At 38.4% G+C, this 72089-nt stretch overlaps 4 protein-coding genes across 4 annotated transcripts; 3 read left to right on the forward strand and 1 right to left on the reverse strand.

Annotated features, from left to right (window-relative positions):
• The first annotated feature begins 1668 nt into the window (after window positions 1-1668).
• On the forward strand, window positions 1669-4440 carry LOC130712785 (uncharacterized). Its single transcript, XM_057562598.1, has 5 exons — window positions 1669-1920; window positions 2005-3596; window positions 3675-3989; window positions 4064-4163; window positions 4258-4440. The coding sequence occupies exons 1-5, from the start codon at window positions 1669-1671 to the stop codon at window positions 4438-4440; spliced, it is 2442 nt and encodes an 813-aa protein (XP_057418581.1).
• Window positions 4441-22185: 17745 nt separating this feature from the next.
• LOC130712786 (uncharacterized) lies at window positions 22186-23058 on the forward strand. The gene has a single exon (XM_057562599.1). It carries the CDS (start codon window positions 22186-22188, stop codon window positions 23056-23058), a length of 873 nt encoding a protein of 290 aa, XP_057418582.1.
• Window positions 23059-23181: 123 nt separating this feature from the next.
• LOC130712787 (uncharacterized) lies at window positions 23182-36328 on the forward strand. The gene is made up of 6 exons (XM_057562600.1): window positions 23182-24108; window positions 34677-34776; window positions 34935-35569; window positions 35736-35825; window positions 35940-36095; window positions 36185-36328. The coding sequence occupies exons 1-6, from the start codon at window positions 23182-23184 to the stop codon at window positions 36326-36328; spliced, it is 2052 nt and encodes a 683-aa protein (XP_057418583.1).
• A 6968-nt stretch (window positions 36329-43296) lies between these two features.
• Window positions 43297-44258, reverse strand: LOC130712788 (rop guanine nucleotide exchange factor 12-like). The gene is made up of 4 exons (XM_057562601.1): window positions 44144-44258; window positions 43857-44011; window positions 43694-43768; window positions 43297-43602 (listed from the first exon to the last, which is right to left on the reverse strand). Exons 1-4 carry the CDS (start codon window positions 44256-44258, stop codon window positions 43297-43299), a joined length of 651 nt encoding a protein of 216 aa, XP_057418584.1.
• Window positions 44259-72089: the final 27831 nt, after the last annotated feature.

Below are 72089 nucleotides of genomic sequence, written 5' to 3' on the forward strand. Positions count from 1 at the left end.
AATGATCATGAGACTATAATCAGTTATCTAGCTGTAGTGAATTTTATCTTGCAAAGGCTCCTTCACATTTCTGCTTGTTGGTTTTTGTTTAGGGAGTAGGGAAATAGAATGGAAATTCACTGTATATTTGAATTAAGGTAGTTGGGGACTTGATCCCTCTTCGGTGACATTAACATTGGAGAGAGATCTCAATAATCCAAATTGTATAAAAAAAAATATTGTCCAAGATTTCTCTCATACTCCTCACTTCAGTTTCCTTCTGTAACTTTTAATATACCATTTGTATGCACTGTCAAGAATTTAAGAAAGATAGTTAACTTGCAATACTAATTGAATTGAATGATGTGTTCACCATTCACTTATATATTTTTTCTTTAAGCTTGTTGAAATGTCTCAAGTTCGTGTTAAACGAAAGAGAGTGGATTGGAGTGACAAGAACCTTGCTTAACAAACTGTTGAACCTGTTCTATGTTATATATCTGTTGAAGTAAGATGCTAGACTCTGAATTTGACTTGTTAACTTTGATTTCTATGCATATCTAAGAATCAAAAAGCTTAAGTTAATTTTTTGTTCTTTAATAAAAAATCAAATGAAGTTTTCTTCAAAACTAACTATTCTTTTTGTGATTTTATTCTTCATGCTGAGTTAATCTAGTTATTTGTATCCAGAAAGAAGCTATATATGGACTGACAGAGGTTTCAAGGGAGGAAGTAAAGAGTGCACGCCTAGTTGCTAATCTTGGTTGTTATCCAACTTCCATTCAACTTCCTCTTGTCCCACTGATAAAGGTTAGGAATGTTTCTTTGCTTTATAAAATGCACACTCTGGATAATAGAGTGAGTGACTTTTCTAACTCTTTTTATTTTGGTAGCTTCTTAAGATGAATAAAGTAATATACATTTATGTTGTGTTCCAATGGTTCTTTGTCTGTGACTTGTATATACTAGTCCTTGCTTTGTATGAAACAACTTGGGCTTTTGCTTCTTATGCTTTGACATATTTTGAATCTATATCCCCTCTAATGTGGTGTTTGATTCACAGTGACTCATGCATGAATATAGTTATGTTGATGATCATTTGACATTGGCAAGTTATTTTTTATTTGAAAATGCTGCATCTGACTTATTTTTCATTTTTACCTCGTGAAGTATGACATTAAAATGACTAGATATTTTGATTTCATTTAAGGGTAGTTGTTTGCACTTTTTTCAATTAATTCATCTTATTAGCTTATTTATTGTTCCTCTATTCTAGTGTAATGGTTTTGCTTGATGTGACAGAATATGGACATTTTTCAAATCCGTGGTTGGATGTATAATAGACTTATGCCTGACCAATGTGGCGTTACAAATGAATTTATGAATGGAGTACAAGAATTTATTGCTTTTGCATGCCAAAAAGAAGACTCAAGTAGTGGAAAAATTAGATGTCTTTGCCTTAGATGCAGAAAACTCAAGTATTTAGATCCTGAAGAAGTCGAAATTCACCTTTATAGGAAAGGATTTGTACGTGATTATTGGTATTGGACATTTCATGGAGAAAGTGATCCAACTTTATGTGTAGCATTTAATACTTTTCAAAGTACTAGTGGCATTGCACAAGAGGGTCCAAGTACTAGTGGCACTAGACAGGAGGGTCATAATGAACAGTTTGATAGATTTGAGAGTATGGTTTATGATGCTGTTGATCCGGAGTTTCGAATGCATCCTGATCAACAAACCGATGAAGCTCCAAATAAAGATGCTCAAGATTTTTATGATTTACTAAACGCAGCCCAAAAGCCACTGTGGTCGGGATGTAAACACACAGAACTATCCTTTGCAGTTAGAATGACGACAATTAAATCAGAGGGAAACATTTCTCAACGATCTTTCAATGAGACTGTGTCGCTCATCAAGGAGTTACCTCCTGAAGATAATGTTATTCCTGAAGATTTTTATCAGACAAAGAAAATTGTGTGAAAACTTGGTCTTACTGCAAAAAAAATAGATTGTTGTGAACAGGGTTGTATGTTGTTCTACACTGGTGATGATATGCAATTAAAGGCATGCAAGTTTTGTGGTAGACCTCGTTATCATCTGAAAAAGGTTGGTAGGGATAAATACAAGGAAGTTCCTATGAAGCGAATGCATTATTTACCCCTTATTCCTAGACTTAAGAGATTATATGCCTCAATGAGTTCTGCACCACACATGAGGTGGGATCATGAAAATAGGCGACAACCAGGAGTGTTATGTCATCCATCAGATGGAGAAGCATGGAAAGAATTTGATCGAAAAAATATTGATTTTGCAAAAGAACCTAGAAATGTGTGGTTGGGGTTATGTTCTGATGGTTTCTTGCCATTTGGTAATGCAGCAAAACCTTATTCTTGTTGGCCGGTAATTGTTACTCCTTATAATCTTCCTCCTGAACTATGCATGACAACTCCCTACATGTTTTTGACATTGATTATTCCTGGGCCCAATAATCCAAAAGAAAAAATTGATGTGTATTTGCAGCCACTGATAGATGAGTTGAAATTGTTATGGAATGAAGGTGTGCTGACATATGACATATCAAAGAAGCAAAATTTTATGATGAAAGCAGCATTATTGTGGACTATTAATGATTTTCCTGCATATGGTATGCTATCGGGTTGGAGCACTGCGGGAAAATTAGCATGTCCATATTGCATGAATCAATCAAAGGCTTTCTGGCTGAAACATGGTGTTAAATGTTCTTGGTTTGATTTCCACCGTCAGTTCTTGCCCATGGATCATGCATACAGAAGAAACAAGGATGCATTTTACAAGAATCGAGTCGTGACGTCTATTGCTCCACGAAGATTAACAGGGGATCAAATGTGGGAAGAAGTTTCTAATGTACCAAAAGTAACTGAGACTCAACCTTGTGTTTGTCCTGGATATGGTGTATCTCATAATTGGATAAAACAAAGCATCTTTTGGGAGTTACCATATTGGAAGTCCAACTTAATAAGGCATAATCTGGACATGATGCATATTGAGAAAAATGTATTTGAAAATGTCTTTAATACGGTGATGGACATCAAGGGCAAGACCAAAGATAATGTTAAAGCAAAAATGGATTTGAAAGAGTATTGTAGGCAAAGGGAACTAGAATTAGTAGAGAACCCTGGTGGAAAACCTTTAAAGCCTAAAGCAAAATTCGTTTTGTCCAATGAGCAGCAAATGGCAGTTTGTAAATGGGTTAGTGAGCTGAAAATGCCCGACGGATATGCCTCAAATTTGAGTAGATGTGTAAACATAAGGAAAGGGAATTTCATTGGAATGAAAAGTCATGATTGTCACATCTTTATGGAGCGTTTGTTGCCAATTGCTTTTAGTGCACTACCACTTCAAGTGTGGAAGCCTATAGCTGAGTTGAGTAAATACTTTAAGGATTTGTGCTCAAGTACATTGAAATTGAGTGACTTGTTGTTGATGGAACAAAATATCATCATTACAACATGTAAGTTGGAACGAATCTTTCCACCTGGTTTCTTTAATTCAATGGAGCATTTGCATATTCATCTAGCTTATGAAGCAATAACAAGAGGTCCCATTCAATATCGATGGATGTATCCTTTCGAGAGGTAATTATTTACATATTATAATGCACAAGTATTAATTGGTCGTATTAATTATGAGTTAATGATATTTTATCATTTTAGGTACTTGGGGAGGTTGAAACGAATGGTTAAAAACAAATCACGGGTAGAAGGGTCTATTTGTGAAGCATATCTATGTCAAGAAACTTCTCATTTTTGTTCATACTACTTTGAGTCTCATGTCCAATCAGCGAGAAATAGAGTTGGTCGAAATGACGCTGGAAGTCATGATGATGTAGATCCACAAAATTTATCAATCTTCAGTCATCCTGGTCGAACAGCTGGAACTTCAAGGAGTCGATATTTAACTGATATGGAATCAGCTGTTGCCCATTTGCATATCCTACTTAATTGTGACGAAGTTAAACCATTCATTGAGTACGTTCGTTTATTGTAGTTTGAGTATTCTTTTAATTCAATAATATATTTACTAATATAGTTATTAATGTCAGACGCTTTGAGCAACATTTGGAGGCATCCTTTCCTAATATCTCTCGAGCTGATATTGATGGTAGGATTGCATCTGAGTTTCCAACTTGGTTTCGATCTTATGTGAGTGTTTTTAGTTTTTAACATTAATATTACATGAGTTAAAGTTATACTTGTGAAATATAAACTCTAATAGGTTTATACTTGATAATGATAGGTTCATGATAGAAATAACATGGTAGACGATCAATTATTGCATCACTTAGCATGGGGTCCAAACAGAAAGGTGGAGACTTGGCCTATTTACTTTGTCAATGGCTTTAAGTTTCATACAAAAGAGTGGAGTGTCAACAAGAAAACCATCAATTCTAGAGTTTGTGTTGAAGGAGATGATGAATAGCATGAACATTATTATTATGGTACTCTTAAAGAGATTAAGCAACTACAATACCCAGGTGAACCAATCAAAAATATAGTTTTATTTAACTGTGAATGGTTTGATGCTGTCATCAATCGTGGTATGAAGGTTAACAAAGAATATGACATTGTGGAGGTGCACCGTTCTAGAAGGTATTCAAAATATGACCCTTTCATATTTTCAACAAATGCAATTCAAGTGTACTACATGCCTTACCCAGAAAAAATAAAAGAATAGGTTGATTGGTGGGTTGTTGTTAAAACCAAACCAAGGGGTACAGTTGATGATCGATATGCATTAGAGGTTGCATATCAAGATACAATAGCTCACGTTGATCCAATCTCAAATGAGGAGCTAGATGGTCACTTGAGAGATGATGATGGTGTATATGAGGAAGTGGAAATCAATGATACTAATGATGGAGAAAACAACGAGGTAGCAGAGAATGAAGATTGTAAGATCAAGATTTGGTCATGTGGTACAACTCTATGTTTTGATGATAACGAGTATTTATTTGTGGATGAACAATTACGATACTCAAAAGTTTGTCTTGAGTGTTTTGACAAACAGGTTCTGATTCTGATACCAAAAGATATATTCATCAGAAGATCTGAAGATCAGAAGTTCTGAAGATCAGAAGATCTGAGGATCAGAAGATCTGAGGATCAGAATTTCTGAAGATCAGAAGATCTGAGGATCAGAAGTTCTGAGGATCAGAAGATCTGAAGACTAGAAGCTCTGAAGGTCCAGAAGCTCTGAAGGACCAGAGGCTCTGAAGGTCCAGAGGCTCTGAAGGTCCAGAAGCTCTGAAGGTCCAGAAGCAGAAGTTACGAAGGTCAGAGGATCCAAGCTTCCCTCTGACTCTGATCACCAAGCTTCACAAGTTCCAACATGAAGCATCGTCAGATCAGAAGTCAATGGTTAAAGTCAAATGTCTCTATCAAGTAGTACAAGAGCAGTATACTATTCTGACAAGCCTACCTACCAAGGTTCAGCCACAGCAGGTTCTGGAAGTTCCAGAAATGCCCTCCAACGGTCACATTCTCTCAACATAAATATCCTTTGCACCTTGGACTATTTAAGGCTGAAGAAGAGAAGAAAGCTTGAGGAATGATAAACCAAGAGCTGCAATACAAGAAAAGATTCAAGCCTCCACTTTCTTCATCTGTTCTTATTTAGTTTACACTTAGCTCATTCACAAGCAAACCTTTGTAAACACCAACCTCAAACGGTTGTTTGAATTTCCTTAAGGGACCGGGTAGGTCAGTATCCTTAAGAAGACTAGGATCTGTGTATCTTAGTGGTGATTCCTTTAGGAGATCAAGGTTGATCGGATCCTAGAGAAGACTAAGAGAGTGAATCTTAGTGTGAGCTAAGTCAGTGTATTGTTAGTCACTTGTAGGTTTCAAGTGCAGTTGTAACAATTATCTGATTAGTGGATTGCCTTCATTCTAAGAAGGAAGAAAACACCTTAACGGGTGGACTGGATTAGCTTGAGGGATTTATCAAGTGAACCAGGATAAAATACTTGTGTGCTTCTCTCTTCTCTCAATCTTTATCCGCTGCACCATCTATCTCAGATAAACCGAAAAGATTTACTTTAAATCTTAAGGGGAAAGTTTTTATATTCAAAACTCTATTCAACCCCCCCTTCTAGTCGTTTTTCACACCTTCAATTGGTATCAGAGCGCAAGTTCTGATTACCACACTTAACAGTGTTCAGTAGATCCGGGCCAATGTGAAAAACTCATGGATTCCACCCCTACTACAAGCAAATATCAATACAGTGCAAGACCACCTTGTAAGATCAAGTTTTGATCTAGTAGTACAACTCTATGTTTTGATGATTACAAGTTAACCTTTTGAGTATGAACAATTATGGTACTCTAACGTGTTTTTCTGAGTGTGCTATTTACAGGCTCTGACCTTAATATTAACTCACACAAATCAGAAGCACTGTGCTTAAAGAGTGATCCTAGCAACGCTTTCGAAATCTCTATGTTCAGTCTGAACAGTAGAAAAGCTTCAGAAGATCTGAAGTAAATCAAGCTCTGATAAGGACTCAGCTCACTCGAAGTTCTGATGATCCAGACGCTCTGACAACCCAGACACTCTGAAGGCTCAGAAGTTCTGATGGTGTAGAAGACTCTGAAGATCCAGAAGCTGAAGAGTGAAGACTCTGAAGTCCAGAAGCAACTGGCTCTGAAGACCATGTACTGATCCTCTGAAGTGAAGATCAGAAGGTACAACGGTCATAGGATCCATGCTTCCCTCTGACTCTGATCAACAAGCTTCACAAGTTCCAACACGAAGCGTTCCTCTGATCAGAAGTCAAACGAGGTTAAAGTTCAAGTCACTATCCAAAGTACAAAAGCAAATGTACTATCTTGACGACCTAACCTAACAGTCTCAGCCACAGCAGAAGCTGGAAATCCCAGAACTGCCCTCCAACGGTAGCATTTCCATGCAACGTTCAAACCCTAATCCTTGGAGTATAAATAGAGGCTGAAGATTGAAAGATGCGGTAAGAAGAACTTACACACGCGCAAGCAATATTCAAACCTTCTAAGCATTCTTTCTTCATTGAATTTATTGTGTTTACTATAAGCTTTTTAGAAGCAATCTCTTTGTAAACAAGAACCTCATAAACAATTGTTTAGTTTGCCTTTAGGAGATCAAGGTTGATCGGATCCTAGAGAAGACTAAGAGAGTGAATCTTAGTGTGAGCTAAGTCAGTGTATTGTTTGTCACTTGTAGGTTTCAAGTGCAGTTGTAACATTTACCTGATTAGTGGATTGCCTTCATTCTAAGAAGGAAGAAATCACCTTAACGGGTGGACTGGATTAGCTTGAGTGATTCATCAAGTGAACCAGGATAAAATCCTTGTGTGCTTTTCTATCTCTTATCTTAAGCACCTTTTAAGTCTCGAAAAGATTTGTTAAAATCTTAAGGTGGAAGTTTTATTTTAAAAACGTTATTCAAACCCCCCTTTCTACCGTTTTTCATATCTTCAATTGGTATCAGAGCGCAAGTTCTGATTACCACACCTAACAGTGTTCGATGATCCGGGCCGGTGTGAAAAACAATGGCTACCACCAGTGAAACACAGAAAGTAGATACAATGCAAAGTCTCCCATGTTCGACGGTCAAAGGTTCGAATATTGGAAAGATAGTCTTGAAAGTTTCTTTCTGGGTTACGATGCAGATCTCTGGGATATTATTGTGGATGACTATGAGCGACCAGTTGATGCAGAAGGTAAGAAGATTCCTAGGTCAGAGATGACTGCAGAGCCAAAGAAGCTTTACTCACAACATCACAAAGCTAGAGCCATTCTTCTTAGTGTTATTTCCTATGAAGAGTACCAGAAGATTACAGATCGTGAGTTTGCCAAGGGCATCTTTGAATCCTTAAAGATGTCTCATGAAGGAAACAAGAAAGTGAAGGAATCAAAGGCGCTGTCCTTGATTCAAAAGTATGAATCCTTCATCATGGAACCGAACGAGTCCATTGAGGAAATGTTCTCCAGATTTCAGTTGCTGGTAGCTGGAATACGACCTCTCAACAAAAGCTACACTACGAAAGATCATGTCATAAGGGTCATCAGAAGTCTTCCTGAAAGCTGGATGCCTTTAGTGACTTCAATAGAGCTTACGAGAGATGTTGAGCGTATGATTTTAGAAGAACTCATCAGCATACTGAAATGTCATGAGCTGAAGCGCTCAGAGATGCAAGATCTGAGGAAGAAGTCTATAGCCTTGAAATCCAAATCTGAGAAGGCTAAGTCTGAGATGTCAAAAGCTCTCCAAGCTGAAGCAGAAGAATCTGAAGAAGCATCAGAAGATTCTGATTAAGATGAGCTGACTCTGATCTCTAAAAGACTCAATCGCATCTGGAAGCACAGGCAGAGCAAGTACAGAGGCTCTGGAAAGGCCAAAGGAAAGTCTGAATCCTTAGGCCAGAAGAAGTCATCAATCAAGGAAGTCACATGTTTCGAGTGCAAAGAATCAAGGCACTACAAAAGTGACTGTCCAAAGTTGAAAAAGGACAAGAGGCCAAAGAAGCACTTTAAGACCAAGAAGAGTCTGATGGTGACTTTTCACGAATCAGAGTCAGAGGATGTTGACTCTGATGGTGAAGTTCAAGGACTCATAACTATTGTCAAAGACAAAGGAGCAGAGTCAAAAGAAGCAACTGACTCTGACTCAGCATCAGAAGAAGATCCTAATTCAGATGATGAAAATGAGATATCCTTGATAGCTCCACTGAAACACCAATCATGGTATCTGGACAGTGGATGCTCGCGTCACATGACGGGAGAAAGGCGTATGTTCCAAGAGCTAAAACTTAAGCCTGGAGGCGAAGTTGGCTTTGGTGGCAACGAAAAGGGTAAAATTGTTGGTACTGGTACTATTTGTGTAGATAGTAGTCCATGCATTGATAATGTGTTATTAGTAGACGGCTTAACTCATAAGTTATTGTCTATAAGTCAATTAGCTGACAAGGGTTATGATGTTATTTTCAATCAAAAGTCTTGCAGGGCTATAAGTCAGATCGATGGCTCTGTTCTGTTTAACAGCAAGAGGAAGAACAACATTTATAAGATCAGATTGTCTGAGTTGGAAGCTCAGAATGTGAAGTGCCTTCTTTCTGTTAATGAGGAGCAGTGGGTATGGCATAGACGGTTAGCGAATGCTAGCATGAGAAAGATTTCTCAACTGAGTAAGCTAAACCCTGTCAGGGGCTTACCCACTCTGAAGTTCTCTTCAGACGCTCTTTGTGAAGCATGTCAGAAAGGCAAATTCACTAAAGTCCCTTTCAAGGCAAAGAATGTTGTCTCAACCTCAAGGCCGTTGAAACTTCTGCATATCGACCTGTTTGGACCAGTGAAAACTGAGCCTATAGGTGGCAAGAGATATGGGATAGTCATCGTTGACGACTATAGCCGTTGGACATGGGTAAAATTTCTATCCCGCAAGGATGAGTCTCATTCTGTGTTCTCTACCTTCATAGCCCAAGTGCAAAACGAGAAGGCTTGTAGGATTGTGCGTGTCAGAAGTGACCATGGTGGAGTGTTGGTCAATTCGCAAGCGTACGAATACCTCCGGGTTTTAAATTATCGAACCACAGGGATTGTGAGTGAGAATTATTGATTTAAGCCTAAAGTTTGCAAGTTCTTTAAACAGTAAAATTCAGTAATTGGTTTTGGCTGATTGTGATGAAAGTTTTGCAAAAGAGCAATGTTGAAAATGATGTAAATAACAATTGATGGAAAATTGCCTTGGGTGTTTGATCATCTAATCCATTTTAGTCCACCTATCCTATGCATGTGAATCCTTGATTCCACTCTTGTTGTTATAGTCTATGTACTTACTAGTTGATTCCTCAAAAAAGTAATTCTCTCAAATTGAAAGTTAAGCCCAATTCCTTGCGTACTTAATCATTCATAAGAGGTATGAAAGCATGGTTATTCAGGCCAACAAAACCCTACCCTCACTCTATTCCTAGAAGCAAGTATAGAAGGATCTATTCCAATTCATGTCCCTAAATCATAACAAATTTCCATTCTATTATAATCTAGCCTATAGCAAAGGTGCACCAAAGCTAAACATGCAATAAGGAATTGAAATACAAGATTGAATCAAGACTCATGCATAGAGATAGGATTTATAAACTAAAGTTTCATAGAATCTCTTAACCCAAAGCAAAAAGTAAACTAGCCACTCATGGCTAGTGAATTCATGAAGAAAATGTAAATAAAACCTGAGGAAAAGTACAAGTTGGAAGCCTCCCTTGGCCCCAAAGTTCTCCTCAGCTCTCAAACTTGACCAAAAATGAGTGAAATGACAAAATGTATCAAAGAAATCGGCCTAAGCCTTATTTATAGGCTGAAACTAACGAAACTGGGCGCTCAGGCGCCAATTCAGAGCGCCTGAGCGCCAATTGCATGTTGAAAAACATGCTCTCTGACCCTATTGGTGCCTAGGCGCCCACTCCCAGCGCCTAGGCGCTCTAGCTCGCCTGAAAATGACTTTTTGGCTTCTGAAACTCCTCTTTTCAATTCTCTTTCTGTTCTTCATCAATTCCATGCTTCTTGGCCTTCCTTCTCCTTCAGTTTCTGCAGTCCAAACCTAACCAACAAGACAAGGAAGATTCTAGAAGCTCCAAGAGCTCATTAGCACAAGAAGTCCCTCATAAAACACAACAAAACCATGCAAGTCCTAAACTTTACTTAAAATGCAAGAAAACTATCTAAAAAACTACTAAATTACCAAAACGAAATAAAAACTAAAGAAAAGAATAAAAATGCATGAGAATGCATGAAACACTACATGAGACTCAACAAAAAGACTCAAAACAACCAAAAAAATGACCCTAAAAACACTACTAAAATAGGGTCATCATGGAGAGTTTGAGAATGACAAGTTTGAGAGTCTGTTTGATTCCTATGGAATTGCACATGATTTCTCTTGTCACAGAACTCCTCAACAAAATGGTGTTGTTGAGAGGAAGAACAGAACTCTTCAGGAGATGGCCAGAACCATGCTCCAAGAAACTGGCATGGCTAAGCACTTTTGGGCAGAGGCAGTAAACACAACGTGTTACATTCAGAACAGAATCTCTGTGAGACCAATTATGAATAAGACTCCTTATGAATTGTGGAAGAATATAAAACCCAACATTTCTTATATTCATCCTTTTGGTTGTGTTTGTTATGTTCTTAACACTAAGGATATATTGCATAAATTTGATGCTAAGTCTTCTAAATGTCTATTACTTGGTTACTCTAATAGATCTAAAGGTTTCAGATTTTATAATACTGATGCTAAAACAATTGAAGAATCTATTCATGTTAGATTTGATGATAAGCTTGACTCTGATCAGTCAAAGCTAGTTGAGAAGAAGTTTGCAGATTTAAGCATAAATGTTTCTGACCAAGGCAAAGCTCAAGAGGAAGCTGAGCCAGAGGAAGATGATCCAGAAGAAGCTGGTCCCTCTGATTCACAACCTCCGAAGAAAAGCAGAATCATTGCATCACATCCTAAGGAATTGATTCTGGGTAACAAAGATGAACCAGTCAGAACAAGATCAGCCTTCAGACCCTCTGAGGAGACCTTGCTTAGTCTGAAAGGATTAGTGTCATTAATTGTACCTAAGTCCATAGATGAAGCTCTTCAGGACAAGGACTGGATTCTGGCTATGGAAGAAGAACTGAATCAATTTTCCAAGAATGATGTTTGGAGCTTAGTGAAGAAACCTCAAAGCGTTCATGTGATTGGAACCAAAAATGGGTTTTCAGAAACAAGCTGAATGAGAAAGGAGATGTAGTGAGAAACAAGGCAAGGCTAGTTGCTCAAGGCTACAGTCAACAGGAAGGAATAGATTATACTGAAACATTTGCTCCAGTATCTAGACTAGAAGCAATCGGACTGCTGATCTCTCAGTAAATCACAACATAATCCTTCATCAGATGGATGTCAAGAGTGCCTTCCTAAATGGTTATATATCAGAGGAAGTCTACGTTCATCAACCCCCAGGTTTTGAAGATGAGAAGAACCCTGACCAAGTTTTCAAATTGAAGAAATCCCTCTATGGTCTGAAGCAAGCTCCCAGAGCATGGTATGAGAGACTCAGCTCATTCTTTCTGGAGAACGAGTTTGTAAGGGGTAAAGTAGATACAACTCTCTTTTGCAAAACTTACAAAGATGATATTTTAATTGTGCAAATCTATGTTGATGATATTATATTTGGTTCTGCTAATCAATCTCTATGCAAAGAATTTTCTAAGATGATGCAGGCCGTATTTGAAATGAATATGATGGGAGAACTCAAATACTTTATGGGTATACAAGTAGATCAAACACCAAAAGGAACATACATCCATCAGAGCAAGTACACTAAAGAACTTCTGAAGAAGTTCAATATGACAGAATCTACAATTGCTAAGACTCCAATGCATCCTACATGCATTTTGGAAAAGGAAAATGCAAGTGGTAAAGTTTGTCAGAAGCTCTATCGTGGTATGATAGGATCACTTCTATACTTAACTGCATCTAGGCCAGATATTCTGTTTAGTGTTCATTTATGTGCTCGTTTCCAATCAGACCCAAGGGAAACCCACTTAACTGTTGTTAAGAGGATCCTAAGATATCTGAAAGGCACAACTAACCTTGGCTTGATTTATAAGAAAACATCAGAGTATAAGCTTTCAGGTTATTGTGATGCTGATTATGCTGGAGATAGAACAGAGAGAAAAAGCACTTCTGGAAATTGTCAATTTCTGGGAAGCAACTTAGTCTCATGGGCAAGCAAGAGGCAGTCAATCATAGCACTATCCACTGCAAAGGTAGAATACATCTCAGCAGCAATATGCAGCACTCAGATGCTCTGGATGAAACATCAGCTGGAGGATTATCAGATCCTTGAGAGCAATATCCCAATATATTATGATAACACAGCTGCAATCTCATTAAGTAAGAATCCTATCTTACACTCAAGGGAAACACATATTGAGGTAAAGTATCACTTTATTAGAGATTATGTTCAAAAGGGCGTACTTCTTCTGAAGTTTGTTGATACTGACCATCATTGGGCAGATATCTTTACAAAGCCCTTAGCAGAGGATAGATTTAATTTCATTCTGAAAAATCTGAATATGGACTTTTGTCCAGCATGAAGATGGATCAGAACCTCTAACTATGATACTTCTCTTGTAAGATCAAGTTTTGATCTAGTAGTACAACTCTATGTTTTGATGATTACAAGTTAACCTTTTGATATGAACAATTGTGGTACTCTAACATGTTTTTCTGAGTGTGCTATTTACAGGCTCTGACCTCTATTTTATCTCACACAAATCAGAAGCACTATGCTTAAAGAGTGACCCCAAGCGCATTCTCCATGTTCAGACTGAACAGTGGAAAAGCTTCAGAAGATCTGAAGTATATCAAGCTCTGATAAGGACTCAGCTCACTTGAAGCTCTGATGATCCAGAAGATCTGACAACCAAGAGACTCTGAAGGCTCAGAGGCTCTGATGGTGTAGAAGACTCTGACGATCCAGACTCTGAAGAGTGAAGACTCTGAAGTCCAGAAGCAATTGGCTCTGAAGACCATGTACTGATCCTCTGAAGTGAAGATCAGAAGGTACAACGGTCAGAGGATCCAAGCTTCCTTCTGACTCTGATCAATCAGCTTCACAAGTTCCAACACGAAGCGCTCATCTGATCAGAAGTCTACTAGGTTTAAAGGTCAAGTCACTATCCAAAGTACAAAAGAAAAATGTACTATCCTGACGACCTATCTAACATCCTCAGCCACAGCAGAAGCTGGAATTTCCAGAACTGTCCTCCAACGGTAGCATTTCTATGCAACGTTCAACCCTAATCCTTAGAGTATAAATAGAGGCTGAAGATTGAAAGAAGCGGCTAGAAGCATTCACACACGTATAAGAAATATTCAAATCCTTCTAAGCTTTCTTTCATCTTGAATTTCATTGTGTTTACTATAAGCTTTTCAGAAGCATTTTCTTTGTAAACAAGAACTTCATATACAGTTGTATAGTTTGCCTTTAGGAGATCAAGGTTGATCGGATCCTAGAGAAGACTAAGAGAGTGAATCTTAGTGTGAGCTAAGTCAGTGTATTGTTAGTCACTTGTAGGTTTCAAGTGCAGTTGTAACACATACCTGATTAGTGGATTGCCTTCATTCTAAGAAGGAAGAAATCACCTTAACGGGTGGACTGGATTAGCTTGAGTGATTTATCAAGTGAACCAGGATAAAATCCTTGTGTGCTTTTCTATCTCTTATCTTTAGCACTTAAGTTCTCGAAAGATTTGTCAAAATCTTTAAGGTGGAAGCTTTATCTTGAAAACGTTATTCAAACCCCCCCCTTTCTACCGTTTTTCATACCTTCATCTCTATCAGAAGATGTCTAGTTCAGAAGGTAACTCCATCAGAGTTTAAGTACCCATTGGTGCTCACTCTGAAGTAGAGACAGTAAACGTGTGTCAGTAACCCTGATGCATAGTTCCTTGTGCCCGTGTGACAGTCTGTCGTAATGAGTGTTGATGTGCTTCTCTCCTGTGTGTGATTTGTGTATTATCTGCTGATATGATGTCTTTAATTTTCAACCGTTGATTTTACTTTGCTTTTTAAATCAACAACGGTTATTTTCAAAACCCATTATACACACACATTCTCCATCACTTCCGGATTTACTCTCTCTCTCTTCGTTTTCTCAAAACCCTTACCCCCATGATCTCTTTCTCTCTCTATTCACCCTCTTCTTTTCTACCCAAACCTTCAATCGCTTAAAAATGGTGAGAGCAAACAGAGGAGAAACCGCCGAAGGAACCCAATTTCCAGTCATGGTAGTAGGTCATGCTACAGGTCAATCAGGCCCTGAAACACAAAGAACTCAAGCTCAAGCTCAAGGGAAGATGATCCCTATCGCAGAACGGGGTTGTGCCGTTCATTGTGTCTATGCTCCTGAAGAACTCCAGGTTCTTGCTGAATGGAGATTCGACCTGGACAACATTGCTGCAAATGGGTATGATCTTCGTCTTGAAGTTCGTGTTCAAGGCTGGGAAGAATACTTCAACAGGCTTCGAGGTCCAGTCTATGTCAAGCTGGTAAAGGAATTCTGGAAACATGCCGACTGTGATGACACTCAGGTGGTTTCTTACATTGCTGGCAGAAGAATCATCATCACAGAAAAGTCGATTGTTGATCTTCTGGGGGCACACACTGGCACAGGCTACAGATTTCATCTGACGGAATCAAAGGTGAAACCCAAAACGAAAGAAGAAACCAACAAAGCCCTCTACACAACTTATAAACCTGGCAAGAGTGACTACAAGGTAGTGGATCTTCATCCTAAATTGAGGATCTGGCACAAGATTGTGCATCATTGCATAAATCATAGACCAAAGGGAAGCTCTCCAGACTATATCAATTTTTGCCAAAAAGTGATGTTGTTCTTCATTCAAGACCACAAGAAGATCTGCCTTCCCTACTTCCTGTTCTCTTACCTCAAAGAGTGTATCAGGAAATCCAGAACCACTGCCTCTCTGAAGTCTGCCATCAAGTATATTCTGTTTGGAAGATTGCTATCAGACCTCTTCATTGAAAGCAAGTTTATAGAAGATTTGATCACAGCAGGATGCACAGAGGATCTGTCAACCATTGCAACTGATGTGTTTACCTCCACATCTTTGAAGAAGATGGGGTTGATCAAGACAAAGGTTGCTCCTGCTCATGAAGATACTTCTGATGAAGTCAGGCAAAGAAGAGTCCCTCTGGTTGATTACCCTCTATGGTCCCAAGAAAATGATCCAACTGCCATCTTGTGCTACATTGATGATTTGAGGCGACAAGGGTATGAGATAGATGTGGACGAGTTTTTCAGAAACTTGCCACCAGCTCCAGAGTTTGATTCTCCACCCAAGAAGAAGACTCACAGAAAAATCATCTTGGAGGAATCCTCTGAAGAGTCTGATCCTCCTGATGATGTCATTCAGAAGAAGAAGAAGGCTGACAAGCCTAAGAGGAAGCACGAGGAGCCCACAAAACCAGATGTTCCATCTGATGGTGATGATGATGCTCCTCCACCACAGAAGAAGAAGAAGTAGCAAGTCAGTATTGTGGAGAAGCCAACCCGTGTGGAACCAGCTGCTGATGTAATCAGAAGAATTGAGGCTCCTGCCAGAGTTACTCGGTCTTCAGTGCGATCATCAAGTAAGTCTGCTGTCATTGATACTGATGATGATTTAAATTCACTTGATGCACTCCTCATTTCTGCACTCCTTAACCGCACTACCACCTCACTGGCTCCTATTCCAGAGTCTCAACCAGCTGAACAAACCACTTCTCCACCCACCTCACCTAGGTCTTCATTTTTCCAACCTTCCCCACAAGAAGCACCTCTTTGGAACATGCTTCAAACTCCAAAATCCTCTGAACCTACCTCACCCATAACCATACAATACAACCCACAAACCTCTGAACCCATTATCCTAGAACAACCTGAACCCAGAACTTCTGATCACTCTGTCCCTAGAGCATCAGAACGTCCTGTTCGCAGAACCACTGATACAGAATCCACAACACCTTGTCCCTCTGTATCTTTTCCTATTAATGTTGCTGATTCATCACCCTCCAATAACTCTGAGTCTGTTCGCAAATTTGATCAAATTGCGAAGGAAAAAGAGTCTGCCATTCCTGAGTACTACCACACTGTACCTAGCCCAAGGAAATACCCTGGACCTAGACCAGAACGTCTAGTTGACCCAGATCATCATATACCAGTTTTCCCTCTGAATGCAGCAGACCCTTTAGCTCAACCTGTTCAACCAGAACCAGAGAACTCAGAATCTAACCACTCTTCGGTTAGATCACCACACCCTCAGGTTGAAACCTCTGAACCAAACCTTGAGACCCATACTTCAAATGACCAAACCTTAGATGTTGGTTCTCCTCAAGGTGCTTCTGAGGCCAATAGCAGCAACCACCCCACTTCTCCTGAAACCAATCTTTCCATCGTTCCCTACACATACCTCAAGCCAAACTCCCTTCTTGAGTGCATCAGTGTCTTTAATCATGAAGCATCACTGATGATTCGCAATGTCCAAGGTCACACTGACCTAAGTGAGGATCCTGACTCTGTTGCTGAGGAATGGAATCGTCTGAGTGATTGGTTAATTGCTCAAGTTCCTTTTATGATGAGTCATCTCACCGCGGAAAGGGATCAGAGGATTGAGGCTGCAAGGCAGCGTTTCAACAGAAGAGTGATTCTGCATGAACAACAGCTGAGAAGTAAGTTTCTTGAAGCTGTTGAGGAAGCAAGAAGAAAGAAAGAACAAGCAGAAGAAGTTGCTCGTCAAGAGGCTGAAAGAATTGCAAATGCAAAGTTAGAAGCTGAAAAGCTAGAAGCTGAAGCTGAAGCTGAAGCTCTCAGATGTCAAGCACTTGCACCAGTGCCTTTCGCACATGCTGATTCTCAATCCACTCAAGCTCCTCACTCTGCACAGGATGTTCCCTCTACCTCTACACAGCCAAGCTCTTCCAGACTTGACATTTTGGAACAACGTCTCAATTCTCATGAGACTCTCCTGATCGACATGAATCGAGCTCTTCAAGAACTTCTGCGTCGCACTACCAAGCCCTAGTTCTTAGGATTTCTTTCGTTTTTCTTCCATATTTTACTTTACTTTTTATTTCTTATCTTCCTAATTTTAAGATATTTGCATTATGTGTTATACTTGTTTATTGCTTCTGTTTGTATCCATTATAATGTATGTTTGCAAAACTTTTCTTTATTCATATATAAATCATTACATCATACATTTCCCTATCTAGAATGGAGGATCCTTCCTCATTCTTCTGCATTCCTGGCGCTGCTCCACTCTTTCCCTCTCCAGACGATCCAGTGCATACTCTATGTTGCCGAGCTTGATGCTCAGCTCATCCTTCTCCAGACTATCGTCCATCGTCTTGAGTCTCTTTTCCACTGTTTCTTTCTCTTCCAGCAGATTCAGCTCAAGCTGGCATAGCTCCTGAATCTCCTCCACGAAGCAGAGGAATTCTTTCAGATCTTTCTCCAACTCTGGACCAAGATCCTCTTCCAGCAGTGTCTTCGTCAGCTCTTGAATGGTTCTTGTACCATCAGGGTGTCTAATATTGAGGAATATATCTTCCTCGAAAGCTTTCCTTCTAAGCTCTTCTAATGCAATCATGTATGATGCCATTTTCTTATACTTGGAATTGATCGAGTTGTGAAGCTTACCTTGTTTTTAATCGCCTTATATAAGCTTCATTTTCTCTCTGAAAGTTATTGTTGCTACAGTTTCCCGAGGTTAAGTCCTTGGTAACTGAAGCTTCTCTTTACTCCCGTGGCCGGTGGTAAACGTTATGCTTTCGCATTAATACCTGTCTTTAATTCCCCAATTTCTCCTTCATGCATTCTTTTTATTTTAAACTTAGACCTTCTCTAAGGGGGAGTACCTTGTACTTCAAGCTAAGTTTTTCACACCCCAAGCTTTTTGCTTATGACAAAAAGGGGGAGTACAACCCAGTTTTTGATGTGTAAGCTGTGTTAGTGTGATTTATTTTTCTTTTGGAGAATTTAAGAGTTCCACCTTTATGACCATAGATGTGTCACTGGGCAAATACAAGGAATACATTTCACTTCTTCTGAAGTGATATTAGTTTGACTCTGAATACTTATGCGCTCTGATTATTCCAATTGATCTATGTCATAAGTTTTTCACTCTGAATTCTTATATTATTTAGCTCAGAATCTAGACACCACTAACGTTTTCATTAAGTCTTAGATTCAGGGGGAGCTAAGCTCAGAATCAAGCAGTGACTTGAATTCAGAATGAGCAAAATAAACCATTCACATCAGGATAAGTCTAATTCTATTTCTCTAACTCTGAGTGAATTCAGTTTATTGTTTAAGAATTGTTCATCAAAATACTTAGTTTTGTCATCATCAAAAAGGGGGTGATTGTAAGATCAAGTTTTGATCTAGTAGTACAACTCTATGTTTTGATGATTACAAGTTAACCTTTTGAGTATGAACAATTATGGTACTCTAACGTGTTTTTCTGAGTGTGCTATTTACAGGCTCTGACCTTAATATTAACTCACACAAATCAGAAGCACTGTGCTTAAAGAGTGATCCTAGCAACGCTTTCGCAATCTCTATGTTCAGTCTGAACAGTAGAAAAGCTTCAGAAGATCTGAAGTAACACTACACCAGAAAAGGGCTTTTATAGCGCCCCTATTACAGTGCTTCGCCTAGCAGGTGCTGTAAAAACAAAAAGACGGAGCGGATTATAGGATTTTATAGCGGTTAAAGAATAAACCGCTGTAAAATCATTACTTATTAACAGCGGTTAATTTTGCAGCCGCTGTAAACACAAAAAAGCGGAGCGGATAATAGGATTTTATAGCGGTTATGTTCTAAACCGCTGTAAATAATTGGGTTCCACTATTTACAGCGTGTATCTACTAACCGCTGTAAATAATATATCCTAAAAATTAAAAAAATGTTTCATTTAGGATTCGAACCCGGGTACATCAAAAAATTGCATGACTTCTTACCACTGGGCTCGAGTGAGCTTTTATTAAATATGTTGGTTTTTATATATAAGTATATTATATTGAATTCGTACCCCACTAACAAAACCCAGTAACTGTAAACCCTATTCTTTACCACACTTCACTCTCTCGACTCTTAACCTCTTCTCCTTCTCTGAAACGCATTTTACCTCTGCCTCCACCGTCCTTGCCGCCGCCGGAGACGTCCTAGCCGGCGTCGGAGCCGTCCTTCCCGCCGCCGTCCTTCCCGCTCTTGTTTTGTGTTCCTTTGTGCACGGTTCTTGCCATCTTAACCTCTGTTCCATCTCTCAAAAGCTTGCTGCACCTTGTGCCTCCACCGTCCTTGCCGCCGCCTCCGTCCCTGCTGCGCCGTTGCCGCTCTTGTGTTATGTCCCTTCGTGCACGGTTCGTTGCCCTGTCCTCAGAGTTCAAAAGCGCTCCATTGTTCCTCTCCTCGATCAAGCAATTTTCTTCTTCCTCATAAGGTATGATTTTCTTCAATTTTGTAAATGCAACCTAGGGTTTGAGTTTGTTTGGAATTAGAAAATTTTCTTCCTGTATAGATAGCTTGATCATGTCAGAAAGTTTCATGTCAGTTTGGAATTAGAAAATATAGTTGTCACAATTTCTGATAACCATTGCATATTTGGTTAAAATGAGTCTGGAATATTGCAAAGGTACTTAATTAGATCCACTCTTCAAAACCAGCACTTCCAATGAGTTTTTCTCCAAGCTTAGACCATTCTTCTTCAATATTAGCTTGGATAGTCTTTGCCCATTCCTGCTCAGCTTTCAACCCTGGCACTTGGTTCCCCAAATCATCCGTTTCATCTTTCATCACAATTTCTTTGTTAAACAATTCTCTCTTTCTCTTAGCAACCATGTCTTTCTGTGATGTAAAATCTGCAATCTCAGATTTCACTACATTGATTTTTTCTTCAAGCTCCCTCTTTTTTTCTTCCAAGGAGGCCAACTGATCACACAAACATCTCTCCACCATGTCCATTTCCATGAATTCTTCAGCATTAGCTTCAAGGTCATGTTTCAGTTTCCTAGCTTTTGATAAATCTGCAGTTGATGTCTCATGTTTAAGGTTTGCATTGTTATAATCCAAACTCCACTGAGAAAATCTTTGAGAAAGTTGTTGTATAACTGATTTTGTTCTGAGGGAAATTCCCTCATCCGGTGGCAAACTGAGGAGATGGTTTAGAATATCTTTCATCTTTCCAGAACGTCCCGGGTGCAATAAAAGAGAGAATTTTTTCGAGACAAAGTCTCAGAGAGTCTGCAATGCTTTCTGGGTTTCTTCAATTTTGTAAATGCAACCTATGGGTAGCAACTAAAAATAGAGATTCAAATGTGAGAGCACATGAGCATATAAGCCTATTAAGTGGTTGTATTGTTGTTAAAACTCTGGAATGAAACTTGAATAAGAGTTACTATGGAAATAGGTTCTCTTGCAATGTTGTTTCTGAAGTGGAATGTTATAAATTTAAGATTTTAGTGAAATCTACAACTGAAAAGATGTTGCAATTGTTCTTTTCACCTATAATAGAATAGTCTGTTGCATTAGCTATCTCTGGTGTTGGTTCTCAGGATATGGCCAGTCATTGAGAAATTGGGTATAGAAATTTCATAATGGAGATCATACATAAATATTCAAGTGTAGGAGGCTCTCTAATTTGGTATAGAAATTTCATAATGGTTGGCTTTATTATAAAGAAAACTAATCATTCTGTAGTAATTTATCATTTAAAATCTATGCTCCTAACTTGACTGATCTTATTCAAGTGTAGGAGGCTCTCTAACTTACCTATTTTCTTCTTCTTGTGTTTATCTCAGGCCAGTTATCCAACTCCTTGCTAACAAGCAAAGGGAACATGTACCCCTCATGAACTGTGGGTTGGTGTTTGCTCTTGTAATACCATTTACCCAATTTACTCTACAAGAGAAAAAACAAACCAAAGTACACAAGGTATGAATTCATTCAAAGGCCTAATCAAACTTGACAACTCATGCTTATCAAACTTTTACTTGATAAGCTTTGACAATTCAAACACTTAAAGGCTAAGACTCTAGATAAATAATTATTTACCATCTTCTAGGAAATTCTAGGAAAGCAAGGGGATATGATATTATTTACCTGCTTTGATATTTAACCTTTCATACATTTAAAGTTAATTGTACTTTAATTGATTTTTATAGCTGTTTTATTGTAACTTTTATTTAGCATTTTGTAAATTTTTTCCCCCTCATTAAGTTTCCTAGTTTTGTTCCTGCTTGGTCATGAGTAAATACAATTTAGGATTTTTTGAAAACTAATTGGTTTTATGTTAATCTGCTAAGCTTGGTGTACTTGTAGTCATTGGAAATTAACAGGGGATTGAAAACAATAGTAGCCTTAGACTATGTTTACATACGCACAGTACTCTTTTTATGATTGGAGCACTAATCCAAGGTACTGCCTGAGCAATCTATGAGACCATAATTGAATAGCTGAATGTTGATTGTCAAGTCCGTGGTTTTGCTACTCTCCTTTTATTATTTGATGCCTTATCTTTCATGCTTTCGTCTAACTTTTTTTGTTAATTGTTGTTCATAACTAGTTTGGTAGATTGGGATAATATGGATCGAAAATGGATGTTTGCGAACCGTTTGTCGAATGAGTACGAGGGTGGAGTCAACGAGTTTGTCAGTTTTGCGGTTCAACATGCCGAGGCCATTTATAATATCATATGCCCTTGCTTACGTTGTTACCATATAAGACGAGTCAATCAATCTGAGCTGAAAGATCATCTAATAATTAATGGAATTGATCCAAGGTACACATGTTGGACGAATCATGGTGAGACAAGTTCTGAGTCTAATGTGAGATATGCTTCACGTGATGATGACATGGAGACTGACGCAGATGAATGTGATCGTGTTGAAGAGCTTGCAAATATGTTTGAGGATGATTTTAGAGATTGCCCTAAAATGCTTGAAACATTGAAAAGTGATGCGGAGAAACCATTGTATAATGGATGTTCTAAATTCACAAGATTGTCAGTTGTCTTGAAGTTGTTTAACTTGAAAGCGAGCAATGGATGGACAGATAAGAGTTTCACTGAATTACTTATTCTTTTGAAAGACATGCTTCCATTGGACAATGTGCTTCCAAGTAAAACATATGAGGCTAAACAAATGATGTCTTCTATTGGCATGGGCTACGAGAGGATACACGCGTGTCCGCGTGATTGCATTTTATTTCGAAATGAATATGCATCACTGAGGGCATGTCCTAAATGTCACTCCTTGCGATACAAGAAAGAAGGGTCAACTCCGGCAAAGGTGTTGTGGTATTTTCCCATAATCCCGAGGTTTAGGCGCATGTTCCGGAGCGCAGATGCAAAACACTTTACATGGCATGCTACAAGGGAACAAGATGGCTTGCTCAGACATCCAGCAGATTCTCCTCAGTGGAAAAAATTTGATTATAAAAATGGGGAGTTTTCCTGAGAGACAAGGAACCTACGACTTGCATTGTGTACCGATGGGTTTAATCCGCATAGCCTTCAAAGTAACAGTCACAGTACATGGCCGGTGATTTTAGCTATCTACAACCTACCTCCATGGTTATGCATGAAGCGCAAATATATGATGTTGTCTATGCTAATTTCAGGGCCCAAACAACCAGGAAATGACATAGACATTTACTTGGCTCCTCTGATTGAAGATTTAAAGCATTTGTGGGACATAGGTGTGGAGGTGTATGATGGGTATAGGGAAGAAAACTTCACATTGAGAGCTATGTTGTTTGGTACGATTAATGATTTCCCGGCATACGGTAATCTATCAGGATATAGCGTTAAAGGACAGTGTGCTTGCCCTATATGTGAGGATGATACAACTACCATGCGATTGGAACATGGTCAGAAAAATGTTTTCCTTGGGCATCGTAGATTTTTGCCTATAGGACATCGTTATAGGACGTGGAGAAAAGCTTTCAATGGGAGTGTTGAACAACGATTAGCTCCTAAGGGGTTGAGTGGTGCTGATTTATTTGCTAAGGTGCGTGGCTTGAGCTGTACATTTGGCAAGAAGTTTCAGAAGCTGCTTCCCAAAAGCGGATGGAAGAAAAGGTCTATTTTCTTTGATTTGCCATATTGGAAGGATCTATATGTGAGACATTTTCTAGATGTCATGCATATTGAGAAGAATGTTTGTGAGAGTGTTATTGGTACATTACTAAATATGCCGGGTAAGACTAAAGATAACATCAAAGCGAGGAAAGACTTGGTTAGTATGGGCATGAGAACAGAATTGGGGTCGGTGAAGAAGGGGAATCGTACGTACCTACCTCCGGCGGCCTATACTCTATCTAGAAAGGAGAAAATTATTCTTTGTGAGTTCCTTGAAGGAGTGAAAGTTCCGGAGGGGTTCTCATCAAACATCAAGAACCTCGTATCAATGAAAGATCTCAAGTTAAAAGGTTTGAAGTCTCATGACCTTCATATTCTCATGGAGTATTTGTTACCGGTGGCTATACGTTCTATTTTGCCAAAAAAGGTGCGGCATGCCTTAATGAGATTGTGTTTCTTCTTCAAAGCGATATGTAGGAAGGTGATTGACCCTCAAAAGTTACCGAGGTTACAACAAGAAATTGTTTTGACTTTGTGTGAGCTTGAGATGTATTTTCCGCCTTCGTTCTTTGACATAATGATTCATCTAATTGTTCATTTGGTGAAAGAGACGTTATCATGCGGACCATGTTATATGAGATGGATGTATCCGATGGAACGTTACATGAAGATATTAAAAGGATATGTGAAAAACCGAAGCCGACCGGAGGGTTGTTGTAAGACCCAAGATTTTAAGCTTAGAATAAGTGGAAGAGATTTCCATTTACGATTAGGGTTGATGTAATGTGAAGGGAAATTTTAAGCTTAGAATAAGTGGAAGAGATTTCCATTTACGATTAGGGTTGATGTAATGTGAAGGGAAACCTGAACGAAAGTTTATTAAATGAAATAAATGTATAAGGAGAAAGTTCAGGAAAAGTCTGAGGTTCGTATTGAAGTCGATAAAAGTTATAGCACGATCGTTACACGCTTAAACCTAGGTCAGAAACCCTAGTATATAGCTGATTTTCACTTTTAGGCACGACGGAAGTTAATTCCAAAAATCTTCAGAGAAATGTTAGAACTTCTCTTTTTCCATATATCACAATCGTTTCGAGGCGAAACTCTAGGATCTACGAACGTCCGATTCCAATCATCGGAAGTTTGCCGAAACCGGATCCCTGGTATTTCAAAACCCTAGAATCACCCGACTATGGGGACTTTATCTATTCAGAACTTCAAATGAATATTCTACACGCGTACACCCATTTCTCTTGATGATTTCAATCTTTCTTCAGAAGGAAGTTTTCCATTCCGACATTCGAGGCAAAAAGCAACTTATCGGGTAAAATAGTTTTACACCGACTTTGCACCGACTTTGCATTAGTTGCCAAAAATACAAGGAGACATCTTCTTAGCTTAGGAATTCCTTTGCCAAAACCTATCTTAGAATTCATGGAGAATGATGCCGGAAAAATCAGATTCGCGAAACTTTCATTTTCCCGCGAATTTCCAACCTTTATATATAGCAAAGAAAGGAAGAAAAATCAAAACAAACTACCCAAAACCCACCCAAAGGCCGCGAGTTTGCTAAGGAGAGGAGGAGAAGAGATTTTGTTCAATCCTTGCTTGATCGTTGATTAATCAGTTGCTGCTTCAAGGTTTCGAGGTATAGTCGCTAATCCTTACCTCTGATCGCTTTTTCCATAGCTTTTCTGTAGAGTTTTCTGAGTGGATAGTTTATGGGTTTTTGCAAAACTATCCTGAATCTTTCATTTCTGATTCTAAACCTCTTCTATATGTGCCCAAGATCACTTCTGCCGGATTAGATTTTCCGTTATGTCGCCGGAATTCCGCCGGAATCGATTTTAGCCTAAAATACCCATTTTGGAGTTTTTGGAGTAAAGCTTCAACCTTTAGGCTGAAAACTATCGCCTTAGCTTAGTGCTAGTAGGATTAGTTGTCATAAACGTCGTTGGTGACGTCCCTGCAAAATTTTATTTTTGGGATTTCAGTTTTGAAAATCCTAAGTTAAAAATCATGACCAAAATACCCCTGCGACAGTTTTTGATCCGATAATTTTTCCGAGTTCAGAATACCCTTAGTTACGGCTTATGAAAGCATAGGAACCAAGTTTGATCGAAGAAAAATCGAGCCCCATAATTAGCCAAAGTGGCCGAGCCCTATTAAGGGGGAGGAAGAAATTTCCTTTTTCCGAAAACTTGTCTTTCGCGCTAGATTATCATACCTTAGAGTATAGATTACTTCGAGTAACCTTAGTACGTATCGATAGCTTAGTTTCCGATAGATTCTGATAGTATTCTGTGATTTTATTATAAAGGTGCTTTCGAGGATTTCCCCGAGGACCAACACTTTGAGTGCGAGGAAGCACTAGTTGATCATTCTGGAGAACTTTCAGGTGAGGGCTTCTCACTGAATCTCTAGTTAATGCTTAGGGTCGATGTTTCGACATTGTTTACTGTTTATGCACTGAGATTGTGTGTGAGTGAAAATGTTTTCTGAGGCTTCGACTGACAATGTAGATGATTCATCTACTGAATGTTTTTGAAGATTGACTTACATGCTATGTGCTATGTGGGTAATCTAGGATGTGTGGTGCATGCTTTATATGCTAAGTGCTAAGTGTTAATGTTGAGATTTCTTGATATATGACATGTTGTTGATTGTGATGATTTAAATATGCTTTACACTGGAAATCTGAGATTCTGAATGGTGAGAATAGCGGGCAGGTCATGCCGATTTTATTTTGAGAGTTTTGAGAAAGTTTGATAGGACGAACGAGGTTCGGGCCTTGATTTTGTTTAGTGGATCGAGACATCCTCTGGAAGCGACTTGGGATTGGTAGATCCTGTAAATGTATAAGACTTGCGATAAGACAAAATGGAATCTATTTTATAAAGAAAACTCATAAGACCTTAAATAACCTCTAAATCTTTAAGTAATGATAATAACCTCGAAGGAAGGCATTGGAAGTCAAATCTTAGTTTTGGAAAAACGAGGAGTGTCGTCGGATCCAAGTGTTGAGTATGTCGTTGTTGTGCTGTTGGAGCAGCGTTTGTTGTTGTGCTGTTGGAGCAGCGTTTGTTGTTGTGCTGTTGGAGCAGCTATGTTGTGGGGCTATCCTGGGGATAAGTCCGGGGAACCGTTAGTTCCCGAGTATGTGATACTCTTGTGCTGTTGGAGCAGCTATGTGTGTTGTGAAGTGTGTCTTTTGTCGCAGAATCGACTTTGCCTTAGGGTAAGATTTTAGAGACTTTAATTTACCTAGAACACGTGGCGACGTGTCGAGTGAGGACGGAGACGTTGTTTGACTAATCATCCTGCATTCATGCAGCATTAATGGGGTATTAACACAGGACGTACTCTGGACCTCGTCGGATTCCAAAATGGTCATAAGACCCGGATTTCCGTGAAAGGGCGTTTGTAAACGTCTCTTGTAGCAGACCGAAATGGCAGACCTACGGGTTACGGCTGATCTGGCTACCTTGGTTTGGTGTAAGAGACACGCGGGCAGAAATGGTCCCACCGTTGCTGGTGCTAGGATTGACCCGTTGATGTCCATCCCAGAGGCACGCGAGCGGAAATGGTCCCACCGTTGCTGGTGCTAGGATTGACTCGTTGTTGTCCATACCTTTGCTTGGTGTAAGAGGCACGCGGGCTGAAATGGTCCCACTGTTGCTGGTGCTAGGATTGATCCGTTTGATGCCCATCCGTTCCGGATTGCATATTGGTTGACTGGGTTAACCTGCATACATATCACGCAACATGCATACTGACTTAGTTGATGAGTGTGGTTGCTATTTGATAAACTTATTTGGAACATGCTAATTGTTATTATTGTCGTTATGATTTTGTGGAACATGCAACCCTAGGAATGATATCTCTATTTATAAGCCTAAGTGGCTATCTATTAATTGTACCTATTGGGTTTATTATCTACATAGTTCTTTAGAGTTGACCCTCGCGTCTTCTGTGTGTGTTTTGGCGGACAACGCCTTTTGTCAGATGAATATTGCGGATTGGTTCACCATGGTTCACCCTTCGGGGGGAACTAGGTTGGGATGCTGGAACAGGAGCGCGTCGCGGTAGCGAGAGGATGACGGATGGTGTACATAGACTAGGTCGTTCTGGATTTCGAATTCGGACGACGATCATGCTAGCATGTAGGTTTTAGTGCTGGTGTGAGCTCCTCGAGATGGGATTAGTGTAGGAGTAGAGTCTTAGCTCTGAACATCATTTGTTTTCTTTGGGGACAGGGTAGTTTCCCACCTATAGCTTTTTGTGTGGTTTCTTTACGTGAATCACAGAGAGTTGGTTGGACTTAGGAGATCTTGCTTCAGGCCGATGGGCCAGCTTATTCCCAGTTTTGAGGGATGGTGTTGCGGACACTTGACCTTTCCTGTGGATTGTACCTTTTGCCTTCGGGCGTTACACTTTTCTTTCCGTCACTGGAGGTTTACTCGTGACGAGGTTACTACTACAGCGGGGGCTGTTTATATATTGTATATTAGTTCTGATTATTGTTATTGTTGGGTTTTATTTAATTCAGTCTTGTCTTAGTTATTATCGAAAAAAAAAAATATTCACGTTTTTCCGCATTAAGTTTACTTTTGGTTACTAAAGTGACGCCACCGAAATCGGGGTGTTACATTGTGGTATCAGAGCACGGTCGAGTCTTTCGGGAGTTGTTGGGGAATAGGTCTTCTGTGCTAGGTTGTGTGACTCTGCAAAGAGTGAAAATTGATTGTCTGCAAGCGATTTTTCGCTTAAAAATTGATTGAAGTTATTGCTTAATCATATTGTATAGTTATACTAGATGCTATCTTATGATGAGTACTAACTGTTTGTTTAACTTAACAGAACATGGTGAATACTAACCAACTAGCTGCGATGATGGCCACTATGGCCCAAGCGGTAACAGCACAGGCCCAAGCGGTAACAGCACAGGCAAACGATAATGCCATGAGGCGTGCTACTGAAGAAGCACATGAACAGCATCAGCGCCAGAGGGAAGTCACTCTGGACCAGAACAAAGGCCTCAATGACTTCAGGAAGCAAAACCCACCAAAGTTCTCTGGTGGTACTGATCCAGACGCAGCGGATCTCTGGATCCAGGAAATCGAGAAGATTTTCGGCGTTCTGCAGACTGTAGAGGGTGCCAAGGTGGGCATGGCGACTTATCTTCTGCTGGGAGATGCTGAATACTGGTGGAAGGGCACCAGGGGAATCATGGAAGCCAACCATGAAGAGATCAACTGGAACTCGTTCCGGACCGCATTCTTGGAAAAGTATTTTCCGACAAGTGCCCGGGATGAGAGGGAGGCGCAGTTTCTGACACTCCGTCAGGGAGGTATGTCTGTACCGGAATTTGCTTCGAAGCTGGAGTCTTTGGCGAAGCATTTCCAATTCTTTAATGATCATGTTGACGAGCGCTACATATGCAAGCGCTTCGTGAATGGACTGAGGCCCGATATTGAGGACTCAGTGAGGCCACTGGGAATCATGCGATTCCAATCATTGGTGGAGAAAGCCACGGAAGTGGAGCTGATGAAGAACCGGAGGTTGAACCGGGCTGGAACTGGAGGGCCGATGAGATCAGGTTCTCAAAATTTTCAAGACAAGGGGAAGTTTCAGAGCAGGAAACCATATCAGCGTCCTGCTGGAGGAGGGATTACTTCAGGATCTTACAGACCCATGACGGGTACTGCTGGTGGTTCTGGAGATCGGACTTTGAACAGGGAGGTGACCTGTTTCAGATGTGAGAAGCCGGGGCACTATGCTAATGCTTGTCCCGACAAGAGGCCCAAATGCTTTAATTGTAACAGAATGGGGCATAATGCCGATCAGTGCAGAGCACCCAAGACGGAGCCAACCGTGAACACTGCTCGTGGAAAGCGTCCTGCGGCTAAAGCAAGAGTTTACACCATGGACGGTGAGAGAGCTGAGGGGTTTGTCAGAGGAGAGCGCAAGGACGATGGTAACTTTCTAACCATTCTTTCTCATTCTAGTATAATATATTCCATTACTCTCGTCGCGTGTGCAAACACACCTAACTTACTCATACTGTCTAAGCTTTGACCTTATAGTTATTACGCCTATTAATACCTTATTTGACCGTAGCCCGTATTTTAGCTATAGAAGTTATACGAGGTTTAGAATGACACGCTAAGCTTAGAAAGTAGTCTTCTACCGATGCGTTTAAAAGGAGGCTAGAAGCTGAAGAATGAATCTCATAGAGATTTTTTATGGATAGTATACGTATGATGTCGAGGGCGTGTAGTTCCGTAGCGGAATCGTTGAGGATGTGAGGTCAGGATATTTGTGACTATTGGATGATAGGAACTCATTGACTGTTCCAGTGGGTTTTTTCTAAATTTCACCTTCGATGTATTAGGCTTGATCAACTTAATATTGAGGGGGTGATATTCGGAATCAGAGCTGGCTATGGACTTTGATAGAAGGATTGGTAAGATTAACTTGATTGGATCGAGGATTAGTCGAGTTGGGAGGAAAAAGTTCGCATTTAGTATAAGTTCTCTTGCGAAGGAGATATAGTTTGAAGAAATGGATATTCATTTAGGAAGCATTGAAGAATTAACGGACATTAGAGGTCCAAACTTGTTGAAGGTTCAGGTTTTAAGTCTATGAACTGTTGTCTTAAGTTTTTAGGACTCGAAGTTGGGTAGAATTTGATAGAGAGATTAAGAAGATTGATTGACGAGATGGTGATCAAGTTACAGAAAAGGGAAGTGTTAGTATTAAGATGAACACTTGAGGTTGTCATATTTGGACAAGTTGCTTAAAGTCTAAGAGTGAATGAAACTTGTTATGGATTTTGGTGATACGAGCTAGAGATTAGCGAGTGAATTTTGCTAAGTGGAATGAGAATCTTAGGGTAAAGATTGACTTCAGAAGCTGGAGATCATATTCGAGTAAGAGTTTTAGCGGTGTTATGTGAGAGTTAGAGGAAAAGATCAAGGAATAATATCCAGAACTATTACTGACCCTTAAGTTTCGAGGACGAAACTTTCTTTTTGGAGGGTAGTAATGTAAGACCCAAGATTTTAAGCTTAGAATAAGTGGAAGAGATTTCCATTTACGATTAGGGTTGATGTAATGTGAAGGGAAACCTGAACGAAAGTTTATTAAATGAAATAAATGTATGAAGGAGAAAGTTCAGGAAAAGTCTGAGGTTCGTATTGAAGTCGATAAAAGTTATAGCACGATCGTTACACGCTTAAACCTAGGTCAGAAACCCTAGTATATAGCTGATTTTCACTTTTAGGCACGACGGAAGTTAATTCCAAAAATCTTCAGAGAAATGTTAGAACTTCTCTTTTTCCATATATCACAATCGTTTCGAGGCGAAACTCTAGGATCTACGAACGTCCGATTCCAATCATCGGAAGTTTGCCGAAACCGGATCCCTGGTATTTCAAAACCCTAGAATCACCCGACTATGGGGACTTTATCTATTCAGAACTTCAAATGAATATTCTACACGCGTACACCCATTTCTCTTGATGATTTCAATCTTTCTTCAGAAGGAAGTTTTCCATTCCGACATTCGAGGCAAAAAGCAACTTATCGGGTAAAATAGTTTTACACCGACTTTGCACCGACTTTGCATTAGTTGCCAAAAATACAAGGAGACATCTTCTTAGCTTAGGAATTCCTTTGCCAAAACCTATCTTAGAATTCATGGAGAATGATGCCGGAAAAATCAGATTCGCGAAACTTTCATTTTCCCGCGAATTTCCAACCTTTATATATAGCAAAGAAAGGAAGAAAAATCAAAACAAACTACCCAAAACCCACCCAAAGGCCGCGAGTTTGCTAAGGAGAGGAGGAGAAGAGATTTTGTTCAATCCTTGCTTGATCGTTGATTAATCAGTTGCTGCTTCAAGGTTTCGAGGTATAGTCGCTAATCCTTACCTCTGATCGCTTTTTCCATAGCTTTTCTGTAGAGTTTTCTGAGTGGATAGTTTATGGGTTTTTGCAAAACTATCCTGAATCTTTCATTTCTGATTCTAAACCTCTTCTATATGTGCCCAAGATCACTTCTGCCGGATTAGATTTTCCGTTATGTCGCCGGAATTCCGCCGGAATCGATTTTAGCCTAAAATACCCATTTTGGAGTTTTTGGAGTAAAGCTTCAACCTTTAGGCTGAAAACTATCGCCTTAGCTTAGTGCTAGTAGGATTAGTTGTCATAAACGTCGTTGGTGACGTCCCTGCAAAATTTTATTTTTGGGATTTCAGTTTTGAAAATCCTAAGTTAAAAATCATGACCAAAATACCCCTGCGACAGTTTTTGATCCGATAATTTTTCCGAGTTCAGAATACCCTTAGTTACGGCTTATGAAAGCATAGGAACCAAGTTTGATCGAAGAAAAATCGAGCCCCATAATTAGCCAAAGTGGCCGAGCCCTATTAAGGGGGAGGAAGAAATTTCCTTTTTCCGAAAACTTGTCTTTCGCGCTAGATTATCATACCTTAGAGTATAGATTACTTCGAGTAACCTTAGTACGTATCGATAGCTTAGTTTCCGATAGATTCTGATAGTATTCTGTGATTTTATTATAAAGGTGCTTTCGAGGATTTCCCCGAGGACCAACACTTTGAGTGCGAGGAAGCACTAGTTGATCATTCTGGAGAACTTTCAGGTGAGGGCTTCTCACTGAATCTCTAGTTAATGCTTAGGGTCGATGTTTCGACATTGTTTACTGTTTATGCACTGAGATTGTGTGTGAGTGAAAATGTTTTCTGAGGCTTCGACTGACAATGTAGATGATTCATCTACTGAATGTTTTTGAAGATTGACTTACATGCTATGTGCTATGTGGGTAATCTAGGATGTGTGGTGCATGCTTTATATGCTAAGTGCTAAGTGTTAATGTTGAGATTTCTTGATATATGACATGTTGTTGATTGTGATGATTTAAATATGCTTTACACTGGAAATCTGAGATTCTGAATGGTGAGAATAGCGGGCAGGTCATGCCGATTTTATTTTGAGAGTTTTGAGAAAGTTTGATAGGACGAACGAGGTTCGGGCCTTGATTTTGTTTAGTGGATCGAGACATCCTCTGGAAGCGACTTGGGATTGGTAGATCCTGTAAATGTATAAGACTTGCGATAAGACAAAATGGAATCTATTTTATAAAGAAAACTCATAAGACCTTAAATAACCTCTAAATCTTTAAGTAATGATAATAACCTCGAAGGAAGGCATTGGAAGTCAAATCTTAGTTTTGGAAAAACGAGGAGTGTCGTCGGATCCAAGTGTTGAGTATGTCGTTGTTGTGCTGTTGGAGCAGCGTTTGTTGTTGTGCTGTTGGAGCAGCGTTTGTTGTTGTGCTGTTGGAGCAGCTATGTTGTGGGGCTATCCTGGGGATAAGTCCGGGGAACCGTTAGTTCCCGAGTATGTGATACTCTTGTGCTGTTGGAGCAGCTATGTGTGTTGTGAAGTGTGTCTTTTGTCGCAGAATCGACTTTGCCTTAGGGTAAGATTTTAGAGACTTTAATTTACCTAGAACACGTGGCGACGTGTCGAGTGAGGACGGAGACGTTGTTTGACTAATCATCCTGCATTCATGCAGCATTAATGGGGTATTAACACAGGACGTACTCTGGACCTCGTCGGATTCCAAAATGGTCATAAGACCCGGATTTCCGTGAAAGGGCGTTTGTAAACGTCTCTTGTAGCAGACCGAAATGGCAGACCTACGGGTTACGGCTGATCTGGCTACCTTGGTTTGGTGTAAGAGACACGCGGGCAGAAATGGTCCCACCGTTGCTGGTGCTAGGATTGACCCGTTGATGTCCATCCCAGAGGCACGCGAGCGGAAATGGTCCCACCGTTGCTGGTGCTAGGATTGACTCGTTGTTGTCCATACCTTTGCTTGGTGTAAGAGGCACGCGGGCAGAAATGGTCCCACTGTTGCTGGTGCTAGGATTGATCCGTTTGATGCCCATCCGTTCCGGATTGCATATTGGTTGACTGGGTTAACCTGCATACATATCACGCAACATGCATACTGACTTAGTTGATGAGTGTGGTTGCTATTTGATAAACTTATTTGGAACATGCTAATTGTTATTATTGTCGTTATGATTTTGTGGAACATGCAACCCTAGGAATGATATCTCTATTTATAAGCCTAAGTGGCTATCTATTAATTGTACCTATTGGGTTTATTATCTACATAGTTCTTTAGAGTTGACCCTCGCGTCTTCTGTGTGTGTTTTGGCGGACAACGCCTTTTGTCAGATGAATATTGCGGATTGGTTCACCATGGTTCACCCTTCGGGGGGAACTAGGTTGGGATGCTGGAACAGGAGCGCGTCGCGGTAGCGAGAGGATGACGGATGGTGTACATAGACTAGGTCGTTCTGGATTTCGAATTCGGACGACGATCATGCTAGCATGTAGGTTTTAGTGCTGGTGTGAGCTCCTCGAGATGGGATTAGTGTAGGAGTAGAGTCTTAGCTCTGAACATCATTTGTTTTCTTTGGGGACAGGGTAGTTTCCCACCTATAGCTTTTTGTGTGGTTTCTTTACGAGAATCACAGAGAGTTGGTTGGACTTAGGAGGTCTTGCTTCAGGCCGATGGGCCAGCTTATTCCCAGTTTTGAGGGATGGTGTTGCGGACACTTGACCTTTCCTGTGGATTGTACCTTTTGCCTTCGGGCGTTACACTTTTCTTTCCGTCACTGGAGGTTTACTCGTGACGAGGTTACTACTACAGCGGGGGCTGTTTATATATTGTATATTAGTTCTGATTATTGTTATTGTTGGGTTTTATTTAATTCAGTCTTGTCTTAGTTATTATCGAAAAAAAAAAATATTCACGTTTTTCCGCATTAAGTTTACTTTTGGTTTCCTAAGTGACGCCACCGAAATCGGGGTGTTACAGTTGTATTGTTGAACGATACATGGTAGAAGAAGCTGTTGAATTTTGCACTGATTACTTATCTAATGTCAATTCCATAGGGCTTCCGAAGTCTCGTCATTCAGGAAGAACATAAGGAGAAGGAATCATGGGATCTAAAATATTTGTCGTACCAACCAAAGAATGGGAGCAAGCACACTTGTATGTCTTACACAACACCACCGAGGTTGAGCCATATGTTGTTGAACACAAGAATGAGCTCATGAGTTTGTACTCAAATAGAAGTGACAGTTGGATATCAAAAGAGCATAATCGAACATTTATACAATGGTTAAAACATCATATTTCTAACAAAGTAGATGAAGATCCATCCTCAGTTTCAGAAAGGTTAAGATGCTTATCTTATGGTCCGGGTATACAAGTATTTTCCTACACTGGTTATCTAATTAACGGGTGCACGTTCTACACAAAAGCCCAAGATGATCGAAGTGTAAGGCAAAATAGTGGTGTGAGTCTTGTTGCTCAGTCTATGCATATCTCAAGTTCTAACGACAAAAACCCCATATATGCAAACATGTCATACTATGGGGTGATTGAGCACATATGGGAGTTGGATTACACTAAGTTTCGGGTGCCGGTGTTCGGTTGTAAATGGGTTGACAACCAAAACGGTGTTAGAACCGACGAAATGGGGTTCATACAAGTGGATCTTAATCGGGTGGGGTACAAAGATGAACCTTTTATTTTAGCATCTCAAGCCCAACAAGTGTTCTTTGTTAGTGATCCAGCTGACAAGAAATTGTCTATTGTCCTTTTTACAAACAAAATAAACAACAACATTGATGATCAATATGAAGAAGAAATTCCTATTGTGGATGATCCTTTTGTGGGGATGTCACAATCACTCAACAATGATTCAATAGGTGATGATGGTTACTTCATGAGAGATGATCAGCAAGAGGGAATTTTCATTAAGAAACCACTTCGTTTCAATGTGGGACAAACAACTGTCCAACTGAATAAGAAAAGGAGAAAAACTAGAAAATGTATGGATAATTTTTTGCAAAACATTTCATGCATGTTTATTGCATTTTTATTTATTATTTGTGTATCATCATATGCATTGGTGTTTTACTTGTGTGTTCTAATTATTTTTACAGAGAATGACTTCTTCGCCTAATGAAAGTGTGCCTTCCAATGAGAAGAATTTGAGTAGAGATTTTAAGCGTGGAATGGCTTGCGCAAAGAAGGTCATGAGGGCAAAAGAAAAAGGAGAAAAATTGGAGGTAATATATTTTGTTTTTCTATTGGGAAAGTGTTGTACTATATGTTCTCAAAATAATATGTTTTGTTATGTCAATTAGATTGGATGGAATATTTGGGGTCAACCAATAAACCCCAACAAAAATAGCTTTGTTGAATATATTGGATATTTATCTCGTACACATGTTCCAATAACGTTCAATCATTGGCCGACCACACCAAAACTATACAAAGACAAGATTTGGGAAGAGATTGAGGTAACTTAACCTACCTTGATACTTAGTTCAGATTCTGGTTTTTATTATTCGGGTTTCTATTAAGTACTAACACTCATTTTGTTCTATAGTCTGCTTTTGTAGTTGCTGAAAATCGAAAGAAATTTGTCCTTCAAAAAGCCGGTACTATATGCAGAAATTTCAGGTCATCATTAGGAGACTATATGACAGATCCTTATGGTAATATTGTTGCGCATCCTCCGGCAACGTATTAACGCGTCATAACTGAAAGTGCATGGATGGGATTTTTTAAGCATCGTCAAACCGATGAATTCAAGGTAAAATCAATGTTAAGTGACGCAATTTTTGCAACTTGCCCAACAAATACATTATGTTAACTACTGTGTTTTCAAACAGAAAATTAGTGCATCAAACAGATAAAGAGCATTGAATCCCGAATTTCCATACAGAAGATCACACATGGGAGCTGCAATTGTTGAACAAAATTTGGTATGTGTATATAATATGCTTCAAGTCTCCATTTTTGTTCCCTATTTAAGTAACTTATTTTGATTAACCATGGTAATAATATAGATAGCAGAATCAGGATCAAATGAGACATATTTGCCTCGTTCTTGTATATGGAAGGCTTGCCGAGTGGACGCAAGAGGTGTGATTGATAATGAAAAGGTTCAGCATATTTGGGAACAATGTGTAAGTGTAATAACATTGTATTAAACATTTGTGGGTTTGTTATTTTCTTACATATGTATACTGAATAATATTTACATGTGTTTGTGTCAGGAAACATTAGCACAATCACAATCAGAGGCAGATGATCAAGGTCATGAAGACATTCTTGCTAAAGCAATGAAAGTGCCAGAGCACCCTGGTCGTGTTAGGGGTATTGGATCTGGAGTCTCTCAAAGGAAATACTTCAAAGGTAAAAAACAGTCAAAGAAGGAAGACAATAAGTTTAATCAATTACAAAGCAAGTTTGATGCTTTAGAGAAGAAGTTGGAGCTATTAATGCATGCTCAAGGACAGATGAGTGAGGACCAAGAGCTTGAAAACTTAGCATACACCAGTGGTAGGGATAGTTGCACTCCGCTTGAAGTAAACATGGCCAATATACCTGCGGTAATTATTTGTTATGGTTAATATGATTTTTGCTTTGAAATTTCATTTGTATCGTAGTTAAGAACATTAACATATATATTTCTTACTATTGTTGTAGGCTCCCACCATTTGTAATTTATGTTTAGACAACCCGTGTTTTCGCATTGTTGCTAAGGGAACGGTCTATAACCTACCAGGTGATACTTTGCATAATAAGCCACTACCTCCCAACCATCTCAGGGTTAGCATTGACGTTGTAGATGAAGATGTGGCAGCATTGCCCGTACTTCTTGAAGATTTTGATTTGCACATTGTTGGTGATGCTCTTGGTACTTTTGTGGCATGGCCAATCTACTTGATTCAAGTCAATTCTAAGGTATATATGTCATTAACATTTTACCTATATATATATTATTTGTTTGTAATTAAACTATGTTTCATCAATGTAAATTTTTAGGCTCCCAATTCCAATGAGAAAAAGAAATCAGCCAAAAACACCGATGAAGGCTTAGTATCAACACAAAAACAATTCAATTCTGAGGTACATATATGTCATGCTATCTTTATATATATTATTTTAGTCAACTATTAACCATAAATATACATTTAATTTGTAGTCTCCCAAACACTCGAAGGAGAAAAAGAAACCAACCGGAAGCACTAATGAGCTCATAGCATCAACAAAAAAACAATTCAACTCGGAGGTATACATATCATGCTATCTTTTACTCGCATATAATTATTTTTTTGTAATTACATATGAACCATAAATATTAATTTTTAGACTCCCAAACAATCCAATGAGATAACGAAATCAACGGGCAACACCAAGGAGTCCATAGCATCAACACAAAAGCAACCAATGAATGAAGAAAATGGACGAGATAATGTGTACTTTAATCGTGTGGATCATATCAAGTGTCTCCAAAGTTTTGCTCAAGCATCACTGAAAAAAAATGAACAGAAGCCTATACTTTATGAGCCAGCAATATTCAATTATGAATGTACTGACCACATTGGGTTACCTGAAATCATGCATGTTGTGAATCATGAGCAATTATCTGCATCTGTGATTTGTCTATACATGAGGTAGTGTATTACTTAAACTATCATTCAAACAGTGTCTTTTTACTATTTTTTATTGAAATAATAATTTTTTCAGTTATTCATTTGTGTATTCTCATTTAAGGTTTTTATATGACATCGTCATGCTCGAACATGGTTTGAGAGAGAGATTCAGCTTTTTGTCTCCAGCACAAACCACCAAATTCTCTTATGAACAAGTTAACTATATACATGAGGCCTTCACGGCACAGGCGCGAAGAGATAAATTGTTTCTCGCACCATTCAATGCTCGGTAAGTCAATTTTTTTATTAACCTATGTAATTGTTGAGGAGTAATTTGTGTATATTGAACTAATCATATGTGTTTGGCTGAAAAGTTTGAATTAATTGGTTATATTGTCATGTGTTGTGGATTTTTTTCATGTATTGCTTTATCTATAGGGAACATTGGGTGTTGATAGTGATTGATGTGTTTAAAGAAAGAATATACTATTTGGATCCTTTACGTCAAGAGCTGACAGAACGCAAACAAATGAAGCTTATGTTTGATACGTAAGTACAAGATTTTGTTTTTTTTTGACATACGAAATGATAAGGGAATTTGTTTACTTCTAAATCTTATTTTTTTCTTGGATTTATTAGGGCTCTGAAGGTTCATCGGTCAACTTCTGGTATGAGTGTACCCAAAGCAAAGCAAAATTATATTTCGTGGGATATCATTGAGGTATAATATTAACTCGTTATTACCGTTTAGTACGTTTATATACAGCGGTAATAATGCTAAGTGCTAACAATTTGGAGAAATTTTATAGTATTTAGGATTGAATGCTACCTGTCCTAATTTGTCATAAGTTTGTAGTGCTTTTGTTGTAACAAGACATTGTTTGCAAAACTGTCGCACTAATCTGTAAGTACTTGTAATTTTTGTGATATAGTAGCTGCTAAGTATCCTTTGCCTCGTGATATAGCTGGCAACCTAAAACTTGTAGCTAAGTTAATGTAAAATGGAGTAGTGTCTGTTTATAAACTTGTCTATTTATTTACATGAAGTTTTCTATATAGAACAAAGATATCTGAGCTTACAACATTCATTTAGTGTTTATTCTTTGGCTTTTGTAGTGCCCTCGTCAGACTAATAATGTTAATTGCGGATATTATGTGATGAAGTTCATGAAAGATATCATCACTCACCAACAACTTGTGATTCCAACGAAAGTAAGAAACTTTGATATGCGTTCGCACTGGAGTTTAAAAGCTCTAATTGTAACTTAACTCTATTTTTACGCTGTTTTGTAGTATTTTGAAGATTGTCAGTTCGTTTCCTACAATGAAGAGCAATTGCGTGAAGTTAAAGATGAGTGGGCTGCTTATGTTTTCTACAATTGTTTTTAGTATTTAATATATTGGATAGTTATCTATGAGATGGTGGTAGATGAAGTTAAGGACGTGGGTTGAGATATTATGCACTTAAGAAATTGCTTCGAAATTATGAAGCTCTTGATATTTAGATATATTGGTTTTGATATGCTGAAGTTCAGAAAATATTTATTTTATGGCTGAGTTGATATCCTGTGTTTAGAAAATGTTGATCTTTTTTGTTTGGAAGACTCAAATGGGGAGGATAAACAAATTCTGAAGTCCAAGAAAACCTACTATTCTAAAAAATGCAAGCCTCATAGAGCTACTCTCAAGGGTGAGAGAAATGAAACACAGAACCAAGAAGTGCAAGTGAGTCAGGATCCTCCAGGGAAATTATATAGTGAAGGGTCAAAGATGGACCCTTGTGGACTCACTTCAACTCTATCATCAAGACAACACATAGAAGACCGAAGTCTCTCCCTCTCTTGCTCAAACATACAATCACTCTCCAAAAGAAAGCACAAAGTATCCATTTAAAAACATTTTCAAAACCAGCATCATGTGAGAGAGAAAAACTTGGAAACATGTCATTTGAGTATAAGGAATAAAGACCAAGGTATAAAAGACTCAATATAACAACGCATGATAAAATTGGATAAAAAAAATCTATAAAAGAAAAATATGCAAAAATGCATGGACTAAAACTCAGGGTAAGAAAAGAACCTCCTTCCAAGTGATTGAGTGCTCCAAGTGTTCTCCGCTTTGGCTTTTATTTCCTGAAAATCTAGAAGAAGAAACGTAAAACAGAAAAAGAAGATCCTATGTATCAACTTATCAACTCATGACCAATGAATCTAATTAAAATTAAATTCACTAGCTGATCCATTCTAGGTCAGGTTCACAGATTTCAAAACCTCAAATCATGTTATAATTGATCAGGTCACAACAAGCACTTGGAACAAGAACGAATCAGTTAAATTGATACATAGGAACAAAACAGAAAAAGAACATGGGTTGTCTCCCATTCAGCCCTAAGTTAGAGTCTTAGGTAGACTATACGTCAAACTCGTAACATAAACCAAAAATCACAAACAGTCCCCGGCAACGGCGCCAAAAACTTGTTGGTAAATCCGCAAGTGTACGAATCCACCCGGTCTTAAATATCGAACCACAGGGATTGTGAGTGAATAGATTCGGTTCAAGCTTTGAGTTTGAAGGTTTGTTTTATTGAGGCAAACATATGTCGAAGTAGTAAAAAGGAAAAAGAAAATATAAATTTAGAAATGAAACAGAGAATGAAAAGAAAGAATGATTTACTTTGGGTTCTTGCTCAACTAATCAATTCAAGCACATCATTCTAAGCACATGTTCTCTTGAATCTCTCCTTGATGTTATAGCCTAAGCAACTACCTATCGATGCCTTGCATAGATAATTCTTTCAAACCAAAAGATAAGCCAAATTCCTTGCGTACTTAAACATTTGTTTGAAGCATAAAGATTATAAAGTTCAGGCCAACAAACCCCAACCCTTCCTCTATTCCTAGTAGCAAGCATAGAAGAGGTAATCCCACAACAAGTCCCTAATCTATAACAAACTTCCGTTCTATTATAGAAAAGCATAAAGCTAGCACATGTTCTAACTTGAAACATAAAGCATGGATATGGGATTCAAGGAAAGAAGAAGAACATGTGGGAAAGAACTTAAGATTATAACTTGAAAGGAAAAGTCTTACAAGAAAACCAAAGTAAAAGAAGAGAGATTAGCCAAGCATGGCAAGAGCCAGACTTGGCTAAGAACCTGAATTACAAGCTTGGAAGCCTTCTCTCACTCTCCTAGATGTTCCTCTCCTTCTAAACTTATTTAAAAATGGAATGGGTATCAAAGATTACAAAAGAAAACCACTAAAAACCTATTTCACTACACCAAAAAAGGCCTTTTACAGCGCTTAAATTTGCCCTTTTACAGCGGTTTTTGACTGTTCTGAACCGCTGTAGATCTCGCCGCTGTAAATGAGTTTACAGCGGTTCGAACCGCTGTAAAAGATTCCTTAATTACAGCAGATCCTATACTTAAACCGCTGTAAATACAAACGTACAATAGCGGTTACTCCAGAATAACCGTTGTACTTGAGCAATCTTTTACAGCGGTTTCCTAACAGCAACCGCTGTAATTGAGTCCTCCATTTTTATTTTTTTTGGTTGCCAATGAATGGTACCTATTCAGCCAAAAGATCATCATTTACTAAACACATCATATTGAAACTTCTGCATATCAAAACCAATATATATATATAATGACTACCAGCTATATCACAAGGCAAAAGGTACTTAGCAGCTACAATATCACAAAGATTACCTTGTACTTACAGATTAAAATGACTAGAGTTTACAATGTAAAGGCAAAAAAATAAAAAACAGAGACACATGAGTAATTTGTCAGTGCAACAGCTCTGCAAACAATGTCTTTCTACTACAAAAGCACTACAATTTTCATGTATCTAAGGTACACTATTACAGAAAACCTCATATGAAGCCAACTCTAACTCGACATTGTTTCAGAGCTAACATGTTTTGAAGCATAATCCAAAGGTGCACCACCATCTATAGCATCCTCCATTTTCCATATCCTAGAAGAAAATCAAAGGAATTTGACAATTTTAGCATGCAGATAGTTGTAATTCTCAAAGAAAGTAGCAAATATTAAAGTTCAATCCTAGCATGTAGTTCTTTTCAGCTTCCATTAAACATTACTGCAAATCATGGTTGAAGGGATTCACCAATGAAATGCAAATGAGCAACAAATTGTTTCACATATCCAATTACTAACTTACCTTCTCAAATAGCACTAGCTCAAGCTCATAATTACAGTGGAGTTAGGAGGAACCACTAGCTAACCTTCCCAACTAGTTTCACTGCAAAGATAAAAATGAGGTTGAAAAAAAAATCTGAAGTTGTGCACGATCTCCATTAACAAATGAAAAATCATCATTCAAGGTGTAATGAGAAATCACATTTCACAACAGCTCCCTCATTTGGACACTCAAATCCTTCCCTTTCCTCCACAAAAGTTCATGCTGAAGTGATTTTATCTGAAACACAAGTATAACCATAAAGTTTACAAAACAAATGCTTGTTCAAAAACAAGTAACTAGACATGCTGCAAAGTGTAAATGAATGAACTCAACTAACCATTTTCCTCCCCAAGTTAAGCTCCTGGAAAATTAACCACAAACACAACCACTATCAATATCATCACACCCAATTCATCATGTACAATTTTGCAGTTGCAGCTTCTTGATATTGGCTCGTAGCTTCGGCACCTCCGCTCCATTCATTTCAATTATTTTGTTGTTCAATTTTTACTCTGAATCAAGGAAAATAAAAACAAGTCGTGAGGCCTTTGAGACTCAAACAAATGAGTAAAAGCCCAAGCAAGCAGGAAAGGGAGTGAGGGACGTTAGAACAAATCACATTTAGCATTCTAAATAAATAAGAATATTTGATTAGGAGAGAAAGAGAAGCACCTTCATAAGAGTTTGAAGAAGGCAGGTGCTAGAACAACAGAAGACATATATGTAGTTTGTAGAAACTAAACACTGCTTGGCAACACACAACTCTGCTGTATATAAACAAAGTTCTGAAATTTGAAACATGTCAAACTGTGATATAATGTGAAAAAAATATGAAATCAAGAAAACTTCTATGTAGATACTAGTTCTTTTTTACTTATCTTGGGTAGGGGTTCAATATAGCTTTCAGGGATCTCCATCTCCAATAGAGTTTGTGCATTTATGGCCATCGCTGCTTTAAGTACTTGATTCATAAAATCTTTTTGATACTGCAGAAACCTTCTCACCGCATCAGACAAACCCTCTGCAGGAACCTTAGGTGTAGGTAACCACCACTTGTCATCATTTTTTCTCTTTGAACTATCTTTATCTGCATCATCTGCATCTTTTGATACATAGTAGAACTCATTCTGGTCTTTGAAGTTATCTAGACAATCCTGCTCATCATCAACAATTTGTTTTAAGAGCAAACAACCAATTGAGACATATCTATAGAAAAATAATTATCATTTTGGTTAGTGATCTTACAATAAGCATGTTGTCAAGCTTTCTTAAGGCAGGGATATTCATATGGAGATCCGTTTGTTGTCGCGTAGTCTTAATCTATTCATTCAAAGATGATCAATCATATAGAAACTATCATAGGGACAATAAGGAACATTAGAAAAGTAGGGTGAGTGAGGAGGGTTACCTCCATGCTGGATCCATCTTTTGATTTTTGTTGAGTATGAACCATCTCAACAACATAATCTGTCACTGATAGAAGCCAATCGATTTCCTTTCTCCATCTGCCTTTCCTCTTGGGAAGCATCGGCTCTAGGCACTTTTGTTCAGAAATAACAGCAGCTGGATTCTCAGCAAGAAAACAATGAGAAACTAACAAGAGCTATTTGAAACATTTCTTCTATCAAGAGCTCATGAAAATGGAAGTAACATCATAATGTTTATCCATCATGATTCAAGCAGAAGTCAACATACCAGTAAGGTTTGGGAATGCATTTGACAGTGCCAGAGATGATGAAACACCCTTTCCTCCACTGGACATATCCTCCCCCAATAGCAATTTAACAAATCTCTCCTTCATTTGTTCCATTTCTGAATTGCTGAAGCTTAGTTATATTTATAGACACGAACTGCAAACAACAATTAAAGACTAAACCCAAAACTCATACTTCTCTATGCAATCTTACGGTTCAGTATTTCAAACATTAATAGTGAGGTAAGTAGTGCACGCTAAAATGACAAAACTGCAGATAAACATATAAATAAACAGAACATGTAAGTGTAAGATATAGAGATAGAGCAACAAGATGCATACCTAAAATGACTCAACAATCGATGAAGGATGGTAATGACACGGCAGAGAGAGCGTGACAGAGAACCCTAGCGATGAAGAATGACTGACAAAGAACAACGACTTGCACGGAAATGAATTCGGTGGTTTCCGTGGAGGCCTTGCCCTGTCGAACCCTAAATTAACTATTTGGGGCAGAACAAAAAAGTCATCCTTCTTCCTCCCTTGATAAACCCTTCAGCAGCTGCTGGAAGAGGGCGGCGATTTCTGTTCCGTTCTTCTCTCGCTTCTCCGCCAACATGCGTTCCACTTCCACTCGCTCAGCCGCAATTGCGGCATCCTCCTTTCTCCACGAAGCTTCCTCTGCAGCTCGCTCCATCACAGAATTCTTCGCTGGTGGGAGAGAGGGACAGGTCGATGAAGAGTGGGAGGGAAGGACAGGGAAACGAGAGAGGGACGAGAACAGATCGGAGCTTCGACGGCAGGTCGATGGAGTGTGGAGAGTGGGATAGAGCGTGGGAGGGAGAGCGGCGCAGCAGGGGACAGTGGCGGCACGATGGGCTGCAGCGGTTGGGAGAAGGAGCACAACGGTTGAGAGATTGAGGTAGCAGATCGAGTGGTAGTGGAACAAAAATAAGGGTTTTGGGTTAAGTGAGTGTTCTGCAATCTTACGAAACCAATAAATAAATAACACTAAGTCGAATACAATACATAAATCTAACCTGAGCCTAGTGGAAATTAATTTTGAAATAGCTTAAGGTACCTGGGTTCGAATCTCATGTGGAACAATTTTTAAATCTATAATTAATTTTTCACTAAATTTTTACAGCGGTTTGATCATAAACGCTATAAATAGTGGAACAAAACATAACCGCTGTTAATAGTAATGGCATTTACAGCGGTTCATATATCAACCGCTGTAAAAGCCTATAATCCGCTCCGTGTTTCCGTCTTTACCGCGGCTACAAAAATTAACCGCTGTTAATAGTAATGGCTTTTACAGCGGTTTATATATCAACCGCTGTAAAAGCCTATAATGCTCTTCGTGTTTCCGTTTTTACAACGGTTGCGAACTCAACCGCTGTAATTTGGGTGTTGTAAAAGCCATTTTCTGGTGTAGTGTTTATAGGCAAAATGGACGTTTTTCTGCTGTGTCGGGCGCTCGAGCGCTCTCCTGGGCGCTCCAGCGCCAGACACAAATTCTGGCAAAAACACCTACTGGTTAACTGGCGCTCAGGCACCAAACAGGGGCGTCTGAGCGCCTGTGCTCGCCATTAAACTCCATTTTAACTCCACTTTATTTCCTTCTTCATGACTCCAAGCCTCTTGACCTTCCCTTTTCTTCAGTTTTCACCTGCTTATTCTCATCAAAGCTCAAGGAAAAATATCAAGAAACTCAAAGGGTAGCACAAAGGCTCCAAGACAAGTGGAAATTACCTAAGACTCCCAATCTTTCCTAAAATGCAATAAAAGTCCCTAAAAGCTATGAAATCACTAAACTAATGCAAATGCACAAATAAAAGTAAAAATGCATGAGAATGCATGAAACACTACATGAGATACACGAAAAGACTCAAAACTAGCAAAGAAATGACCCTAAAATCACTACTATATCCGGGTCGTCACACCACTATGCTCAACGACAGCTCGCCCTCGAGCGTCACTAAGATTAGCTTGCCCTCAAGCACAAAGAATTACTCCCAACACACATGCCAAAAGAGGGATACATTTTCATAAAACCGGGGGATCAAGTGAATGTAGTTTGTTCCAAGAGAAAGATTCAACAATCAACTTCGTGGAACTTTTAGACAAAGAAGAATTAGAGTCCACTATGAGAAGCATTTAGAACTAACATTCTAGCATGAGACAATGATTTAGTGCACTGAGCACACAAGCAAGTTCATAGTTTCTGAGAATCATTCACTTAAGAGCAACTAAAGTCAATAATGCATTATTCAATGAGACTTCAAAAGGGTTGTAATGTTGGCTAGGTAAAACACAAAGTAGGTGGTCCCTAAGGAAGACTAAGGCTGCACAAAATTTGAGTCTGGTCCTTCATGAAAACCAGAGCTTAAAGCAATTGATACTTAGCACACAAGTCTCTCAACCCCCATTTGTTTCTGATTTTTTTTTTGCTTGGAACTCCACCTCTGCCATGGAGTTCATTTTTCTTTTCTTTTTGGAACTTCACCATACCATGGAGTTCATTTTCTCTTTTGAATTTTTTTTTCAATTTTTTTCTTTGGGGCAAGAGACAATTGCACTTTCCATAAACTAGCTCCATTAAGATTTAAGGACCACAACTTCCCATTGAATCCAACCAATCATCCAGCCCAAATAACAAAGGTAACAAAGAATTCTCCATAAGGCTCAAAAGGGTCATCTAGGGACAAATATGTTATAAACAAATTCTGAAGTCCAAGAAAACCTACTAGTCTCAAAAATGCAAGCCTCATAGAGCTACTCTCAAGGGTGAGAGAAATGAAACACAGAACCAAGAAGTGCAAGTGAGTCAGGATCCTCCAGGGAAATTATATAGTGAAGGGTCAAAGATGGACCCTTGTGGACTCACTTCAACTCTATCATCAAGACAACACATAGAAGACCGAAGTCTCTCCCTCTCTTTCTCAAACATACAATCACTCCCCAAAAGAAAGCACAAAGTATCCACTTAAAAACATTTTCAAAACCAGCATCATGTGAGAGAGAAAAACTTGGAAATATGTCATTTGAGTATAAGGAATAAAGACCAAGGTATAAAAGACTCAATATAACAACGCATGATAAAATTGGATAAAAAAAATCTATAAAAGAAAAATATGCAAAAATGCATGGACTAAAACTCAGGGTAAGAAAAGAACCTCCTTCCAAGTGATTGAGTGCTCCAAGTGTTCTCCACTTTGGCTTTTATTTCCTGAAAATCTAGAAGAAGAAACGTAAAACAGAAAAAGAAGATCCTATGTATCAACTTATCAACTCATGACCAATGAATCTAATTAAAATTAAATTCACTAGCTGATCCATTCTAGGTCAGGTTCACAGAATTCAAAACCTCAAATCATGTTATAATTGATCAGGTCACAACAAGCACTCAGAACAAGAACGAATCAGTTAAATTGATAAATAGGAACAAAACAGAAAAAGAACATGGGTTGTCTCCCATTCAGCCCTAAGTTAGAGTCTTAGGTAGACTATACGTCAAACTCGTAACATAAACCAAAAATCACAAACAGTCCCCGGCAACGGCGCCAAAAACTTGTTGGTTAATCCGCAAGTGTACGAATCCACCCGGTCTTAAATATCGAACCACAGGGATTGTGAGTGAATAGATTCGGCTCAAGCTTTGAGTTTGAAGGTTTGTTTTATTGAGGCAAACATATGTCGAAGTAGTAAAAAGGAAAAAGAAAATATAAATTCAGAAATGAAACAGAGAATGAAAAGAAAGAATGATTTACTTTGGGTTCTTGCTCAACTAATCAATTCAAGCACATCATTCTAAGCACATGTTCTCATGAATCTCTCCTTGATGTTATAGCCTAAGCAACTACCTATCGATGCCTCACATCGATAATTCTTTCAAACCAAAAGATAAGCCCAATTCCTTGCGTACTTAAACATTTGTTTGAAGCATAAAGATTATAAAGTTCAGGCCAACAAACCCCAACCCTTCCTCTATTCCTTGTAGCAAGCATAGAAGAGTTAATCCCACAACAAGTCCCTAATCTATAACAAACTTCCGTTCTATTATAGAAAAGCATAAAGCTAGCACATGTTCTAACTTGAAACATAAAGCATGGATATGGGATTCAAGGAAAGAAGAAGAACATGTGGGAAAGAACTTAAGATTATAACTTAAAAGGAAAAGTCTTACAAGAAAACCAAAGTAAAAGAAGAGAGATTAGCCAAGCATGGCAGGAGCCAGGCTTGGCTAAGAACCTGAATTATAAGCTTGGAAGCCTTCTCTCACTCTCCTAGATGTTCCTCTCCTTATCCTTTCCTTTATTAATGTTTTGCTCAGAAGTTCTTAACATGCTGAGCAATTCAAGCAGTGTTTTCTCAATTTCGTTCATGTTGTAGTTCATGACGAATTGATTGATGCTATCAGGCAATGATTGCAAGATAAGATCAACAGCCAACCCTTGGCCAAGTGGGAATCCAAGCCTCTCAAGGTTCTCAACATACCCAATCATCTTGAGTACATGAGCCCCTACAGGACTTCCCTCTGCCAGGCTACATTGATAAAGCTTCTTGGAAACCTCAAACCGCTCATGCCTAGCTTTCCCTTGATAGAGCTTCTTCAAGTGCACGATCATATCGTACGCTTCCATGTTCTCATGTTGCTTCTGAAGCTCAGAGTTCATGGAAGCCAGCATGAGAAAGCTAACATCTATAGCATCGTCTTGCAGCTTCTTAAAAGCTGTTTTCTCACGAGCTGGGGCTTCCTCAGCGGGTGGTTCAAGAAGTGCTTCTTCCAGGACATGTTGCTTTTTCTCTTGCTTGAGGACTATCCTCAAGTTTCGATACCAGTCAAGAAAATTAGTTCCTGACAACTTTTCCTTCTCAAGGATTGATCGCAACGACAAGTTACTTGATGTGCTCGACATGGTTATCTATAAACAGAAAAATATGCGTGTAAGGATCAAAATAAAAATACTTAATTACGTCTTAAATTAAATATTTTCCCACTATTTGACTCATAAAACCTACCCTCCTTGAATCAAGCTTATACATAGTGGGCCAAGATCCATATTTCTCCTATTCTAAAGTCAGCTTTGGCTGATCGCTTAAAAGTAGGTTATTTAGGTAGGAAACTCTTTCCAATTACATCTCATACAACTCTTTGTTAGCTGGGTGAACAACTCTTATTCAAATTCATCTCATGAATTTAAGCCCAACTTATCGCCTCTAGGTCTTACCTAGTTAAGTCAGGCCCAATTAACATAACAGTTGGATATTACCTTTATCCCATCGCGCCTTATTAATATTAACAAGATCACCCTGCTTTGATATACCTTCACTTGTTGATATTAATCTTGACTAGTGTTATTTAATTGGAAGGCATATTGACTTAATATATGTTGAGGGTTTTCCTTAAATACATGAACCATTCATGCACCAAGGATGACGGCTAGGGTTTAACTCTTAAACCCTAATTTTGTGCCCCAAACATGAACTCTTCATGTACTACGTAACGGCAACCTCTATATCTCTCGATCATTAAACGAACAAAAATTAATCATGGTTTAAACAATCGCATATGAAATCAGAACGAAACATTATAGAATATGTACAAAATTAATCATATCAACATATGAATAAAAGTACATATATAAAATAGATCATGTTATGATAAAACATCATTACTCTAAATTTAATCATGCTATCAACCAAAAACATATAATTGAATATGCATTGAATCATACCATCAATAAATATAATATTAAATTCATGAACTTTTGAATCAAATATCAATACTATCACGTTCAACTGGTAAAATATTCATCCACTCATGCAATTGGATCAATATCCAATTCAGGCATTAAATAAAGAGCACAAATCGCTGTAAATATCTAAAACATGAGCATATATCAAATTGAAAGCATAAAAGAAAATGAACGTGATCAAAGCTGGACAATTTGAAACGTAAATCACGAACATTAACTTGAATTGAATCATGGCAATACATCCAATCATGCATATTGCATAGAAACGTAAGCCATGGGTCATGAACAATTAAGTTGATATACCAAAATCAATATATCAATACTCTTAGTTTCGCAAAGAAAACTGAGATAATTTGACATATAAAATCATAAACATGTATATTGAAAGAATATCAATATATAAAACGGAATTGTTATTCAGACCTCCCCCACCCCTATTTAGACTCCTGAAAAAGTGCAAAACTACTTAAATACCCTTAATAAAAAAAAATATAAAAAAACACACCACCTCCTCACATTCTCTCTCCTCTCTCCTTACCTCTTTCCTTTTACTCTCACCACCACCACCACCACCACCACCACCCACAACCACCGCCACCCCTATGGCGGCCGCCACCACTGCTGCCGCCACCACCGCCGCCGCCGCCACCACCTCCACAAGCTCCATCTTATGTCGTTTTTAAAAAGTGTTACTGTCGTTTTTTATTTTTTTTCTGCAAATAAATGCACTTTAGAAGTGCGTTACGCACGCACTTTAAAAGTGCGTCGTTAACGCACATATAACGTGCGACGTAAACGCACTTTTAAAGGGTGAATTGCTGTAAATTTGTACATAACTTATGTCAGATGATTTTTAAAAATTATGAGACTCCACATTAAATCAAGTTAGAATATTTGGAGATTTATGGTGGAATAAAAAATGTTTGAAATTCAAAATAAAATACCAGATGAAGGAATTTGGCTAAATTACACAAATCTTAGGACCTTCAAAGATGGTGCTAAGTTATGATCGTTAGATTTTTCTCTTCAACTTTGCAGTTGGTCGACTTCGCATCCGAGATAAAAAATTGTCCAATTTTCCAAACTGCACCGCTCCTGATTCTAAAGCGACTGCTATAAGGTGTCGGAATTTGGAGATTCTGACTGCATATTTGAGCTCAGAATCCTACTACCTTAACCTAGAAGTGCCAGTCCTAAATTTCTTCCAGAAATTAAACAGGAAAAAAAAAAAGAAATCAGTTCGTTTATCTCGCACTGTGAAAAGTGCGACCAAAACACACGTTGAAAGTGTGTGATGGACGCACCTTTCAAGTGCGTGATGGACGCACTTTCCAAGTGTGTTGTGGTCGCACTTCCACAGTGCGAGCGAAACTTTTTCATAAAGGGCTTTTTCGGATTTTACGAATTTAACAAGGGTCTGAATAGGGGTGGGGGTCTGAATAACAATTCCCTATATAAAACCACGAACATGTTTCCAATGATTAAACAAATTCAATCTCGAAACCAAAATCACGTCGAATGATTTTATCAAAGCAAAATCAAATGACCCAAAACATGTTTAGCAGGTAAGGCTCTGATACCACTGAAGGGAATCATGAGGTTGATTACCGCAGCGGAATAAAATTCCCTATATGAGAAGATCTTGCAAAACACATGTTTCAAAGTTCATGTTGCAATCAAACACGTAAAGGAGTAATAAGGATTACCTCTTGAAGATAGTTTTGGCAAACAAAGCATTGGTAACCTTGTCTCTACAGAAGTCCACACGAACTCTCCCACTAGATCTCCCTTGCGGCTCTTTGTACTAGCAGAGGCAAGAGTGTGTAATTTTCTAATTTAGGGTTTGAGCATCTCATGCTCTATTTATAAGCACACACAAGGTGGCTAACCCTAATTCTTATCGGAGCCTTATTGGGCTTATCCAATGGGCTGGTCCAATAAGACATAATTCTAGTGGGCTAATTATATGCGTGTGACCCTATAGGTATCTCTTACATATTTAGGTTGTAATATTTAAATATAAATATTAAGCTACTAGTGTATATACCAACACGGAAGACCCACCGGAAGTTGCTGACGTTGATCTCGGGGATGCTGTGGAACAAGAGAAGAAGATATAATGTTAATTTGTTTCGAATAATTGTAATGCTACTTCCTTTTACTTTGTTTGATCGTTATCATTGTACTTTCATCTTTAATTAATTAGTTAAGTTTTACTTCCTTTGTCTATTTTAATGCTTCCCAACGTTTTCTCTCGCTTTCTTCCGCATCCCCTTTAGTTTCTCTGTTTCTGAATTACGTTCAACGACATTAGTGGTATGTTGGGTTTAACTAGGACTTTTGCTCAGTTTTTGAACTGAGGCTTTTTTCACACCATGTTTCCTGTAAGATCAGGTGTGGCCTGGCCAGCTTTGCTTCGCGAGGACTTACAGTTGCTCGGGTCCCAATGGTCATATAGGTTGCCCGAGACTTAGCCTAGTTAGGTTTGCTCGCCCATATCTCGGGGAGGCTGTATGGATAAGAAGCTTATCCGCACCCATCGCCAATGAGTGACGGCAAGTTGCGTCAGCTTGTCCGGAGCGATCCCCAGACATCAAGGTCGTGTTGGGATCGCCACCTTCAGGGAATTTTTCCCACCTAACTCTTGCCGCAATTTAGTGTGATTGAAATGGCTGGATACAATTTTTGTATTTTCAATCAGAAGTTATAGTCAACAAACTCCCGAGATGGAGAACAAGAACGTGTCTTTGTTTTTACTATTTAGGCGTTTTTTGCCAACAAACTCCCGAGATGGAGAACAAGAACGCGTGTCTTTGTTTTTAATCCGTCAATATTCGTGAGTCGCACTCAGCTGCTCGCCCTCGTGCCAAGCTGGGTTCTTCCTTAAGCTTCAACTGTAATAGTACCTCAAACTCGCCGCATTCCAAGACCGCGGCACCCGCCTCCCATCTAAGCTTTCAAGGTGATAGGCCCCCTTCCCTAATACCTTCAAAATCCTGTAAGGGCCCTCCCAAATTGAGTTTAACTTGTTTCCCGTGTTCCCGGTTCGTTTCTTATGCACCAAATTCCCCTCCTACATCTCCCTTGGGTGAACCTTCGTGTCATATTTCGCTGCAGCTCGCTGCTTCATTGCAGCCTCTCTGATACGAGCCTCGACTCGCGTTTCAGATAACAGGTCTAGTTTCACTGCCATGTTGGAAGGGTTCTCGCCTTCAAACTGCGGTGCCGTCCTCCAAGAGCTGTTGTCGAATGTTGCGTTCTGAAGGGACGTCATCTCGTCTTTCATTGCTAACTCTCACTTGATAGAGTCATTCCCCCGCATAGCTTCACCAAAATATTCTGGCTCTCCAACATCAGTTAACAACAAATAATTCAACGAAAGAGAATACATTTGTGGTGCTTTCGACGTTCTTGTAGATCTCCTCACTTGAGTTATAGGAGTTTCAATTACTGTTGTTGGCTCTTGTTCTAGCTTAACTTTTGGCTACATCACTTTCTGAAATTTCTTCCAATGCCACTCTTTCAGAAAGTTCCAACTGTTTACTTGAACTCATCGATTCTGCAGAAGACCTGTCTTTATAAAACACACTTTCATTAAAAGTGGCATTTCTGCTTCTAATGATTTTCCTGTTTTGTTCATCCCAAAACCTGTAGCCATCCATATCAGACCCATAACCAATAAAGAAACATTTTATGGCCTTGGGGTCCAATTTGTCTCTCCTATCGGAGTCTATGAGAATATAAGAGACACAACCGAAGACTTTCAAATGTGAAAGACTTACCTCCTTTCCATACCATACCTCTTCAGGCAACTGATAATCCAAAGGAACAGATGGTCCCCGATTTATCAGGTAAGTTGTTGTATTAATGGCATCTGCCCAAAACATTTTTGGCAACCTGGACTGGATTCGCATACATCTAGCCCTTTCGTTCTAGGTCATGTTCATTCTTTCCGCGACACAATTTTGCTCAGGTGTACCTGGTATTGTCTTGATCATTCTGATCCCATTTTTTGAACAAAAATTTTTGAACTCCTGGCTGTCATACTCCCCGCGATTATCAGATTTCAGTCTCTTAATCTTCAAGTCTGTCTGATTTTCAACTTCTGTTTTCCACCTTTTAAACACAGAAAACACATCAGATTTAATTTTGAGAAAATAAACCCATACCTTTCTTGTTGAGTCGTCTATGAAGGTGACATAATAGCGTGAGCCTCCAAGAGATTTCACTGGGGCTGGACCCCATACATCTGTATGCACCAGATCGAGCTTTTCTGATTTTGATTTCCTGCTTGCTTTTGAGAAGCTAACCTTTCTCTGTTTTCCCAAAATGCAATGCTCACAAACACCAAGATCAACATGCTTCAAATTTGACATCTTACCCTTTGATGTCATGATCTTCATTGCCTTTTCACTCATGTGTCCAAGTCTTTGATGCCATATAGATGAGCTATTGACAGCTTCAGTTACTGCTATCATGTCCTCCTCTGCTATTGGAGCCTCGTTTCTTTCCACGAGCTACAACCAGATTGCCTTTCGTCACCTTCCAATCTTCACCTTCCCTTCTTCCAGCGCCATTGCTCCCACTTCTTCCTCTAAACTGAGGATCTATCCCACGAACCTGAAGCTCTAGATACCAGTTGTTGAGAGCAATAATAGAAAGGAGAGAAGAGAGAAAAAAATATCACACATGAATTTTTAACGTGGTTCGGAACACAATGTGTGTACCTACGTCCATGGCTACACTAGGTAGTAGTATTTCTCTTTGGTGCTAATAGGGTTTACAATGAGGTTCTTATATATAGCAAGAGTAAGACAAACTCTTTCTAATTCTAAGCGATGTAGGACTACAAATATACTACATAACATAATAAGCATGTTCCAAATAACACAGAGAATATTCCACATTTGCATTGCTCTCACATAAAACATGTCATTCAATTACTTAAGGGACAAGTAAAATTTAGCATGCTCAACCGTTTATCCACAAAATTTGACCCAAAACTTTCCCCGAAATCGCCCTAATCATCATGCATCAATTCTAAGCTTCAAAAAGTGATTTTTCTCCCCCCAAACACACTCCCAAGCTCTCGGCCATACAAGGTTTAAGGGTGAGCCGACATTTTCTTTCACAACAAGCTAATTCCTAGGCACCATGCATCATTACTAGGGCCTAAGAATTGATTAAAACATGCATATACTCATCCAAGGTTCTAGAATCAAAAGTCTCAATTTAAAACTCTAAAACTCAAAATGGTGCTTTCCCTAAAATTGATTCAATACAAGTCAAACTAAAGGTCATTTAAGCAATAAATATAAAGGCACTTAGCATGCATTGAGCTCTAATATGATTAGACACCTAAACGTTGCTAACTTTGGGTATGATCAACTTTTTCATGCAGTAACCATCAACCTACATAGATCAAAGACATAGAGAAGTATTTTGACCGTAGAAATATACTCCAAAGCCTATCAACTCAAAGCTTGGGGCCAATGCTATCCATTGCAAGAGATGATGAAAAGGGAGGTGAAGACGAAGAAGAATAAGACGATGCAAGGTTCTTCAAGCAATCTACTCTCAAGCCTTCAAGAATCACTCAAAAGCACTCAATAAATCAAGAGAAATTAAAAGTTTTCTCTCTTCCTCTCTCCCTATCTAAGCTCGCGAGTTCTTGTGTTTTTGTGGATGAGGAGTAGTGATTTCCTCTTTAATAGAGGAGAAGAAAAGAAATGATGAGTGGGTTCGGGTGTTTGATATTTTTACTACTCACTTAAGCTAAGTATCCCTCCATAAAAGGTCGATACTTGTCCCAAATTCATTTAAGTGAGAAAACTATTTGGGAAACAACCTGCTCTAAAATCTGATAAAAACTGATTACGGAAATCTTATCTGGATGAGAAAACTTTCTTCACTGAAAAGATTTCTTACGAAAAAAGGATCAAGTTCGCGTGGAAGGAAACTCTGGAAGGAGCCCCGAACACTTTTATTCGTGGCTCGAGAGTTCACTAAAGTCTCTACGGAGGTTAAACACTTCTCATTCGGGGTTCCTGGAAGCAAACCTTAATGATATTACAGTCGAAAGTTGCGGAATTGAAGACACATCTACTCAAAGTCTTTGAAGAGTTGGTTACAGTCGCTCTTTAGCCTGTTTGATTTAACCTTCAACCGTTCCAAGTCTTTGAAGCCTTGTCGCAATTGATTCTGAATCGCCTTGATCTGATTTCGAGTCTCATGACTTTCCATTGTAATGAACAAGGTTTTTTGTTATTATTATTATTTGTGTTTAATTCCAGTTTCTTCTTTGGTGATCCTGTGTTTTCTTTTGATGCAGCGTTTCAGGAACTAATCATGTCGTCGTAGTGGAGGTTTCGTTGATTTGACGTCATGTCCACCGTTTTGTTCCCAATAAGGAAACAACCTCACTGCCTCATGAGCTCTCTTGTTGCATGCTCGATTGGAAATCACACCCTCTATTGGCTTTATGGTTTGTGATGGTGTTGGTAGCTTTGTTTTTCGTTATGCGTGATGCAATCTGACGACGACAGTCGATTTTCTTGAAGGGGTGTTGATTCTCATGTTGATGTGTGTACTCTTTTCCCTTACTAGGGTTTTTCCTAGTAAGGTTTTAGCGAGGCACTTTCTTCAGAGATGATCATCCTAGGGGTAGCAGGCGTGGAAGATCGGGTTAGGCGATGCTTTCTTCGTTTGGTGGCTATGGTTGCGTTTGGCCTTGGTTTCTCAGTTGTGATAGAAACGACTCTTGCTCTGATCTCGTTGTGTGGTATGATCGTCCGATCGAGTCAGTGTGCGCTTTGTCCTCCAATGGTCGGTACTGTTGGAGTTTGTCATGTAGTTGTTGTTATTTCCCTTGAAGCTATGTGTTGAATGCGACTTAGAGGCTCCGCGTTGATTGCATTTGTTGTTTGCGGTAGTTGTTTCGTTTGTATTTGTTGTTCGCTGTTATTGTTTACCATCATTGTTTGCGTCGTTGTAATAATTCCATTGTCGAGAGGACATGTATCTCGACTTTTTACAATAAAGTTTTTGTTTTCATAAAAAGAAAAATATTCCTTAAGTTATTTCCCGCCATCGTGGCATGAATACGATTTTAATCACAAATACTTAATAAAATATTATGCATCGCTATAAATAAAAAAGTTAAACAAATAAACAGTTTATGTAATTCTGAGTCTTACAAGAAACTTTAGTCTTTTTTTATGAATTCGGGTTTGTTTGCGATGAAGGCAAAAAGCCCACCATGTCATCTTTGAAGGATGATCTCAAGGTTTTTATTTAGTTTTAGGAGATGGGGGGTTAGTTAGTTGTAAGCATAGCATAAGTCTTTGTCATCCATGGCCTGCATACCACATCCTTCATTCATGTTTACATTTAATGAAGGATATTTTGCCTAAAGACAAGGAGCTAATGCACATATATATTTTTTAATCCATTTACTTGTGGATTTTTCTTTTACTTGTACTTTGCGGTGGTTAGAACCACCGCAAAATGATCCTTTTTTAAGGACGCAGTTTAAACCGCCACGGAAGGACAATTTTATACTTACATTTCCTGGAAATTTGTGGTTGTTTAAACCACCACCAAGTGATCTTCACCAAGCTTTACTTATCTGAAAGTTTTACTTGACATGAGGAATCAACACCTAAAGAAATATCCTAGATCAACAATAGAATAAACTCCATGATATTCCATATACTCTCTTTTATCTTAAAGCATAATTTGTTTTGGTGAAGTTGAACCCAAATGCTTGATTGTTAATATAATTTCTTCTTTCTTTCTGCAAACTAAGTTCTCTACCAATCAAAATTATAGTTTTTCTTTACTTTCTTTTATTCTAAACAACTCTTGCTTTTATGAATTGGTGCTTCCTCAATCCCTGTTGTTCGACAATCTTTTATATTACTTCGAGTGTACCGTATACTTGTTGAAAGCATATCATGTGCTTGAAGAAGAGAGGCATTGTAAGACCCAAGTTTTTAAGCTTATGCTAAGTGAATAAAATCTTATTCACGATTAGGGTTGATGTGTTGTGAAGGGAAACCTGAACTAGAGTTTACCAAATGAAATAAATATATGAAGGAGAAAGTTCAGGAAAAGTCTGAGGATCGTACCGAAGTCGATAAAAGTTATAGCACGATCGTTATACGCTTAAACCTAGGTCAGAAACCCTAGTAAATAGCTAGTTTTCACTTATAGGCATGATGGAAGTTAATTCCAAAAATCTTCAGAGAAATGTTAGAACTTCTCTTTTTCCATATATCACAATCGTTTCGAGGCGAAACTCTAGGATCTACGAACGTCCGATTCCAATCATCGGAAGTTTGCCGAAAACGAAACCCTGGTATTTCAAAACCCTAGAATCACCCGACAATGAAGACTTTTTCTATTCAGAGCTTCAAATGAAGATTCTACACGCGTACACCCATTTCTCTCGATGTTTCTAATCTTTCTTCAGAAGGAAGTTTTCTCATCCGACATCAATTGCAAAAAGTAGTTTTGCGGTATATTTTGAAGCAGACTGCGTTCAAGCCATTTTCTCACTTAAATGAACCCGATGCAAGTATCATCCTTTCTTGGATCGACACTTAGCTTAGATGCACAATATGACAACGTTATATTTATTCTAAATGTCTCAAAATTATTCTTTAGCTCAATTTTTACTCATTTCTTTGTCCATGGATCATTTTAATTTGCTCAAAGTGATCCAAATTTATATTTTATTATTTCATAAAGTTCCTCATAATTTTTAGGATAATGATATATCATTCTTATATTTTTCTCTTAACTTTATGAGCTAAATTCTACGGTATTTAAACCAATTTGTACCGTTAAATATTGTATTATAATGTATATATATATATATATAACTCACGCACACCCTCCCTCACAATTCTAATCCTCACGTTCACTCTCTGTTTCTTTCCCTCATCACCGACTATACACACACAAAATGAATATACTAAATTATCTCCACTATTTCTTCTTGCTTTAAGTACTGAAGAAAACAATCAAACTTTTCTTTCAAACTCTTGTCACAAAATCAAATTCCATTCTCACTCTCTTTAACGTGTCTCTGTGGCAGCACCTACAAATTTCTCCATCAAATTTCTATTCCATATTACTTTCTCCTACCACTAGTGCAAGAGCCTTGTCTATTTAATTAAATCAAGAAGAATCAGATATCATCTTTTTCACAATTGAAGAAGACGGGTCGTGAACAAGTAGGAAGTGGAGATTTCGGCACCGTTCCGTCGTTTCTTGACCGATCGTCGCACTGATAGTTGCTACGCGTAGACCTCGAGGTACTGATGCTATTTCTTACTTCTGATCGTCTTTTCCATAGCTTTTCTCTATGTCTTTCTGTGCTCATAGTTTTGAGGTTTTTGCAAAACTATCCTGAATATTTCATTTTTGATTCTAAACATCTTCCTTGTGTGCCCAAGATCACTTCTGCCGGGTTAGATTTTCTGTTATGTCGCCGGAATTCCGCCGGAATCAATTTTAGCCTAAAATACCCATTTTTGGAGTTTTTGAAGTAAAGCTTCAACCTTTAGGCTGAAAACTATCGCCTTAGCTTAGTGCTAGTAGGATTAGTTGTCATAAACGTCGTTGGTGACGTCCCTGCAAAATTTGGTTTTTGGGATTTCAGTTTTGAAAATCCTAAGTTAAAAATCATGACCAAAATACCCCTGCGACAGTTTTTGATCCGATAATTTTTCCGAGTTCAGAATACCCTTAGTTACGGCTAATGATAGCATAGGAACCAAGTTTGATCGAAGAAAAATCGAGTCCCCTAATTACCTAAAGTGGCCGAGCCCTATTAAGGAGGAGGAGGAAAATTTCCTTTTCCGAAAACTTGTCTTTCGCGCTAGATTATCGTACCTTAGAGTATAGATTACTTCGAGTAACCTTAGTAAGTATCGATAGCTTAGTTTTCGATAGATTCTGATAGTATTTCTGTGGTTTTGCTCTAAAGGTGATTTTGAGGAATTTCCAGCGGAGCAAGGCTTTGATTGTGAAGGAGCTTTAGGAGATAACTCTGGAGAACCTACAGGTGAGGGCTTCTCACTGAATCTCTAGTTAATGCTTAGGGTCGATGTTTTCGACATTGTTTACTGTTTATTCACTGGATTGTGTGTGATTGGAAAATGTTTTCTGAGGCTTCGGCTGACAATGTAGATGATTCATCTACTGAATGTTTTTGAGATTGACTTACATGCTATGTGCTATGTGGGTAATCTAGGATGTGTGGTGCATGCTTTATATGCTAAGTGCTAAGTGTTTATGATGAGATGTATTGATATATGACATGTTGTTGACTGTGATGAGTTAATTATGCTGCTGCTATGAAATCTGAGATTCTGAGTCGTGAGAATAGCGGGCAGGTCATGCCGATTTTATTTTGAGAGTTTTGAGGAAGCTTGATAGGACGAACGAGGTTCGGGCCTTGTTTTTGTTTAGTGGATCGAGACATTCTCTGGAAGTGATTTGGGATTTGGAGATCCTGAAAATTTATAAGATTTGCGATAAGACAAAATGTAATCTATTTTATAAGGAAACCTCATAAGACATTAAACAACCTCTAAATCTTTAAGTAAGGATAACAATCTCGAAAGGAAGGCTTGGAAGTCAAATCTTAGTTTTGGAAAGCGAGAAGTGTCGTCGGATCCTAAGTGTTGAGAATGTTAAGAGGTTTTGAGTAGGTTGATACTCTTTGCTCGTTGAGCAGTTTGTTTAGCCATCCAAGGGATGAGCCGAGAAGCTTCACTGAGGCGTGAGACCTTGTGAATGCGGGATACTCCACTGAGGCGTGAGACCTTGTGGAAAGCATGGATCTTCACTGAGGCGTGAGACCTCGTGAACAGCATGGAGCTTCACTGAGGCGTGAGACCTTGTGAAAGCGTGAATCTTCACTGAGGCGTGAGACCTTGTGAAAAGCATGGAACTCCAATGAGGCGTGAGACCTTGTGAGAGCGTGAATCTTCACTGAAGCGTGAGACTTCGTGCAAGTGTGTAAATTCACTGAGGCGTGAGACCTTGTGAAAGCATAAAACTTCACTGAAGCGTGAGACTTTGTGAATGTGTGAGACTCCACTGAAGCGTGAGACTTCGTGTGAGCATTGATGACCCGAAGAGTCATCGTGAGTGGTTGCACTCATTTTATGATTATTGTATTTTGTCGCAGAATCGACTTTACCTTAGGGTAAGCTTTTAGAGACATTAATTTAGCTAGAACACGTGGCGACGTGTCGAGTGAGATTCGGAGACGTTGTTTGACTAATCATCCTGCATTCATGCAACATTAATGAGGTATTAACACAGGACGTACTCTGGACCTCGTCGGTTTCCAAAATGGTCATAAGACCCGGAATTCCGTGAAAGAGCGTTTGTAGACGACTCTTGTAGCAGACCGAAATGGCAGACCTACGGGTTTACTGCTGATCTGGCTACCTTGGTTTGGTGTAAGAGACACGCGGGCAGAAATGGTCCCACCGTTGCTGGTGCTAGGATTGACCCGTTGATGTCCATCCCAGAGGCACGCGAGCGGAAATGGTCCCACCGTTGCTGGTGCTAGGATTGACTCGTTGTTGTCCATACCTTTGTTTGGTGTAAGAGGCACGCGGGCAGAAATGGTCCCACCGTTGCTGGTGCTAGGATTGATCCGTTTGATGTCCATCCGTTTCCGGAATGCATTTGGTTAACTGGGTTAACCGTCATTTGCATATCATGCAACATGCATACTAATTTAGTTGGCGAATGTGATTGTTATTTGTTAATCCTATTTGGAACATGCTAAATGTTATCGTTGTTGTTTATGTTATTGTGGAATGTGCAACCCTAGGAATGTTATCTTTAGCTATAAGCCTAAGCGGCTATTCTCTTATCTATATCTATTGGTAGTATTATTTACATAATTCTTTGGAGTTGACCCTCGCGTCTTCTGTGTGTGCTTTGGCGAACAAACGCCCTTTGTCAGATGTCTTTGGCGGGCTGATTCATGATGGTTCATCCTTCGGAAGGAACTAGGGTTGAGATGCAGGAACTGGAGCGTATCGCGGTTGCGAGAGGAGGATGGATGGTGTATGTAGACTAGGTCGTTCTGGATTTCGAATTCGGACGACGATCATGCTAGCATGTAGGACTGAGTGTTAGTGTGAGCTCCTCGAGATGGGATTAGTGTAGGAGTAGAGTCCTAGCTCTGAACATCATTTGTTCCTTTGGGAACAGGGTAGTTTCCCACCTATAGCTTTTTGTGTGGTTTCTTTACGGGAATCACAGGGAGTTGGTTGGACTTAGGAGGTCTTGTTTTAGGCCATCTGGGCTGACTTATTCTCAGTTTTGAGGGGTGGTGTTGCGGACACTTCACCTTTTTATTTGGTTTGTACATATTGCCTACGGGCGTTGCACTTTTCTTTCCGTCACTGGAGGTTACTCGTGACGAGGTTGCTACTACAGCGGGGGCTGTTTATATATTGTATATTAGTTCTGATTTTTGTTATTGTTGGGTTTCATTTAATTCCGTCTTGTCTTAGTTATTATAATCGAAAAAAAAAATATTCACGTTTTTCCGCATTAAGTTTATTTTGGTTACTAAAGTGACGCCACCGAAATCGGGGTGTTACAGGCATATTTATGGTGAGAGGTCTTGGGATGTTGGGAAGGTTTGAAGGAGTTCTCTGATTCGGGAGGAAGGGAATCAGGTGATGCTTCTACCGGCAGATTTTTAGAGCCACATGGTGTTGTGACTAGGGCAAGGAGTGCTTTGTTGATGGAAAAGTACTTGGGCATGAGGTATGATTGTATAGATGAGATTGCTTTGAATCAAATTGTGTCCCAAATCCAAGCACTTAAGCCTCCTTAGGGGTGGTGGTTGGGGGCTTGGTGTTTCATATTTGAGTCTGGTGCTTTATCTTTTCTTGTGGTTCTTGAGTCCTTCTGGTTTGTAGCTTTGGTCTTGTAGTTTTTGGATTGGTCTTTACTATTTGGGGTTCTTTTATTTTTTTGGTTGGGTTTAGGGTTCTTAAATGTTGTATAGTTTTATAGTTTGGTTTTTTTGGAGATGGTACTTCACTAAAGGGTGATTAGAGTTTTGTTTCTACTAACCCTTGCTTGCTTTGTCTCCTTTTTTGCTTTATTTTCAAACTTGTGATTAATACACTCTTTTGCTTTCTAAAAAAAAAAAAGAATACAACCACTCGATGAGGCATACTGATTGTTTTGTTCCTAACCAAAGGTCTCATATCCTAGTGGTTAGCATCTCCGAATTTCATTCGGCGAGATCTCTTTGTTCATATGTTAAGATTATCATATCGTAGGTGAGTATCACCGACTATCTTCGAAAGACCTCATTTCCTAACTGAAGATATTCATAACTAGTGGTCAACATCTTTGACTCTGACTTGGAAGACCGCTTCCCTAGGATAATTGGTTTAATGGACAGTTTCACTCCAAAATTGTATAAACTTACACAGTTTCACCAACTTTCCAATTATCATGCAAGCCCTTAAAATCATCACATAGCCAAAATATACATAAAACTTAGAGGAAGTTCACAAACCCAAGACATGAGTGTGTCTCCCCTATCAATTAAGCATACATCAATTTACATCAATTTTTCAATTTATCTATAAATTATTAATGAAATTGTAGAAATCCCCAAACGGCCAACATAAGCATTAAACATAGAGAAACATTAAACGATCATAATTCATCGATTATATTAGTGCAAGAGTGTAATGAAGAATAAATTGAACAAAACATCACCTTCAGTACAAAAATAGAAAAGAAAAAGAAAACATAAAAAGGAAGGAGAAGATGGAAGGAAGAGCATAACTCAATATTTGAAAAATATATAGATGTGGTGGAATATCATACAAGCATAAAAACCTACAAAACGATTCCATGTGGGACTCTCATACAAAACGATTTTTAGTAATCTTTACGGTTTATATAAATTCCTCAAGCTAAAGTGGGAAAACAAAAACTGCCCAAACTCCCATGCTGTTTGAGAAAGAATAAATTCAGAGCATATAATGATACTTCATTTATCGAGCACATTATTTTATTCAAAATCTCCTAATCTGAAAAATAGTGAATTTTTTTTTTTCCTTAAACTAAGTTTTCACTGAAATTTTAAATTAATATGGACACCCTTGATTTTGGATTCCTTATTATCATGAAAATCCTCACATAATTGAAAAATTGAGTCATTTTTTTTTGTTGTCTTAACTAAGGTATCCTACATTTGACAGTCGTGAGACAAATCCCTCACCCCACGTATAGACGGATGTATTTGAAGGCTAGGTGTGGCTTTAGCCACACCAGTTTTTCTTTTTTTTTTTCAAAAAAAAAATTTATATGCTTGACAAGAAAACCCAACATCTACTTGCAAGTTATTTTTCAATCTAAAATTTATTGTTTTGATTTTACTCATGTCTCTAATTGCAAATTATTTTTAACGTCTTACAATTAAAAATCACAATTTACAGAAGAGAAATTAAGAGATAACCCAAAGGAGAAGACCTAACATCTAATCCTAATAGAACAAGGAGATTCTTCTAAAATAGTTTAAGGAGTTTGTTTAAATTTCTTAGAGATATAATTTCTCTATATGTACATTCACAAATATCTAAACTATGAAATTATTGTTTAAGTTTTAAACATCAAGTTATTGTAATTACTTTCTTTAGTCTTTTCTTGTACATTCACAATTTCCTTGTGTTCGTTGGTTTTCTTCTATTTTTCTTGTATAGGCAGTTTTGCTTGAGTTTGATATTTGTGGGTATTTTTCGACCTCCACTATTAGTGTAGTATAGATTGTTGTTTTCATATTGTATTTTCCCTGTTTTATTTTTCATGTTTTTTTACTGTACTGTTGTTTTCACTTTGTTTCTTTTGTTATGTTTTGTTGTAAGTCTAGTCCTTCTTGGACTGTAATCTCTTCTATTTCCATGAGAAACTTTTTCTCATGGTTTTATCTATAATATTTCTCTTTTTCGAAAAAAAATATTTTCAATATATTTTAGTCTATAATTTCTTTTATGTTTAGCCACACTGATATATAAGGTCTGGATCCGCCCCTGACCCCACGGTCAGCGCACTAAGTGGTAGGAGGCTGGCCAAGGAGTTTTCTCTATTCGCAAGAGTTGGAATTCGAACTCTCAACTACTTGCTTAAAGGATGAAGTGCTGAATCACTACACCAACCCACTTGGTTAAAAAAATAAATTGAGTCATCAATATATTAGAAAAGAAGAACTTCTATCAGGATGATTTAGTGACGTGCCATTCTCAGGTTAATTCTCATAAAAAAAATTCCACGTGTCATTCCATTAGATAGCTTCTCTTATGTTGTGTTATTTTATCTTGAAACCGAATTTTAAAAGATTTGTCTTAATTATCTAAGATTTACCTAGATTAAATAAAAAATCAAAAAAAATACAATAAAAACTCATAAAATTATGAATTAAATAAAAATCCGAAAATTCAATAAAAATACCATAAAATTTAATTAATTCTCTAAAAATAAAATTTTTCTTCACCTAAAATTTATTTCCATAACAAATCTTGAAACCAATTTTTTAAAGGTAATTTTAAATCTGAAAAAAAAAATTCATAAAATTTTAAAAGATTTTCCCTAATTATCTAAGATTTACCTAGATTAAATAAAAAACTAAAAATTCAATAAAAATAACATAAAAATTAATTAATAAAAACTAGAAAATCACAATAAAAACTCATAAAATCCTTAATTAAATAAAAATCCAAAATTTCAATAAAAATAACATAAAATTTAATGAATACTCTAAAAATAAACTTTTTCTTCACCTAAGGTAATTTTAAATCTGAGAAACTTTTTCATAAAATATTAAAATTTTAAAAGATTTGCCTTAATTATCTAAGATTTTCCTAGATTACTCCTTACTAATACTGCATCAGTCATCTCCTCCCCTATATGTCTATAATGTGAACCGGTTGGCATGGAGAAAAAATTAGGAAGATCACTCGAATATGCAACTTGCTTCATGTGGTGCTGATAATTGTGTAAGTGTTTGAGATAAATGTTGTTGAGTAATTTGATTATTTTCCTCACCCTATTTTGATATATTTGTTAGAATCATTTTCTATTCGTAAAGCTGGGGTAAGGAAAATATATCCTTACTTGCATTGTTCTTAAAAAAAATATATACCCATCAAACCCTCAGTCAATTTTCTCTTTTAGTTTCTTTCGTTGTTCCTTTACCTGAAACTTGCAATAGCCAATTCCCTTGCACTAAGTTTCAAAACTGATGATGTCTCTACAGTGGGTTCACTAATTCAAATTACACATAATTAAGCCTTTTGTATGAGAAATACAAATCAGAAGATTTGTTTTCTGTTATGTGTACTTATGTTGTTGTCATTGTTTCCATTCTCATATGTTGCTTTGTTGGTGTCCCTTTCATTGCTAAGTTATCTTCTTCTTCGGTTTTCTAACAACTCAAGTTCCGAATTGCATATCACTAATAAGACACAATGCTTGCTACTAATTTTTAATATTTGTTTGAGTTTTGACATCCTTAGGAACAAGGGTTAGAAGAGAAAATTAGTGACGTGTCAACTCCTAATGCATTATGTTCCATGTGTCGAAACAAGGTTAATTCTCATGACTCCTTTTCCACGTGTAGTTACCAAAGTCCGCTAACCTATATTGGATTCTTTTTTTTTTGTTTGAAAGTATATTAGATTTTATTATCAACTGATATCGTGTTATTTTTTTAAATTTAACTTTTAAAACAAAGCCGTTTTTCTTTTCAAAACAAGAAAGCTATCAATTTAGGAGATATTAACTTTTAAAATAGTTTTGTCGTTTTTAGATGATTTTTTTTAACGGAGTTTTTGGAAGATGTTGAAAGCAACTAAATTAGCTCAATTGAAAAACGAATTTACCCAACGACTTTTAAAATTTATTTGATTCTATCAAATATAAAAATCTAAACTATATTTTAACCGTTGTTTGAGGGTTTTGGAAATATTCTCAAAAACATTAAGATATTTTGTTCTAATTTCATAATTGAATATCTTTTTAAGGTGCACCTCTTTTTAATTTACTATCTCAATAATTAATTACATAATTTAACCAAAATTTGTGGGTTTAATTTTTGAACAGATTGGAGACTGATAAATGCAACCCTGCCGCCGCTACTCACAGCCACACCGATTCACCTCTTGGTCCTTTAAAGCTACTTCAAACCCTAATTTTGAGCCGTCAAGCTTATCTCTTCTTCCTTGATTTTGGAATTGTTTGTTGGCTGAAAAAGGAATCTTGTTTATTTCTCGGTTATGACTTGCAGGTACCATCTAAAATTATTCTCTCAAATATATTATATCATCTCCTGTTAATTGCTCTCTTCGAAATTAGTGTTTTTTAATTCAAATTTGTTCTTGACCATAAATTACTTCCCCCATTAATTGATTTCTTGACTGATAAGTTAAAAATCGCCCATTATTGTTCTGTGCATATCGCAGGTTTTATGGATACATACATTTCGCTTTCAATATGTTTCCTTTTTTTACCTTCTGAAATTCAAACCTGAGCAAAAAAATCTGAACTTTAATCATCAGTTTCGATTAGTATATTTATTTTACTAAGCGCCTATATTACTCTTGCATTGTCATGTGCATGCTTGACATTTTAGATAAGAGTTTTTTGGGAGTCGTTTATGCTCATAAAAATCTGGAAGATGATAGTTGGCTTAAAGAGAAAGCTGCAACAAAACTAATGTCTTTATGCCACTATCTCATAAATCTGGAAGATGGTAGTTGGGGCTTAAAGAGAAAGCTGCATCTTTAGGCTTCATTGTGATTTGGTTATGACCACCTACGAAATCTGATTCACGAGAAGGATACATGCTAAATGATTTGTACAATTTAATTTCTAGGTAGAATCCTTTTAGAGTTCTGATTATTTCATAGTTGTGAATGCTGGTTGATATTTTGAGTTAGAATAATTAGGGGAAGGAAATAGACAAATAAATATTAACCATTTTGGTGATTTTGCTTGGCATGTTATGTTGTTAATGGTTGACTGATTTTGTTGCTATTTATGTATGTGCTGCTCAACTGGGTTTGTAAAACTGCCAGCATGAGTAAAAGATTTGATGACCCTATGGTTCACAGAAGTAGAAAATATTTTTGTTTATCAAATCAGAATATGAAGAGGAAATTTTATTGAGTGTTAGCTGTAAGATCAAGTTTTGATCGAGTAGTACAACTCTATGTTTTGATGATTACAAGTTAACATTTTAGTATGAACAATTATGGTACTCTAACGTGTTTTTCTGAGTGTGCTATTTACAGGCTCTTACCTCAATTCAATCTCACACAAATCAGAAGCACTGTGCTTAAAGAGTGACCCAAGCAACGCTTTCGCAACATCTATGTTCACTCTGAACAGTAGAAAAGCTTCAGAAGATCTGAAGCCTTACAAGCTCTGATATGGACTCAGTCACTTGAAGTTCTGAAGATCCAGACGCTCTGACAACCCAGACACTCTGAAGGTTCAGATGTTCTGATGGTGTAGAAGACTCTGAAGATCCAAAAGCTGAAAAGTGGAAACTCTGATGTCCAGAAGCAAGATGACTCTGAAGACCATGTACTTCCCTCTGAGTTCAGAATCAGAAGATACAACGGTCAGAGGATCTGTGCTTCCCTCTGACTCTGATCAATCAGCTTCACAAGTTCCAACACGAAGCGCTCCTCTGATCAGAAGTCTACGAGGTTAAGGTCAAGTCACTATCCAAAGTACAAAAGCAAAGTGTACTATCCTGACGACCTACCTAACATCCTCAGCCACAGCAGAAGCTGGAATTTCCAGAATTGCCCTCCAACGATAGCATTTCCATGCAACGTTCAAACCCTATTCCTTGGAGTATAAATAGAGGCTGAAGATTGAAAGAAGCGGCTAGAAGCACTTACACACGCGCAAGCAATATTCAAACCTTCTAAGCTTTCTTTCATCTTGAATTTCATTGTGTTTACTATAAGCTTTTTAGAAGCATTCTCTTTGTAAACAAGAACTTCATATACAGTTGTATAGTTTGCCTTTAGGAGATCAAGGTTGATCGGATCCTAGAGAAGACTAAGAGAGTGAATCTTAGTGTGAGCTAAGTCAGTGTACTGTTAGTCACTTGTAGGTTTCAAGTGCAGTTGTAACACATACCTGATTAGTGGATTGCCTTCATTCTAAGAAGGAAGAAATCACCTTAACGGGTCGACTGGATTAGCTTGAGTGATTTATCAAGTGAACCAGGATAAAATCCTTGTGTGCTTTTCTATCCCTTATCTTAAGCACTTTATTTGTCTCGAAAGATTTTCCAAAATCTTTAAGGTGGAAGTTTTATCTTGAAAACGTTATTCAAACCCCCCCTTTCAACCGTTTTTCATACCTTCAATTGGTATCAGAGCGCAAGTTCTGATTACCACACCTAACAGTGTTCAGTGATCCGGGCCGGTGTGAAAAACAATGGCTACCACCAGTGAAACTCAAAAAGATGGTTACAACGCAAAGCCTCCCATGTTCGACGGTTAAAGGTTCGAATATTGGAAAGATAGACTTGAAAGTTTCTTTCTAGGTTTTGATGCAGATCTCTGGGATATTATTGTGGATGGCTATGAGCGTCCAGTTGATGAAGAAGGCAAGAAGATCCCAAGGTCTGAGATGACTGCAGATCAAAAGAAGCTTTACTCACAACATCACAAAGCTAGAGCAATTCTTCTAAGTGTTATCTCTTATGAAGAGTACCAGAAGATTACAGATCGTGAGAATGCAAAAGGCATCTTTGAATCCCTGAAGATGTCTCATGAAGGAAACAAGAAAGTCGAAGAATCAAAGGCATTGTCTTTGATCCAAAAGTATGAATCCTTCATCATGGAGCCAAACGAGTCCATTGAAGAAATGTTTTCCAGATTTCAGTTGCTTGTAGCTGGAATACGACCTATCAACAAGAGCTACACGACAAAAGATCATGTCATAAGGGTCATCAGAAGTCTTCCTGAAAGCTGGATGCCCTTGGTGACTTCAATAGAGCTTACGAGAGATGTTGAGCGTATGAGTTTAGAAGAACTCATCAGCATACTGAAATGCCATGAGCTGAAGCGCTCAGAGATGCAAGATCTAAGGAAGAAGTCAATAGCCTTGAAATCCAAATCTGAGAAAGCTAAAGTTGAGAAGTCAAAAGCTCTTCAAGCTGAAGCAGAAGAATCTGAAGAAGCATCAGAAGATTCTGATGAAGATGAGCTGACTCTGATCTCTAAAAGACTCAACCGCATCTGGAAGCACAAGCAAAGCAAGTACAGAGGCTCTGGAAAGGCCAAAGGAAAGTCTGAATCCTCAGGTCAGAAGAAGTCCTCAATTAAGGAAGTCACATGCTTTGAGTGCAAAGAATCAGGGCACTACAAAAGTGACTGTCCAAAGTTGAAGAAGGACAAGAGGCCAAAGAAGCACTTCAAGACCAAGAAAAGTCTGATGGTGAAGTCCAAGGACTCATGGCTATTGTCAAAGACAAAGGAGCAGAGTCAAAGGATGCTGTTGACTCTAACTCAGAATCAGAAGGAGATCCTAACTCAGACGATGAAAATGAGGTATTCGCTTCTTTCTCTACCTCTGAACTGAAACATGCCTTGTCTGATATCATGGATAAGTATAACTCTTTATTGTCTAAGCATAAGAAGCTGAAAAATAACTTATCTGTTGTTTCTAAGACTCCTTCTGAACATGAGAAAATCATTTCTGATTTGAAAAATGATAACCATGCTTTAGTGAATTCTAACTCTGTGCTTAAGAATCAAATTGCTAAGTTAGAAGAAGTTATTGCCTGCGATGCCTCTGATAGTAAGCATGAATCCAAGTATGAAAAATCTTTTCAAAGATTCCTGACTAAAAGCATAGACAGAAGCTTAATGGCTTCAATGATCTATGGCATAAGCAGAAATGGAATGCATGGCATTGGCTATTCTAAACCAATTAGAAATGAGCCTTCTATGCCTAAAGCTAAATCTTTGTATGAATGCTTTGTTCTCTCTGGTACCATTTTACCTGATCCTTTACCTGCTGAAGTTGCTAAACCTCCTCTTAAAAAGGGATCCTTCTCCATGTCTAAATATCATGTAAAAATTCCTTTACATTATCATGTTGAGAAACCCAAGGTGACCAGAACCTTTGGGGTAACTAACAAGAAAGGACCCATAAAATGGGTACCTAAGGATAAGATTATCTATGTTGCAGATATCCTTGATAGCTCCACTGAAACACCAATCATGGTATCTGGACAGTGGATTCTCGCGTCACATGACGGGAGAAAGGCGTATGTTCCAAGAGCTAAAACTTAAGTCTGGAGGCGAAGTTGCTTTGGTGGCAACGAAAAGGGTAAAATTGTTGGTACTGGTACTATTTGTGTAGATAGTAGTCCATGCATTGACAATGTTTTATTGGTAAACGGCTTAACTCATAACTTATTGTCTATAAGTCAATTAGCTGACAAGGGTTATGATGTTATCTTTAATCAAAAGTCCTGTCGGGCTGTAAGTCAGATTGATGGCTATGTTCTGTTTAACAGCAAGAGGAAGAACAACATTTATAAGATCAGATTATCTGAGTTGGAGGATCAGAATGTGAAGTGCCTTCTGTCTGTTAATGAAGAGCAATGGGTATGGCATAGACGGTTAGGGCATGCCAGTATGAGAAAGATTTCTCAGCTGAGCAAGCTAAACCTTGTCAGGGGCTTGCCCACTCTGAAGTTTTCTTCAGACGCTCTTTGTGAAGCATGTCAGAAAGGCAAATTCACAAAAGTCCCTTTCAAGGCAAAGAATGTTGTCTCAACCTCAAGGTCATTGGAACTTCTGCATATCGACCTATTTGGACCAGTGAAAACTAAGTCTATAGGTGGCAAGAGATATGGGATGGTCATTGTTGACGACTATAGCCGCTGGACATGGGTAAAATTTCTAACCCGCAAGGATGAGTCTCATGCTGTGTTCTCTACCTTCATAGCCCAAGTGCAAAACGAGAAGGCTTGTAGGATTGTGCGTGTCAGAAGTGACCACGGTGGAGAGTTTGAGAATGACAAGTTTGAGAGTCTGTTTGATTCCTATGGAATTGCACATGATTTCTCTTGTCCCAGAACTCCTTA

The sequence above is a fragment of the Lotus japonicus genome, chromosome 4, assembly GCF_012489685.1.
Source record: "Lotus japonicus ecotype B-129 chromosome 4, LjGifu_v1.2".
Lineage (NCBI taxonomy): Eukaryota > Viridiplantae > Streptophyta > Magnoliopsida > Fabales > Fabaceae > Lotus > Lotus japonicus.

What these genes read in the sequence shown, in the direction of transcription:
- LOC130712787 (XM_057562600.1), top strand. Translation starts at nt 23,182, where the DNA reads ATGAAGCGCAAATATATGATGTTGTCTATGCTAATTTCAGGGCCCAAA. An exon ending in GTTCTATTTTGCCAAAAAAG is followed by an intron (nt 24,109 to 34,676) that starts GTGCGGCATGCC and finishes TCAATTCCATAG; the next exon opens with GGCTTCCGAAGTCTCGTCAT. An exon ending in GAATGGCTTGCGCAAAGAAG is followed by an intron (nt 35,826 to 35,939) that starts GTCATGAGGGCA and finishes TATGTCAATTAG; the next exon opens with ATTGGATGGAATATTTGGGG.
- LOC130712785 (XM_057562598.1), top strand. Translation starts at nt 1,669, where the DNA reads ATGGTTTATGATGCTGTTGATCCGGAGTTTCGAATGCATCCTGATCAA. An exon ending in TGGATGTATCCTTTCGAGAG is followed by an intron (nt 3,597 to 3,674) that starts GTAATTATTTAC and finishes TTATCATTTTAG; the next exon opens with GTACTTGGGGAGGTTGAAAC. An exon ending in CAACTTGGTTTCGATCTTAT is followed by an intron (nt 4,164 to 4,257) that starts GTGAGTGTTTTT and finishes TGATAATGATAG; the next exon opens with GTTCATGATAGAAATAACAT.
- LOC130712786 (XM_057562599.1), top strand. Translation starts at nt 22,186, where the DNA reads ATGGATCGAAAATGGATGTTTGCGAACCGTTTGTCGAATGAGTACGAG.
- LOC130712788 (XM_057562601.1), bottom strand. Translation starts at nt 44,258, where the DNA reads ATGGAACAAATGAAGGAGAGATTTGTTAAATTGCTATTGGGGGAGGAT. An exon ending in TGCATTCCCAAACCTTACTG is followed by an intron (nt 44,012 to 44,143) that starts GTATGTTGACTT and finishes CTGAGAATCCAG; the next exon opens with CTGCTGTTATTTCTGAACAA. An exon ending in AAGATGGATCCAGCATGGAG is followed by an intron (nt 43,769 to 43,856) that starts GTAACCCTCCTC and finishes TTGAATGAATAG; the next exon opens with ATTAAGACTACGCGACAACA.